Genomic DNA, 67,211 nt, shown 5'->3' with positions numbered 1-67,211 from the left:
TGGTCTTTCCTTTTAAACATATTTGATAAGCCTTAAAAAACCCCTTATTTCCTACAACACAGGCATAGGGACTGTCACAATGTTACATCCCACTTAAAGTATCTTCTTGCCTTTAAGAAGGAAAAAAAAAAAAAGGCAATTCTGTATTAAAACTGTAGCACAGAGTGTCATTTTTTGGCATAAACAGAACTACCTCAGATGGGCATAACTTAAGCTGTATCTCTCTGCAGACAGCTGCATTCAGAGCGGACATGGCAAATTTATCATAATTTCACCGTGTCATGTATTTATGATCCCCATGGAAAATAAAACTAAAGGAAAAAAAAAAAAAAAAGAAAAAGTGGCGAGTCCAGTTACACCTTTAAAATGAGAGCAGGTACAAACATGCTCTGCTTAGAGCTGCGCCAAGAACAGCTCATTCAAAGACATGCAAAAAACACATTCACTCCTATTCCAGCCTCCCAGTGAACTTTCACCAGCATGCCTATCAGTCACCAGAGCAGCGCTGAAAATCACTGAACAATACTTGTCTGTAATATTTTACCCCTATTTTCAGGTGTATAATTCCTAATCTGAGGAATTTGGGCAGTTGTGTATCTTTGACAATCCAAATCTAAATTTCAAGTAATTCAGCCAGAATCATTAAACGCATATTTGAAAAAACCTACCCTGTTGGGAACACATCCTTACACAAATCCCTACTCCGGATTTGGATTATTCACTTTGTTCTCTGCAATCCACATCCCACAATCCCCTGCAGCAAATAACGAAAATGCTTACACTTCCAAAAAGCTGGCACTTCTGACTGCCCGTGGTAATTCATCCCTGAAGTGGTTCCTTACTGGACAGCAGGTAAACTGGTGAGAAGTGTCTGGGACTTCACTGAAGTGTGAAGTCTTTCCCCTGAGGAGGAGATGTTTTTCTCATTACAATCTTTCCCCTCCTGCAAGCATTACCAAGCACTGGAACAGGCTGTCCCGGGGTGGTGGCTGAGTGACCATCCCTGCAGGTATGGTAGGTGTGGTGCTAAGGGACACAGCGGACTTAGCTGTTAGGTTTATGGTTAGACTGGACTTAGCTGTTAGGTTTATGGTTAGACTTGGTGACCATGAGGGTCTTTTCCAAACAAAATGATTGTTAGACTGTTAGATTGACAGAATCTTAGATAGATTCTTAGATGCATGGCTGCATCTAAAGAACTTACAAAGTTGAAGAGATGAGAAGAATTATTAGACTTACTATAGCTCATCAAGGCAGCATCTTGCACACTGATCACTGTGTATCAGCTGCTATTGATATAATTTAAATCTTTTACTCCTTCTAGGTTAAATAAAAAGCTTTGAAAAGCTTCACAGATTAGTCTAACATACAAGATCTACCACAGGGAGAAGACAGAGAACATTTCTCTACAAAGTCACAAATGCTGATTTCAGAGAATACTCTAAATCAGACAGACCATCACTGGTCACCAGAAAATGTCTTTAACGTTTTTATGGTGTAAATGCCACTGTTCTTCAATACATTTGAATCTAAAATTTTAAAACAGAAGAAATAGATCATACATACGTTACATATTTTGCATCAGTCCATTATCTAGCATGTACGTTTCTTTTTCTGTGATTGTTTTCAGGTTCCACACCTCTGTCTGCTGGAGCCAAACACAAGGAGATGAGATATGTCATCTTAAGAATTTCACAAACAAAAGCACTCAGGTTGTGAGCTTGGGCCTCAGGAAACAAGTTCAGACACCATGAAGTTCAACTGTCAATTTTCTTGCCTGAAAGAGACTTGTTAGTGGAGGAGGAAGACTCAAACCAGTTAGTGACGAAGAACGTAGGCATCACCTTTCACAATACTCACATACATAAGACTACCTGATTCCAGCTCATCCTCTTAGCTCCTTCCTTGAAGTAGGATCAAAGTGCCCCAACACATTTCAGCAGGAGTCCTAAAAATATGCTGATCTGACAAATAGCAATTAGGATTTTTGTTTATTTGTTGGCTGCTGTTTGGGGGTTTTCCCCAGGTTTCAAGGAGATTCTTGTAAGATGTCTGCTTCCTCATGTTCAAATACATGATCCAGCCTCTTATGGGTATTCCTAAGAATCAAGATGACCAGACAAGTCTTAACCACCTAACTAGGAGACTCCCTAGTCGTGTAAGCCTTGCTCAGAGACACAGAAGGCTGCTGCTCTGCTGCCTTTCAGCAAGCCCTTGTTGTTTTTGTTGCCTGAAGGGGCTCTGCTTTGGGCCCCATTTAAAGGGGGGCCCAAATACAGGACCAGAAGAAATCTCATATGGAAATCTCTCTCCCAGCCCTGAGACTGAAGCAGCAGTACCCATATGATTCTTGACATAGTGATAGCGCAGTTTTTCCTCCTAAAGGTTGCAGAAAGGATAACTACCTCAACTATTAATGAGGTCTTGCCTGCATCCAGTACAAACATCACTTGCTGCAACTCAAGTACCATGCACAGATAACACAGGGCATCATTCATTCCTTCCATTTTGTGGTTATCTTGTCTATATTTGATGCCTTTTTTATCTTTCTTCTGACTGCTCTTTCCTAGACTAGGGACTGGCATTTTTTCTGTCATGTCTTGTAGATCTTAACTGTTAGCTGGAGCTACCAGCAGGAGGACAGCACCACATTTTACTGATTGCCATAGTGACAATTTATTTGTATGCCTGAAGATCTTTATCTGTTAAAGCTCTATTTAATTGTCTAGGATTTCAAAAGTTGTTATGACATATGCCAATAGACATTTTGTCTCTTCCCTGGTAAATGCATTAATTTCATTTACCACTGAATTGTATTATTTTGCTGTGCCATGAAAATAAATTATTTGTAAGTGCACAGAACTTTTATTTAATTCTGCAACTCATCTGACTACAGCAAACCACTGGGTGCTCTAAGTTTTTTCCATAATATATGAGAAGAATATGCTACTTCTCTAGTCAGCTACCCTTTCACCTACTGACAACAGCCACAGTCAAGATAATTTGACTAGTAGCAAAATTAAGAAACAGAAGATTATTTCCCCTCCCTTTTCACAAACACATTATTCAATTTTTCCAGTGTCTGGTGTTTATCGGGCTTTTTTAATTAGATAGTTTACCTATATGCTTTCTCCATACCAACAACTGATAAACTACCACAGTCAAAATGGAAAACCGCATCTGTTCAGGAAGTGTGCAGAGAGAAGAAAATCACTTCAATCATTATCTCCATGTCTCCAACCAGAAAGGAATTTCTGGCCTTTCAATCTGAAAAATGAAGTTGTATCTGCTTTGCTAATTACTTAGTACCTGTGATGCTTAGACTTTGGTATCCTTTTGTAAAAAGTTAAGTGTAGAATACTTCAGGTGTTCATAGTTAAAAATCACCATTACAATGTAGCCTGCATGAACAATTAATAACAAAATAAATCAGAACAAATTATACAATGACAGTATAAAGCAATGCTGGAACAAAGCAAGTGGGAAAAAAAATGCACCAAGCTCTTTGTTTAGCAGATGAATCAGTTTCATCATCCTTGGTAACAAGATCAGGCATTAACTGTTAGGAGGCTAGCAGTGTAATTCATCCAAGTTAACTGAAACCAGGGTATGATGTCTGACTATGTTTTTGTGGAAGGGTGTTAGCTTTCCAAGCCCTCTTCACATGAATAGAAAACAGGATAGATTTTCTTTTTAGTGCGTTAGATACAGACATTTTAATCAAGCTGTAATTAAAAGTCTTTAGAAACAAAGAGCAAAGGGAGGAGAAAAACACCACGCTCGAGTACTATCTTAACAAAGAGGAAAAAAGAACGAACAAGGTTTCATATAACTAAGCAGTTTCTGTAACTAAAGTAGTCAAGAGCAAGTGGTCTTGAGTTGGAGATGTGATCTGTCAAAACTTTGTCTCTAAATGATGCCCACTCAGGTAAGAACATTCATAAGAAGAGCTATAGCACTGATCTCTATTCTTCTCTCCACAGAAAGTGGAAGACAGAGGATGAAATGAGTGCAGTTCCAAACATCACTTTATACACTGTCATGTAGCATTCCCTTTTATGCTTGTCTCTTTCTATTTCCACTCTGAGTTACAGTACATTTCGACAAAAATACATTAAAATTTCAGCATAGCTGGAGCTTAACTGCTTTCAAAATACCTGAGCTGGTCAGAGCTAACTTTTACATCATATGAAGCACATATGGGGCTGCTCTGTTGCTTGTGAACAGGCCCCAGCATCTCAAGCCCACTACAGGCATAAGTGACCCAGCCTTCTCTATGGACCCTCAGATCCAAGCTACACTGAAGTCTTCAGTTTTTTCAAAAAACAGAACAAAACAAAACTCTCTAAGGCACCACTGCATTCAGAGATATTGATGTTTAACGGTACACTACTACAGACTGTCATTTTCCATTCTGTGGTCTTTGGGCTGTAGATAAGCTCCACTGTCAGAATAACCTTAGCAAAACCCTTCCTTCACAACATCCCCAACTTTTGTATTCTTCCAGTTGCCACTTTTCTACCAGTACTCTGCTCTGGCTTCTAAGATTTCCAAGATGTCTTGTCTCCTTTATTAGTTCACTAAGTTGACTTACCACCTATACTCAGCAACAACAGTTGTCCTTTACAGTCACACTATAGGCCACTAATCTGTTCAGCAGACACTTTTAATCATTTGTGATTAGACAGAATATAACTAACAAAGCAGGCATAATAAGAACAAGAAAGGAAAGAGAACAGAGTTGGGTTTGACTGGAGCCTGGTGAAGTTTGACCCAAAATATTTTTAGGAACTGCCTGAAGCCATTTCAGAGCCATCAGCAATTATCATCGAGAACTTGTGGAGGGAGCATGAGGCTTTTGATAAAGGGTGAATACAGTGCTTATATGTAAAAATAGAGAGATAGGAGGACCCTAGAAATGACAGAGCACTTAGCCTAACACTCAAGTTCTTGGACAGATATCAGAACAAACCATTCAGCTCCTATGTAAGCACCTCATAGATAAGGACACATCAGCAGGGATTTGTCAGTAGCAAATCACTTCAGTCCAAGTTAATTTTCTTTAAGGCAAACAGCAAGCCTAAAATCCAATGGAGATAGGAGTGATTGTTGCCTTGTTAAGGCTTTCATGATCTATCACATAACAGTCTCATAGACAAGCTACGTCAACATCCTAAGACAGGCATAAAATATGGAAAAAATATTCAGAATTATATCAATGAGAAATTGTCCAACTGGAAAGTGTATCAACCTGTGTTATGCAGCACATTGCTCTAGAGCCTCAACTAGTCAACAAATGTATCTGTGATCTGAAAGCTGGTAGAGACTTACTACATCTGCAAACAATGCCGAACTGCAGGGAGCTGTGAGCACTCTGGAAGATGACAACTGAAAGCAATTGGGACAGCAATGAGTAACTGGGTCTCTGGCCCTGTTTTCTATGACTGTGTTTTCCTTCATATCTAAACCTTATGCAAAACACAAGCTTTAATCCCCTAATTTGACATGTCCTAAGGCTTTCCTTTACCCATTTTGTGTTTTCATTCAATACTTTTTGGCCAAATCCAGACAATTTTGTCTCTCCTCTCAGGCTGTCACAACTTGACGCTTGACTGCAAGTTCCTGTTGAGCAGAGCTGCTTTTCACTGTATTTACTCATCTCAAAACTTTGCTATGGTTTCTAGCAATTTACATGTTGCAAATCAGTTAAAAGAAAAGAAAAAAAAAAAAATCCAACATAAACCAGGCAGACCTCTTCTTTGTCAAAAGTGATGATTGTTGTTTTCAGCATTAACGTATTCTGAATGTTTTGCACAGGACAACACACTGGGCAGGAATTAGATTTAAATTTTCATGCACTTTTAATTTGCTTTCTTTTCATATCTAAGGAAGAAGTATTCAGCTCTGGTATGTACTAATAGTGCATGTACTGAGGGCTTACATGTGGAAAACAAAGTGAAGCCTATATAAAATTTAATCATTCCATGCAAGGACACTGGAGCCATGTGGAAAACAAAGTGAAGTCTATATAAAATTTAATCATTCCATGCAAGGACACCGGAGCCTAAGGGATGTAATTGCCAGCCCTAAATGGCACAGCAGCCAGCTTCTGCAGTGTCTGGTCTTGCAAACATTGACCACACATACTCAGCTTGACTATGAATAACTCAATAGAGTTGAATGGAATTACTTACAGTAGTAAAGTAGTAAAAGTGCATAAGTACTCACAGATTTAGGATTTAGGATTTAGCACAGGCCATTAGAAAAACAAAAGGGAGAAAATGGATGTCTCCTGTGCTACAGGGAAGTTTCAGACCAGCAGATCTGCCCAGGTCCAGAAAGGCTGGAACTTTCTGTAGACACCCACAGTGGAGTCTTCCAAGCAAGCAGATGGGGTGGAGCTCCCATGTATCAGAGGCACTGTGGTACCTACCCAAATACGTTCACAGCACCCGTGGTGCTTCTGGATCTAAGATGGCAATAAAAGGCACTCTCAAATTCAGCACCTGTGGCCTTTTCACTCAGTTCAGAGACACTGAATCACATACTATATGTCCATTCAAAGTGAAATACAAGCCAAGAATAAAACCACACAGGTTTTTACACACTGCCCTCACCCCACCACACTGGTATTTTCCAAACTCCCAGCCCAATGAACACACATGTCCACAGGCTTTGAAGGTCCAGACTCCATACTGCAATGCATATCCTCTTTACTTTCTCTGTTACCATCTAGATCTGACTTTGGTTTGCTTAATAGTTTTAAATGCCTTCTTTTTTTTTTTTTTTTTTTTTTTTTTTAATTTAAAGGAGTAAAGCAATTTCCTAAAAGGTACTTAAGTCACAATACAAAAATAAATTATCTATGCAGGATTTAAAAGACACTCTCTATTCTGTAATGCTTTATGATTTAGTCATTGGAATGGAGAAGGGACAATGCCACAGTCAAAGCATAGGATTGATACTTAAGAGACAGGGTCTTTACTCTGACTGTTAGAAATACCCTCTGTGATTCTAAGCACATTCTCCAAATTTTTTGGCTGAGTTTCCATCAGTGATCCATCATATACAACCAGGACCTTCAGGCTGGATACTTAGATGCCTTACACTCTGCATTCTGGAAATCTAGAGGTTTTCCTTTATAATACCTCAGATGCTGCCTACCCCATAACTGATGTTTTCAAAGGAAGTGAGAGTGAGGTGGGAGAAAATAGTTCAGAAATCAGAGCATTCAAGTTGTAAACTGGGGTTGGATTTCAAATCCCGAGGCTTAATTTGTTAATGGAAACATCTGACAGGGAAGTGTTCGGGATACAATGGGTTATTTCTTACATTTTTCTCTCTCAAGTTTGCTTGCCCCAAAACCCATGTTCACGTACCCGTCCCTGTGAGGTCAACCTGAAGCTGTCGTAGTTATGGCAGGATTAAAACTGAAATAGCCTCACTTTGCAGCAGACTACCTTTGACTTCAGCATGGGAAAGTAATACCAACAACCCCTTTTAGGCTGACAGTTCTGCCTCATGTAACAGGAAGTGGTATCTACAGTGCTCACAGTACTCATCTATCACACCGGTTCCTCTAAAGCGGACGCACAGCAGAGCACAAAGCAGGAGCCAAAGAGCTTTTATCCAGGTTTACTATCCACCCTGCTCTGCAAGGCAGCAGGACAGCAGAGCCGGGCTGAGATGATGGCAGCAGTGCCCCATCTCCTCCTGTGAAAGGCGCCGGGCACCGATGCAGAACTGACTGCAGGCAGCGGCGCAGCAGAGGAGGAGCCAAGACCTGGTGTGTGCAGTTACAGTGGATCCCTCCTGGCACAGCCAGATGCTGCTCAGATGCCAATGGCAGAAGTTCAGTGCTGCATCTAGAGCGAGGTTTGCTGAGGTGGGTCCAAACTGTAACACAGCTTTGCTGTCGTAAACTGTGGCCACAACGGGGAACTGTTCTGAATTTTAATGGCACAGTAAACTGAGTAGCACCTCCTCCACAGAGACAGAAACTGTGTGCAGAGGCTGTTGCCAGGCTATTTGGTTATCACTTTCTTCTGCTTTTGCCACCTGAACAAAATCAGACATGTTAGTCAGCATAGACACAGTGAATTATTTTCACCAGTAATTTCGTTAGTAGTGACTCCTGATGCCTTCAAATTTAGGGTATTTTTTTTTTTTTTTTACTCAGATAAAAATATTATAAAGTCCTCATTGTTTTTATTTCAAAGTTGTCTGAAAATGTATTTTTGAGAAGAGATGATCAGTAAATACTATTCATCAGAATTATTGTTTAAATTTAATCATTCTCCTTTCATAATTAAAAAAAAAAAAAGTAAAAAAGTCCAAGTGTGATCAGACACGTACACATCCTTATGATATCTGAACACACACGTACACATCCTTATGATATCTGAACAGACACGTACACGTCCTTATGATATCCTGTCAGGGCCCTGTTTCATAAGATTATACTGTCATATGACAACAAACCCATTTGTATCACAGGCTTCTTTTGAACAGAGAATGTGTTTCAGCAGTTTGGACTTCTATCTCATGGGTGGGTGTTTGTAAGAGAAAAGATATGAATGGGCCTATTTAAGCAAGTGGACAGATAGAATACATGGAATACAGCTCCGGTGTTTTGACAGGTGTGAAACACTCCTGAGCTAACTTTGAATGGGACACCAAGTACAAAATAGCAGGGACTGCAATGCCAAGAAAGCTTAGGGTAACATACAGGAACCCCAGCACGCCCACTGAAGGCTGTCCAAAATCCTGGAGCTGTTGAGAAGTCTCTGCTCTCAAGGCAGAGCCGAGCTGCCACTGAAACAAGAATTGGAGCTAACCTTGCAACAAAGATATTTAATTTACCTTTCCTGATATTCAATATTTGTGTAGAATATCTATGTTCTGTTCACTGCCGTGTCACCTGCTAGTTCTATGGTTTCAGCCACAATAGTTTCATACAGCTGAAATGTTTTTCCTGGCCACAAAAGTTTTGCCTTGCCCAGATAAAAATCCCCTCAAATGTTTATCTTGATCTCTTAGAATACTGGCCCAAGAAACAGGAATAAAAAAGTGCAGCTAACACAGCAAACAAGCAGAGAGGACTGAAAAAGGAAACTGGGAGGGGAAAAAAAAAAAAAAAAAAAAAAAAAAGTAAAGAACAGAGCAGTGAGTTACCTTCAAAGACATCAGAAGAATAGTTCCAGGTGCAAGAATAGAATGGTGTAGTGTGTGACTGTTTACTTTTGTATACATTAATAGAGGAGAGCCAGAACAATTCAATAGATGGCTTGTGTGTAATAACAGCACATCTGAAACTACGAGTAAAGAGAACATTATTAGGCCCAGTTATTGCCTGAAGAATTGTCCTTACCCTTGAGTTCCCTTTGCTAGCACCCAGTAGAATGGCATTTTGTCACCTCTCACATTCTTTGACAGCATATCCATGACTCCACAATATGTGTGGAAAGAAAAGTCAAGCTCATTGTTTCTAAATGCACTAAAACTGATGCCAGAAAAGTGAACTGTAGGGTATTTACATGCTTATTACAAAAAGCAAGAATTGGGCACCAGACAGCTAAGATCTATTTAGTCACTTGTCTAAGTCAGCATGATTTCTTTGAAATTTGGACAGATGCATGACACAGTTGCTGCAGCTCAACAAACAGCTGGCAATTACTTCAACTGCAGCAGAGCATCCACTCTGTGTCAAGAGATCCCAGATGACAAAGCAACCCAGACTGATGGGGCCCACAGGCTTCCAGCTGTGGCACAAGATCAGGAAAACTAAGTATTGTGCCTGACTGTAAGGATTAAAGACCTTTAACGGTCTGCTCGATGCCAGGCTTCATATAGATACTTCAGACTGTAATTCTACTTCCACAGAGGAACTGAGCACCAGCCTTGCTACATCTAGGCTTTCACATCTGCCTTGTTTCCCAGATTTTAGTTAGACAGGATCTCGGCTCCCTTGTTAGAGTTGGTTTTAAAGAAAGATGAATTGGGCAAGGTGATATAACTAGGTAAGATGCTGACTTATTAAAAAAAAAAAAAAAAAAAAAAGAAATAGGTAGATAGTTCTGTTACCTCACAGCGAAAAAGCCAAAAAAAAAAAAAAAAAAAAAAAAAAAAAAAAGCTGAAGCAAACTGCAAGATGATAAATTCAGAGCTGATAAGAAAGTTTTTATACCTATATATAGGTAATATAAGAATTTCAGCCAAACCCTACAGTCAGACACTGAATCTACAAGTTAGGCAAGACTCTACCAGGGTTTGCACATTTATAAAACAGACTTATGGTAACCATTTTTTCAAAGGGCAAGGACAACTAATTACATGTTCTCAGGCTCAGTATTTAGAGATCACATTTCAACAAGGAAGAGGCTCCTTTGAGGACCAGAATCTCACACATACTAATTAAAAGCATGCTATGCCTTCCCCTAGAGCACCCTATACTGACCACTGCTGGAGAAGAGGAACTGTCATGCTGAAGCAGATCTGGAAATGGATAAACTCCTGTGCTTGTCTCAAGGTAATGTTCAGGTCTGTGGTCAGGTAGTGAGGGGTTTCAGAGAGCTGCAGACTAACTGCAGCAACATCATCAGGGCAGGGATGGGCTGAAATGAGGGCTTGAGCCCTGGACAGGGTGAGGGAAATCCCTTGGGGAAGTTGGGCATGGCCATTAGTGCCCCCAACACCATAACAACTTACAAAAAAACAACAAAAAAAATTTAATTACTCCCAGTTGCTAAATAGTTTTTCTATGACCAACTCAAATGCGGCTTCCCAAGTTGCACTCAAAAATAAACATTCATCAGCTTCTATGAATAAAATCTCTATCTCTTTCAAAGGGTGGAAGCACTGGAGTGGGAAAAGCAGACAGACCCAAACTCTGCTCTTGGTCCTCCTAATAACCTGCAGAGGGGAGGTCACTTGTCCTCAATTTTACCATTTTAGAACAGGGGACAATGAAACAGTCCACAGCTACAAGCAATAAGCTTTACACATGGCCACAAGAAGTAGGATAATTTTGTATCAAGCCATTTTGGAAACTTTCAGAATTGAGTTTGAGAGAGTTGTTTTGTTTGCTAATATATGCTATATATTTGGGTTAATTTCAAGCTAATTCATACCCAGGCTCTGTTAGTTGCCAAGAGTCCAAACAATACAATTCTGGGAAAGAGAGAACTATCTCCTCAATGCATTTGTAATATTTTAAGAATATGTAGAACAGTTTATCTGTGTCTACATGACATTGTTAAGGCAAATATGACAAGCCTATCTAGAACTGGATCTGTGCAAGCAGTACCCCTAACAGAGAAAGATTAAAGGTGAATATATGGTCAAAGTACCCAAAGTACAGGGTAGATTGTTTTGGCCTTGTTTTTAATCAGGTAACTCCACAATTTAGCACAATTATGTCCTTCCATATACCAAGTGCTGTTATCTTAGGAGCCAAGCAGTAATCAAAGAAAATCTCTGCTCCGCTGATTTCAGAGTAGGGGTTTTTTTCACATACATTATTTACAGACTATCATACGTATTACATGGGTCGTAAGAACAGATGTTGTCACTGTTCCAAGGATCTAATAAACACACCTAGCCATCAAAAACAACCGAAGCTGGAAAAAAATTCTTAAAGCACTGCTTACATCCGTAGCTGATAATTATAGGCAGCTTTTCTGAATAAACAACCCATAGCTTCAAAATTAATTTCCAAGTGAAATCAGATAAAAAGACAGAAGTACCCCTTGGGCGTGAGAACCATCTCTGTTCCTCACAGACATACAGCATGAGGAAAAAGATTTAGATGAGAAAAATGGAAAGGGTCTAGTCCAGTTTCACTGGTGTTAATAAGAGTCTTTCCATTGACTCCACAGGGCTAATATGGCCAAAGACAGCAGTTAGCAAGAAGGCCTGAAAAATGTAAGCACTGGATAAAAGATATGATGGATAAGGGCAGATTGGGCTCGAATTACAATAAAGTTAGGATAAGGTTGGACTTTCACAAATAAAGTATTGAACTGATTGCAGAGAGGGTCTCTCATATTTCACAGCCAAAAAGATGAACATTAACTTAACTTTATGTCCTTCTTCTAAATCAAACTTTGGGGAATATACAATACTATTGACAATTACCCTCCTAGAAAGGTCTGAACTCCAATTGCTCCAAGTACCTTCACCACTTATTGGCCTGGAATTTTATTATAAATACTAGAAGCAATAATCCCTATTGAAACTGTGTTATCATGATATCAAGAGGTTGGCTTGCATGGATTATTTGGTCACTGTCTGCCAGGGAGGTAGTCAGAAACCAATTAAATCTGTCTGGCCGTGCTGACATTTTACTCAGTGTTCATCAAGTCCTAAATTTCTGTAAGTGTACATTAAATTTTGACCTGCTGAGAGTGAAGGGAGGGAAAAAAATTCAGTACCTTAAGTCTCTTCTGTATCAGGTTGAAATTTTTGTTTAAAATCAAGCCTGATCAGTTCCCTAACATGGGTAAAAGTCCTGTGTAAAAGGCCATGTCACTCTCCATTCCAATGGCCAGAAGCCATCGTTTCCACAAGAAACAAAAGCAACTAAAAGCTTTAAATCCTATCCCATTGTAGGAACACAATTGAATTCTCTTGCCAACATGAGGACAGAGTATACATAGTCACTGCATAGGACTGACAGTCTGTGTGGGAATTACTGAAGTCTAGCTGCAAGATTTCCATATACAGGCATTTCCTGCCACGAGAACATTGCAGTACTAAGTCAGCATCCAAAGTAATCGAAAGAACAAAAAGAAAGCCTCTAAAACAGGGAGAAGGGAAAAAATTATACACAAAGATCACTTCACATATTCAATACAGGCATTTAAAGTGGGGGATATCAAGGTCATATTGTGCAGCCTTTTTTCAGGCACATCAATAGGAGTGTGTTTTTAAAGTAAAGCCTGAGGCAGTATCTGACCTTTTTTTGATTTTATTTTCTTTTTCCTTTGGATAAGATGATTGTGAGATGCTGCCCAAGAACAGAACTATAGGGCATACCAAACTCAAACACACATTTGAAAATGAGTATTATCCATGTTTCAAAGTATGGTCACAAAGGAACTTATGAGTATCAGTAAAAGAGACAAAAGATTCTTCGCTCCATAGTCTGATAGTATAAAAATAATCTAACCTTGCTATAAACAAAGCAAGGAGAGTTTAATTAATCAGCCATTACATCAGTCATGTTTTAAGTGAACACACCAATTCTCATGGAGGTTTGATGGTCTTCCAAACTGTTAAATTAATTTTGTGGTGACAAGTGAACTAATACAGATAATGCTCTGATGCAACCCCGTCCACCTACCTCCCAAGAAATCTTGTTTAATATAGAGAAGAGAGGTGTAGGCTGTGACTGTATCAGCTCCAAAATCCAGCTCACCCTTGTGACCTTGAATCCTGTTGCTCAACGCATGGAGAGCAACAAGATCTCCCTAGAATTGTCATGATGGAGAGCATCTCCTTCTTCCACAAACAGTTTAGGCTAAATACCTTTGTGTTTTTATATACACAGACATCTGAGAAATAAGCAGCCATCATCCACGTCAACTCCCCTTCTATGTTGCTTCAGAACGATCCCACTATAAAGACAAGAACTATTGAGTCTGCAATGATTTTCCACTGTTCTCTCACTTTCCTTTTCCCATGTCTAATGACCTACAATTACATTACATGTAATTATAATTAAAAGCAAGCAAGCAAACAAACAACAAACTATAACAAACTACACTAAAGCATTTGCTTTTCTATGTACCCAGGTGGTACACCTGTGCAGGGAAGCTGTCTGTCCCAAACCTAGCTCTGATGTTGTTGTACAGCACTAATATAACACTTAGTAGCCGTTCCATATACTTCCCATATCTCACCGCTACCATTATTCATCACTGCTTCATAATATTAATTACAGTGTTATAAGAACAGCTCTTAAAAGCGATGCAACCGGCACCGGAAAATAACTGTGTGCCATTGCAAGTGGTGTACATTGATACCTATTTTGGCTGAGCAATTATTTGCTTGAATAAATGAACAAAGCCTCGCTTCTTACAATGTGTTCTTAGAACAACTTGATTTTTACTGAGTTTTCTGTTTTCAGCTTCTCCTAGAAGAAAGCAACTTTGAAAAGCATATTAAAACAATCACAGCACGCAAGGAATTAGGAAGCCCTCTATCTGAGTGCTGGCCTGGGCTTGGTGCCCCCCTCTAGGGGCACGGCTGCCTGGTGCAGCGTGGGATTCACGCACGTCTAACATCTCCCTCTACTGGCTAAAACCCCAGCAATGCTTTCATTTCCAGGCAGGAAGGTTTTACCTGAAGTGAGAATCCCCCCATCAGGTCAACTGCCTTCCTCTAGTTTTTACACACTTGTGATCTCCCTCTGCCACCCTAAAGCAGACAGGTTTGCGTGATGGGTCAGGAGATGATGAATGAGGCACAGTTCTGCTGAAACCCTAAATCCTTGATGATAAATGCCTTAGTGGGATGCCAAAGGCCTCAGTGAAATTCCTTGAAGACAAGCAGACTTAAGCAAGTTCAGTAGGACCTTTCTTGGGAGCCCAGGACTAAAGGGGCTTTGCAACTACAGCTGCTTTGCAGAAGCTTTCATCTTGGATTCTGAACAATGTCTGATTTAGCAATATTGATTATTAAATGGTTTAGAAAGCTGTGATCTTAATGGTGAACTTAAGTCTCTTAAGTAAAAATCAGAGTCCATTAAATATGGATGTTTTACCAAACCTCAGTTCTTCACTCTTTGATGACCTCTGAAACCATAACTCGGTGTTATCCCACACTAACAGCATTTTTGTATCTGTGCTGTCTTCTAATGCTCAATAGCTGAGAGAACTGATGAAAAATTATCTTGATACATTCCGAGAACAAGAAAGGCTTACCTGTGAACTCACTCCAGATGGAAAGGCATGGCAGGGATGCTCTGTGAGGAGAATTTCACCACAGTGCACCTACACACACATTCTCTTTCCAGCAGTGCATTAAATGCTTCCTCACACTCTGGAGTACTGATGGTTTTAGCAGAGCCTTTAGGCTACGACTAGTAGTCTACAGCTAGGATTAGTAAGCTGCAATTCCCATGCAGTTCCCATAGATTCCAACACCAAATGGCATTAAGCTGAGATAAATACATTCTAAAGTTAACCTTCTCTTTTTTAAGTTGCTGTCAGAGTTGCCCATGTAGATCTCCTGTAGTCAAGAAAAACTGAAAATATGATCCATTCCATTAAAAATGGAGAATTCACTTTGTACCAACCCTTCTAAAGTGTGGCCTGCACTACAGATTCTTCATATATAGGCTACAGACACTAATATTTTTCCTGCTACAGGACTGTAAAGTTCAACAAATAATTAAAAAAATTGTTTCTATTATAATTAACACAATTGTAAAGAAGGCAAATAAAAGAAAAATTAAGTTGTTCATAGCAAGGAAGAATTACATCCTTTCCTTTCTTCTCCGTCTTTTAAAAGACTTTTTAATTCACCATTTCTTCCCTTTTATTTCCCTTCTTCTTTTGTTTGATAAGCTTTTTTTAAATTTCCCTTCCCTGCATCCTGTGTGCAGGGCGAAACCATTCACACAGAATTCATCACAGGAAAACAAACATAATATCTCGCTCCCATATTCCCACGAGGGAATTAACTGAAATTACCAGTTCTTGAGAAATCGGCAGAGAAAAAAAGCAGGAGAAATTACTATAGCCAAGTTGTCAGGGAAACTGTTAGCACACTGGCAGCTCAGGAAAATGGGCTATTTGAAACACTTTCTACTAAGTACCCAAGCAAACTATAGGATTGTTTGTGGGGACTGGAGGCATACAAAGCCTGAAAGCATTATTGCCCTTGAAAGGCTCAGTAACTCCTGGCTATTGTGGGTGAGCGCCCAGAAGAATGGACGCTTACTACCTTTTCAGCACAGACATAGAATTCTATGAATAGCACTTGGCTAATTCCCCCTTTGTGGAAGTCTTTAGGAAGCTTTTCATTGTATAGCCCATTCTATAGAACTCCTAAAGCCAAAAGATAAGAGCTTTCTAAGGAAATTGTCCGGTTCTAAGTGGGCTTTTTAAAAATTTATTTGTGCCCAGCCCTGTTACATTTCCTTTGCTACTCAAGGGGCAGCAATTATCACAGCGAGCAGCAGACAGACTTTTGTGACAGAACTTCATTGCTTTCAGTCCTGCATGAGTACATGAAAGGACAGCACTCTGCCAATTCCAAACGCCCAGGCAGATTCTGTAAGCCGCACCTAAGTCACAGAGCTAACGTGCAACACAAAGCTGTGATCACCAGTTCGACGCTCCCCTGAGCTCTGTGTTAGGGAAAGCTTCAGACTGTGACACCACCTGAACTTAGGGCACGCTGGGAACCTGCTGCCGGGCTGAGAGGCTCCAGCAGCCCTCCCTACACAGAGGCACTCAAACCCAGATGATGTCTTGTTTTGCTGTGCTACTACAAAGACATGCAACTACAACTATGGCTGGGAGAACAAAAGATGAGAGCTAGAGCGGGGGGGTGTGTGTGGGTGTGGGTGTGGGTGTGTGTGTGTGTGTAATAACTGCACCTGAAGTCGTATTTTTTTGAGGAGAGTAATGCAGATAAAGAGAAAAAAGCAACACACCTATGCCAACCAAACTTTCAAGTTGACCTTGTCACGAACAACTGACCAGTCAGAGCAAGTACATTAACTGTGGGCCAGGGTAGACAGAGGAAAGAAGGACACGAAGTCCTGGCTTTAGCCTGACCCAGGACTGCAGTGGATATGTAACAAATAAGTAAATAAACATGTTTTATATCATATGAGGAGACACCTTAGTCAATTGATAGTTAAAGTTGTGGAGCTCTCGTATCCCCAACATCATGTTTCAGAAGCTTAAAAAGCCTGTAGCAGATTTCCCATTATCATTCCATTCACATGGATCAGATAGAGACCCATGATCAAAAATACACAAGGCAGTTTGGGTTATTCCAAACATGATCTGTACAAGGGTGGGGGGGAAAAACACCAAGAGATAAAAACTTACTGACAACAATAACAGGTTAACATCAGAGTAAAAACTGATATTTCTGGGGCCATCCCAAGGTTTTTTTCCCCATTTCTCCTCTTTCAGGACTATTGCCTATGCTATATCATGCTTAACTCTATCAGTAGTTAGTTGATTACAAATTTTGAAGCCTGCTAAAGACAAAGTTTTGTGACCTGATTTTACCTTCTGTTTCACAGGTTATGGAAAGTTTCCTGCATGGCTTACTCATAGAGTATTCAGGTATTCCTCTTTCTCGGATTACTCAATTTGCCTGTGTGAACTACAAACCTACCAGCCCTGGAGATCCATCTAACTTGTACCTACTTATCCTCCTCAAAAGTGCTTGCCATCTCTGGCTCCCTTTTACCTTAGAGCGTGAGGATGTGCACGCACATATACAAGGTGTGTTAAGAGGTTAAAAGGGTGAATTTGTGCTGGGAGCATCATGTAGATGATTGGAGGCTCAGCTTGGCACAAGAAAAAAGGCCAAGGCATGCTAGAATTTGCAGACACATATTCCTCAAGTTGCTTGAACTGTACTTGGCTCTCAGACTCCTAGCAAAGACCACAAGACTGAAGGTGACTGTGTTCATACAGAGAATTGTTAAGCACGTGGGTGCACACACCACTGATTCCGTGCACATCTGAGGCCCTGCCATCAAGGGCGCTTTGCCATGTGCATTCCTCCCTATACAGGGCTTCCCCTTCCCCTGAGAAGGAGCAGCCATTACATTCAGATCATTCATTTCACTGGCTATAAACCTCCAGAGCAGAGCAGCCTAGCCTGCAGTTTTGCCTTTCTCTGCTCTGAGGAAAAACGTTCATTGTAGTTCTCCAGGCTTCCAAGCGCATTTTGGAGAAGTACTGGGGCTAAAGAGGCATGGGAAAAAGAGTGAAATCCAAGTCTGTAGCCCCAAGGGCAAGAAGGGATTGCACAGCACTGTCTGGACAGCCTGCCCGCAACATTTGGCTCTTCCCAGCAGTGCTTACACTCACCTTCCTTATAAATTAACCTGCTCAAGCCACCTTTGCCAAACCTTGAAAGAGCGAGAAGACCCCTGCAGCAAAGTCCCACTTCTATGAAAATTGCCCTGTCGCAAACAATTGGGAAGGATAAAGGATACTCTTGCAGAGACTGGGACTCTGATTCAATTCAATTCACAACTCAGTTTCCATAGCGAGACAGAGAAAGGCAATCTGTGCCTCAACAATTGATGCATAACAGGGAAACAGTGCAACCTTTCTCCCAAAGACACCTTTTACTGGTTTGCCAAACTTGGCTCTGTGGTTACTGATGCACAGTATAATCCAGGAGGACTTTGAAGTATCTGAACCAGCTCTTGAGATTAACTTTAAGAGTGGAAGACAGTACCTTGGCCCAGTTAGCCCAATAAAACATAGGGTCTGTCCTATAGGATGCCACCTTTTTCTCACTACCACCAGTCTCAAGACCCTTGAGAGCAGAACGAAGTTGGCAAATGTCCCTGGCACAGGGTTACAAGCCACATATAATGCTCCTCAAATCTCTTGGTGAATGAATGATCCCTCTGGCAAATGTAACACCCTTTCTCTCACTGAAAACACCACCACTCTATTCTGGCACTTCTCTAGAGAAAGAGAAAAACATTGCCATATGGAGTTGAGGAGAGGGTGAGTAAAAAGAGGAGTGTGGTGTCCTTGGAGAACAGAGGTTGTGCAAATAACACAAGTCATGGTTACGAAGAGAAACATGGCAGGTGAGCTAGGCAAAGGAGGGGTACAGAATTTCAAAAGGATCACAATAACAGAAAAACGTTAACATTGGTATATAATAATACTTAATATTACATGTATTTGGCATTGCAAAACCCCTACACCATCACAAATAGCATTACAGGATAGCACAAGGCCATGTGCACACATTAACATGCAGGCATGTCATTCCCGTTAGCTTTAATAGGAATTATGCATCTGACTAGGGTTTGGTAACATTTTACCTCCATGCATGCCCCATGAGCCTGCACTGAAGTACAGATTAATTGAGACAGTGTCTGTCCAGAGGATGTTAGGTGTTGGAAAAGAAGAGCATCACCACATCTGGGAGCTGCTAGCTCCAAACCCATGCTGTGTCTTAAACATACAATAGTTTTCAAAGTTGGTTTTGTCTTCTCTGTTCCCTAATGGTATCACCAACTTCATGTTCTAGCTTGTGTTAAGCAGCACCCTATTCACAAGCAGTAATTTTGCAAGAAATTGAGGTGATTTCAGCATATTTCTAGGTATTGAAGTAGGTTTAGCAAGTATCAAACTCTGAAGTAAAGTAGATAATAGGCATTAATCACCCAAGTAAATCCATTAGTCAGCTGCACAGCATTCATGGCTGTTCCTGCACCTACAGCATCAATGAAGTCAGAATGAAACATCAGCCTTCTCCAACTTGCTATGGCAAATCCATGTTACTTGAGTGAAATAAAAAATTCCAGCCCCGTGATCTCCTCCTTCACTTTTGCTAATTACTTTGGTACAGAGATTTCAAAACCATTTTTATGCCACAATAAAAACGTAATGGCTCATCTAGCCTGAAGAGGCATAATTACTACAAATATATTTGCAATGCAGATAATGATTCTGAATAGCATGCTTCCATGGACAAAAGCTAAAAGGAGAAAGCAGAGTGATGATTGCCACCTGACTGCCAGTCTTCTAAAGCAATGCTCCCTCCAAGAATATCAGCACTGCTGTCTAAAAGCTAATGTACCTAAAAGTATGTGTCCCAGGCCTCACTTAATATTTGCTCTTTCCTCATATTATCAGTCAAAGTGATGTATTTTCAGAGGGTTGGGGAGTTTTTTCATATATTTCAATTTTGCTGTAAGCAAAGAGCATTAGAAAAGGGCTCACTAAATAAATATATTTCACTATGGAAAGTCAAATGTCAGTCAGCTGTTCACCACCATGGAAATAGCTGTTCAATACTTATGCATATTTAATGCATTGCATATCTAGATTGATAGCTAGAAATCTCCACAAAATGAGGTGTGGATTGATATGTTTGTAATTAGTTTACATATACAACTGGATTTATGAATACCATTCCATTATACTGAAGGCAATCTCCTTAGATTCCTAAAATCACAAAAAAAGTTCTATACATGGAAAATAGATCCACGTTCTTCAAATTCCCTATTTAAACTATCCCTGTTCATGAAATGCAAGAGGTAAATTTGAGCAAGAAGGGAAGACTAAATTAAAACAAAAAGTATTGGTTCTCCTTTTGTACGTTATGGGAAGAAAAAAAAAAAAAAAAAAAAAAAAAAAACCCTATGAAATATGGAAAATAGACTCATCTTAGTGAAGAAAGTGTTCTGGAACTTTAAAGTTCTACTAATAATTAAAATGTTGAGGTTGAATGGATTCTGAGGAGCCCAGACAGGTATTTCTGTCAAGCCAGTCATGATGGCATTTCTCCTAGTCACAGGGTCCAGGAAGATTTTACCTTAAAAAGACCACAGCAACCATCTGAAGAACAGCCTCTGCTGCAAAGTTACCTGCAGCACTGCATGTACACTCCGTGTACTTCAGTGCACACCAATTCAGAAAGCAAATGTTGCCCTTCCTGCTCCAAAGAGCCAAAAAGGTAAGAACAGCAGAAAAGCAAACTCTCGTGTAATACATTTGCTCTTGCTGAGCAGCTGGAAATTTGAGGCACTTCCAGAGCTCCTTCCTCCTGTGAGGTGAAATCAGAGCTGAGGAGACAGGACACCCATCATGTCCATCACTGTCTAGCAAAGAGACACGAGCATTTCCTGACACCGCACACTGTTGCAAAGCCCCCCAGCAGCTCACATCTGCCGACCACCTACCTTGGAGCCAAGGCCTTGGGGGGCACTAGAACACAGGAATGGGGAGCAGCAGTTTGCACTGCTTCCACATGGCCCCCATCTGCTCCCAGCTGACTCTGCACCACCCCTGACCAGCGCTGGCCAGCTGCACCAGGGCTGCACTGGGAACCACACCGGGGCCTGACCCAAGTTACACATAACCACCTGCAGCCAGCTTGTTTTCCAGACAAATCAGTCTGCTGATCCTGACCCATGACTCCATCCCACATGCTGCTGTAACAGCACCACTTCTAGGGGCATGTGGGGAGGGTGGTAAAAAGAACAAACACACGAAAATACCTGAAAACAGGAGGTATGCATGCCATCCCATTGCCAAAATAAGTAACTTAGTAAGAAAATAGCTTAAAGCCCGTTCTTGAAGAGGTAACATGTCTGAATTCCTGAATTATGAGCCTTACTCCTTCTCCTCCATCAATCCCTCTTTTCAAGAAATCCATGAGTCTAAGCTTACTAGCCATATTTTGAAAACTGTTTTCTCACTTGCTGTGAGGGTTAAGTAACCACCCTCACATCATCCCTCTCTCTCAAGCACACAAAGCCATCCCCAGTGCCATGCCAGGTGGGTTAACTTGTTAGGGGGACTAGTTCATGTTTGAAATAATTGATCTTGCCAGATTCTTTTGATACTCCTATTCTGTCTCAAGCAAGAACTCAGAAACTATTGAAAACACACAGAGACATGGACAGCGAGCAAAAAAGAGAACAAAAAGGAAAAAGAAAATGGACAAACAATGAACATGCTTGAATCTGAAATTAAAATGGGTTTGTTTCCAGGTCTTGTCCAGCTTTAATCCTGGATGATGTGTTTGCCTGAACCATTCTGTCCATTGTCAGCAAACAAATGGCAGTCAACAAACACTTCAATAGTCTTCTGAGTTATTTTTTTATGTTCCAGCTTCTTCACTGCAAAGTGTTCAAACCTATTTGCAATGATTTGATTTTGTTTCTAGTTTGAAGAATGTGATGACAGTCAGTGCAAGAAAGCTGTACAATAGTTAATATTGTGCAACCACTAGAATGATGAGAACACTGTTGTCAGTAAACATGGTCATTTCCCTAAAATGTATTTATCCAGTTATTAGGCTAGCTTAGTCCATGCTTGTGTGGACTGCTGGAATTACAGAATACTAAATCTTCAAAATGTTCATTTAATTCTATTGACAAAATAGCAAAAATGAAGCTGAACACCTCAGGTTCAGATGGGCAGTCTTGTATGAAGAGCACATTCTCCGGAGAGCAAATGGAAGATCTTAGCGAGCAAATGGAAGATCTTGGCTATCATATACAGCTTCATAAACCCTTAAGGAGATGGAACATTGTCTGTTCACAATTAAGTCAACAGCAAAGCCTCACTGGCATAAGAATCAGCACCAACATGAGAGCTGATCTGAAACACATGTCCCGGCCCTAGCAAGCTACCTTGACACAATGGTTCACCCTTAACTACTTCACTAGCAGCCTTTCCCACCTGAAAAGCAAAGGCAACTTTTAGTAATATATGTGCAAGGAAGAAAATCCGGAAATTCTACCTTGTAAAAGCTCTCTTTCCTTCCCACCCACTTGGAGCGGATTTTTTCTGCTTCTTGTCTCTGTCTCATTTTTAAATCAAACTCCTAGCAGCTGCTTATTGAAGACCTAAGTGGTGATTCCGGCTGGCTGGTGGCAGCTTTTTTTCTTTCAAAATAACAGACAGAGAAGGATACACAATAAGAAAGATTTCTTCACTGTTTCCAACACAGTGGATGAGTAATTCCAAAGGTATCAAGAATTTCTTCCATTTGCAGTATTGCTTTCTTCTGCTCTGTTTAGATGATATGACAAAGATCTAACTTAAGAGATATCACCGATGCTATACCACACAGAACAATCTCCTTTGCAAGGGGAAAGGATGTAATTAAATGTTCATTGCACATTATTCTTTTGCAATGGAGGTTTCTGAATCCATTTCAATAGTTTACCAAGATAAATCAAGGTAAACAAAACAAGATAAAACCCAAACATCTCCCCCCATAATTTATTCAAATGTTTAAACACTCTTTAAAAGATAACTTAGTTTGCTGCTGAGTGACAAGCAGGTGGCATATAATAACCATACACACAGGCTTTTCTCACTTTTAGGCTTTGATTTAGAACTCAGAGAAGATTCCAGGAGAAACAGCAAACTGCAACTTGCCACAAGTAAACTGCACTCTCAAAAGCACGCTACATCAGCCACAGCAATGGGTGGGATCAGAGAGTGTTGATGGTGATTTTCTGTGCTACATGAAAATGCATAGTCTATGTAAAGCTTATATCCCAGAGATCTGAATTTAGTTTTGATGTGCTGTTGATTTTGCTCACATTTGCCAACATTTGATAGAACTGCTGTTATTTACTTAATCATTACCACAGACCCAATACCAGCTGCAGATAAATCAACAAGAACATTCTTGTTATTCTGGCATGCCTTCTGTTAGCTCTCATAAAAGAGATTTCCATTCTTGCATGCCTAGGAATAAAAGTTCCATCAATCAGAATCATTCATCAGTTTTGTAATGCCCCTCTGCCTGACCTTCACTGCCTCATGCAACAAGCAATCTGCTGAGTCTTCTCCTGTAAAGGCGAAACCTATTCATCTAATCCACCAAACAGAAGAGGAGCAGTTGTCTTGGTCAAATTCATGGAAAAGGCACGCTGTGGTAGCTAACTGAATCCCAGGATCCACATCACCTAAAAGCTCTTTCCTTCCAGTACACAACAGGGGCAATATTGCAGTAATCAGACAAGCAGGCAGCTGACAACTGCAACAGATTAGGCCTGGTCATCTTTAGGCCAATGTTGTAATCAGAGGACTACAAGCAAGAATTATTTTAAAATTACATCCCTTAGATGCTGCTTATGATACAGCTTTTCAAGAACACTTACAGTAATATTCTCCCTTAGGAGAGGCAACATAGATTTTATTTTCCATTAACCTACAGCATCAGAAAACTTGGAGTTGGGTACAATATAAAAGAAGTATTAAATAAATTGAGTGACTTTGAATGTGCCTTTGGTGATTTAATCGTAGTGCAAAACTACTGCTGAGAGCAGGTTGATTCTATGTGGCCCTAATACAAAGACTACTCTGATCTGAGCTTTAATCATACATAAACAGCATCAGAAAGAGATTCTTTGTTGGAACTAATCCTTTCACACTTTGACTCACATTTTTCCTCAATCATCAGGAGACATGTAATAGATTAAACTATTAAATATTACTCTGGTCCAGACCTGTATCATAAATCCCCAAGACAACATTTTCAATTAAGACAGCCTCAATGCTCATTATCCAATACACCTATTTGGTTTAATTATTCTAGTCATGGAACTTGTTAAAATTAGGTGCCATAGCAACATCTGAATGATAGATTAGGACAAACCCTGGAATTATACAGCTCTGACTTTTTTCCAAACCTCTTCACCTTATTTTCGTAAATAGAGCCTTACAAAGGATCTCTTGAAATTGTTAACATTGCACAGATTTTTTCTATTAGTGGCATGAAACTACTGAAAAATGTATCATGAGAAAAGCAGAGGCACACAGATGGGGAAGTAGTGGTAAGAACTGGAAATAAGAACTAGAAAGGAACTGGAGTTTTTACAATGGTAAAAAAGATTCACCCTTTCAGTATTCATTCTGAAGAAATTTCAATTAGTTTGTATTTGGGGAGGAATATTAATTTCCTCATTTCCCATCCCAAACTGATTAACACCACAAGTGTTTCCCCAAAAACTTGCAATTACAGCAAGGAGGAATAGCACGAGAGCAGACTTTATTTTACTGTCTATGACTTTACAGTAATATATATACACCAGTTTGTCTCAATTTCTTCAAATATTCACTGACATCCATTCAGAGGTGACCGTCTAGCACCGACTAGTGCTAGAAAACAAGGAAATCAAGGAAAACAATCTCATGTTTCATTCTTTTAAAAACTTTCATGATTATTGCTTTTCTTTGTTAATTTTGTATCATTTTTTCCACTCTTCTAGATCCTTCATAGATGCTAATATGTTACAATATGCCTTAGCCCCAGACAGACACTGGGCACTCCCCAGACACTGCACCAGGAACCGCTGACTGTAACAAAATATGATCTCATTCTGCTTTTTTCTTACTGCTTAGCCAGTTCCCCATCTCATGCTCTTTCTCTCAGTTAAATGAATAATAAGACCCTGTGAGGAGCTTTGTCAAAGGATTTTTGAAACACGATCTCTCCATAAAATTTGCTGCAAAGATGCGGACTACACTAAACAGAAAAGGGATCAGAAGACAAACTGCCTGGGCATGACTCATTTTCTGACACACATGTAAGCTGTGCCTCGAGAAAGGCACAGAGACAGAGATCAAGATGCCTGTGATAAAACGGGGTCTGTAGTTTAACGACTGGCTCCAAGTAAGCTCCAAGCTTCACCGCTGTGAAAAGGAATTGTTTCTGCAAATCGTTATGCTGGCTCCCAGCAGACCCTCCTTGTCTAAGTCATTAAGACTCTGCCTCTTACCACTATTAGTCATGCTGAGTACTAATATTATTCATTATTACTCATGGTTTACTCTTTGAATAACCTCATTAATTTCAGTGAGAAATTTGCAGCAGGAGGTATTAGATAATCTAAGTATTTATATATGCATACATGACTAATTAAAGGGTATCAAATGAGATGACTGAGTTTTTACTGCTGACTAAGCTGATCCTTGAAACTCTAGACCCAGAAGTGAAAGTGTTTGTGGCTGCTGCTAAAGACGTGCTACATCAAGCTTTCAAAAGTACCTGTGGCAAAATCAGTCTTCACAGCAATTTTCACGCAGATACTGCAAACTTATGCCAGCCTTTCACCTCTGGGCTCTACTGTATAAAAGAGGCTTGGAAAGGGGCACTTGTCTGTCCCTCGGTACTTCCAAATAGCATATTAGTAACAAAATTGGGAAGCGGACTGTTTTAGTTTTGTTTAGAAAACACATACAGGTTTGTACCTCACAGACTACTCTTCCTGTTTTTTTGCGGATTCCACTGACATTGAAAACATTTCTCTTCTGCAGATCGTCCTCCATCCAAAGCTAGGGAGGAGAGAAAGTCAGTTAACCATTCATTATAAGATCAAACCGCACTTTATGTCCCTCTGAAGGCACCCTGTGTTAGGATCATCTGGGAGCAAAGGGCAGACTCTACTTAAAGAAGTGAAGAGCTCGTGTGAGCATCTCAAATCATCCAGGTTGTAGACTGCATGAGAGTTATTGCTTTTTATTTTTTAAAAAGGAAAGTTAATTTTCTCAGTGATTTCAGCACATTGCAAAACTTCATGTATTACAACATTAATCCTCTAATTATATTTTTAAAGAGGGAAATTCTTGTGATAACTTTTTACAGAAATAAATCGGGACAGCAGCGCAACAGGCAGGAGGAGACTGGAGGGGGATGCTGTCTGAAAACAGGACAATGAGTCAGAAAAGCATGACTGGTGTCTGCTCCCTGATAATTTCCTTCAAATGCTAAAGGAATTCCTTCTACGGGTGAGAATTATAACTTTTTCCTCTGTCCCCATGTCTTCCCCTCAGTCCCCTCCCCCAAGCGAAGTTTACCAGCACAGCCACACAGTCATCACCCATCCTGTTTTCTCACCACTACCCACCTCATCCCTATGAAAGCCAGCTGGATCAGGCAATGCCTGTGAAGCCAGGCTCCTAATCCCATCAGAGGAGGGTGATAGCAATCTGAAAGTGGCAAGGCGGAACACTTTCTAAATACTACCACCCACAGGAGAAATTGAACTCAACTGCCTACAGACTATGCAAATCTGTCTGCTCTCCTGGCCTGGAAAAGGAGCAGGAAAACAAGGACAGGATCAGACTGCGCCGTCCAGTGACAAGGCCTTGGAAAAGCAGACCCAGCCTTTCCCTAGCTCTGTGGAGCACACCTTGAATGTCAGCCCTGTACATTGACTTGACTCTGTCTCACGCACTGGACGTGGCTCACACTCCATCTTTGTCCAGAGCCAGGGTTAAACTTCATGTTCAAGGCAGAGCCACAGGCTGCTGTGACAGCTGAGGTGAGCTTAGTGGATGACAAAAATCTTACAGCTCTTTTGCCACCAGATCCCACTTACTGTGCTTCCATGTTCCACAAATCCTCCTGTAAGGATGCACCTGATCTACAAGGGCCCCTCTTCCACCCTCACAATGCTCTGCACCAAAAACCTTTCTCTGTCACACGCCTGGCTGCAGCATGTTTGAGAAGCGATCAGGACATGGCATCCTGGATGACACAACGCTGCCTGCTTCCTCAGATTGTAAACATGAACCCTCCCTTGCAGCTGGGGACAATTTTAGTCACCACAAGCTCTTGAAAAATAACAGCCAATGCACTCCTCTCAGAACTGGTGTTGTGTTTTTCTCTGATACAGACACATACTGAGGCTGGGGAAGGAAACATTTATCACCTCGTCCATGGTGGAGCCAGACTACAGGCAGGCACCACCTTATCCAAAGCAATTAATTAAATTATTCTGCCACTGACTGAGCTCTCAAATAGTTCCTCCCTATCAGATAGGCTTCTTCACACATGAGGAGTGGAGCTCTTCTCAGACTTACCACCAGAAGTACATTAAACTTATTGATTGCTAAAGTGTGTTTCTACACAAAGGCCAAAGCCAACGTGGGCCACAGTTACATACAAACTGTCCACCACTTCCTTTGAGAGCTCAGTCATAATTCATGATCTCAGAGGGATGGACCAAGGCTGACATACTTTAGCTTAAAAAAAAAAATAAAAACAATAAAAACAATTAAAATAAAATAAAATAAAAAATTCAGCTTTAGGGTTGCCAGTTCCACTAGCATAAGAACAAGAATCTGTTAGACAAAACCAGCAACTTCCACACCTGCAAAATTCAGGCCATATTATTAAGAATTTTGTCATTTCAGTTATATCATTCCAGCCATATCATGTAGAAAAGTCTGAATTCATGTATTTCTTTGTTGGAGAAATAGAGGAAACAGTCATTTACCTGCCACATAAGAATGTAGTGAAGAAATATTGAGTAACATCTCTCTCCCAGGTCATAAATCATCACACAAGTACCTAGGAGTATTAGGATTTAAACTTCTTTTTTATAAAAAGACCTCATCATATAATCTGTCTTCTATGTATACAGTAATGGCAATTCCCATGGACATGATAAAATTACCTGTTACAATCTTTTAAGAAACATGTTTCATCAGGGGTCCAATGGACAAATACTTGTAATGGAAAAAGAAAACAAAATGCCAAACCCACTTTAAAACTATTTCAGTTTTGATCATGAGGAGTGCTGGGTCAGTCCTGTGCCCAGCTACTGGGTAAGCATAAGGCAAATTGACTTCATTGACTTCAGTGGGAGAACAATAGGCCCTCGAGGCAATGCATTTTAAGTTACTGATATTCACAGGAATTTCCCTGCAAGCACAAATGTCATACAGTAACCACCGGGCAAGAATAAAATAGTGACATTATTATTAGTGCAGAATAATGGTTCGTGACCCTTGCACTGTGCCCTATAGTGCAAATATCACTACATTTATTAAGATATTTCTTTTCCTTGGTGTCTGAGGGTATGGATCACAGCAGGCAATATTTTTATTTCTACAATGACCTTTCAAAGCCCGCACAGCTAGATTATGTTATAGTAATGGTACAACCCAAAGGTCATGAAACATTATTCTGCCCTAGTAACTATCAGGGATGTGATGGGAGTTTGAAGAGGTATCTGTCCCTTGGGCAAGTTTTCCACCTCTGGAGACCTGGGTTCAATATTGGCCACACCAGTGACACACTGGAGGCTAAGAGTCCTCACTAACATTTCACCAGTTAACTGAAGGCTATGCTTTCTAACTTGGTGAAGTTCACTCTCTCTTTAGCTACTACTGAATCATCCAGACAATAATGTTAATATCAGAGGGAGTGAGAGCTAGTTTCTAAATGCAGAGGAAAATGCTGCCATCCTCTAACCAACAGACAACATGAAGCGACAAAACCAGCTTGAAGGTGAGGAGAAGGCATTATCCTGGATAACACTGACAAAAAAAGCTTCTAACTCGGCAGTGCACAGCTTGTTGGCAGCAGGCTACACTTGTGCTGTGACTGTCAAAACATTAGATTATGATGACAACATATTGTGTTAGTCCATACTTTTCAAAATGACACAAATCTAGAACAGTGGATGAAAAGCATAGCAAGAAAGAAAAAAGCTTTAAGAGCATTTTGTGTGAATTTGTATAGCCGATAGGAAAGTGAACAGCAACACTGGCTAATGGGTACAAATGCCTGCAAAATATGTGTATTTTCATCAAAATGTCATTTAGGGACATGAAAAGTGACAATGGGAAAAAAAAAAAAAAAAGTAAAATCCAAGGCTCAAAATCACATGGAAGACAAAAAAAAAAGCAGCAATGAGACAATGAGGAAGCAGAAGCTGGTGCATCCACTAATGAGTTCAAACTCCTGTTGATTCACACATGAGGAACACAAGGTGAAGTAGTTGCAACAGAAAGAACAAGATTCCTAGGCATGACACACGAATTAGAAAACCATTCACCTCCTTTGTTTCAGAACACCCTGTTCTGGCACTGCCACAACATGTCACTTTGAAACCAAAATGGCATTGAGAAGAATTACACAAACATGGGCATGTGGTTAACCCTGCTGGGGCTTGTTGCTGTGATGTAACCACCTGATTTTTTAAACCGGTGTTTTGCATGCCAGGATTATACAATTTTTTTTTTTTTTTTTTTCCAATTTTTAGCCTCCAGGCCTTAATTATATCTGTGTTTTGCTGGTACAACAGCATTTTATGCTGTATAACTGTAACAGAACACCACCATGTCAGGTCTGTGCAACAGTAAGTGCACTGCATGGTTCTCCTCACACGAAGCTGATACTGAAAACATCTTAAATATTCCTACTGTGAGAGAAACAGGAAAGAATTGCACTGAGAGAAATGAACCACTGACAATTTCACAACAATTTTAGGGAACAAGAGGAATGCGTTTGGGGACTAGATTTTTGCAAGGTTACCAGGAGGATTCCATCTATTTTTTATTTTTTTCCAATTTGTTCTTTAAAAAACCCAAAAAACCAAACCAAACAGAAAAAAAAAAAGGCACATAATTTTCAGGGAAAATTACCACAGACTTTTTTTTTTTTTTTTTTTTTTTTTTTTTTTTCCCCTAACAAAGATTGGGCATGCCTGGTGAATGTCATATTCGATTTTCTCAAGTTAGCAAACAGGTTTTGTGGCACGAACCTGCCCTCTGCTGGAAGTACAAGAAATTGGTAAATACAAAAGAGAATCGCAATGTATTTCCAAAAGGAGGGGGTGTGTGTGTGGGGGTGTGTGTGTGTGTGTGTGTGTATGTGTGTGTGTGTATGTGTGTGTATATATATATATATAATTTTTTTTTTTTTTTTTGGTACACAAACAGCACTTCTTCACATTATATGCTATCTTTCTTGGAGTGAAAATGAACTGATTTCTCAAAGTCAATAATCCAGTTTATTCAATGCTACAGAACAACAGCTCATCCACCAAGAGAACCTTACTAATCCTGCATAAACCTAAGTCTATGAAGGAAGGCAAATGCTGGTACAATGAAGAGGAAGCACTGACATGATAACAATATGTACGTCTTCCTTTCCTTGTGAAACTAACCTCTAAACGGCACATCTGCATCTCACCTCTGGGAATATTAAATCTTCTTCTAATATTGTCATTCTCTATAAACTTTGAAAATCACACCTGTCATTGCTGTCTTGTCCCATTCCTGTATATTACCAATCATCTTTTGCCTTAAAAAGAACCAAAAACCTGCTTTGATAGCCCCAGCATATATTCTGTATTCCCATATACAAAGATCAATGCATACTAAATAGACTCTTAAGTCACTTCAGCCTGATACAAACACATCACTTTTCATTTAAACAGAATAACCTTGTTAAAACTCAATCTCCTTGCAAATAAAGGACCAGTCAGTCCAAATGAATGAGAGTGACCAGCCTTTCCTCCCTGAAAAGCTGCAGGTGTAGAATGTTTGTAAATACATGGTTTGTAGGTACCATTCACTTATTGCAAAAGAAAAGCCCTATCTCTTCCAGCAGCCGCTCCCTCTTGACTGACAGCTAACTTGTGCCTCACTCCTAAATCCTCCAGTTCATTACCCCTGGGTACTGCAGCTTATCCAACCTGAGCACACTGCAAAAAGGAAACTATTAACGGCCAGAACCCAAAAAGCCACTTGTGCCAAGGGATGAACTTCAGGACCACTTACATTAGAACCTCTGCTTTTTTGTGGACTTTATGCCAGTAAATATAACTGTGTACAAGTGCTCCTGCACAAACACAGCGTTACTTGAAAGACTGTAGCCACCATTCCTGCACATGTCCCAGGACCTGCAAACATGTTCATCCATGTCGGAAGATGACTTTCCTGTAGATGTGATCCCCCATCTCAGTACTCCAGTGAGGCAGGTAGGGCTTGAAACATCAGTGGATCTAAGGCGACTGAACACACTTTTAGCCCCTTCCACAGTTTCACATTGTGCCTGTATTCAGATCCTGCAACTTTCTGCTCACCTCCCCGAGCAGTACCTACTGGTGCGCCATTATTCAGCCATGCTTTTACATCACCTGGCAGGAGTCTGCTTCACAGGCAAATGTGTCCTCTCACTCACTGCAAGGGCTGGACTCCTCCAGAGCTGACTATGAGCTGTACTCACACTGACCTGCAAAGTGCTCAGAGAGACAGCTTAGTCCATGGCATCCCTGGCTGAGAAGTAAAAGTATGGAGCCATTTTCTGGCTGGGACCAACAGATTCTGCGTGGGTTTTTATTCCTGTGTACGACGGGAGCTCTGGGATTCTGTTGTGCTCTTTCCTATTCCACTGTAGCCAGCATCCTTCCTGAAGAACAAAATGGACAACCTAGCTGAACTGTGCTCTGATTTTAACTAGAAATCCATATGTGCATGTAGGCACTGATGATCCTGCACTTGAAATCTGAAAATTTCTCAGCAATACTAAAGTTGACCTGCCAAGTGGCAAACACCTCAGACATGCTGAAACATCTGGAAAACCCTTGTAAGTAAGGGTTTGCAGCAACATTCTTGGAAGGAAAGACTGCACCTGGAAATATGTGAAAATACCTTATTCACCTGCCAAAAAAAAAAACCCACCCAAAAACCATCCCCCCCCCCCAAAAAAAAAAAAAAAAACAAAAAAAAAAACAACAAAAAAACATTAACACCACAAACAAAACAAAACAAAACAACCCCACGAAAGTATGTATTGCAGAGTTAAATCTCCTTGTTAGGCACTCTGCAGGAAGGCTTTTCAGTCTAGAAGCAGTATCTTCAGTTCAGTTCAGAAGCAGTATTCCAGGAGAATCAGAGCTCAAGTCACCCCTTACATCTTTGCACTGCACAAATAAGTCTGGTCTTCAGGACAAGCCTCAGCAGGCAGAGGCTTTGCCAGTATCTTGCGTCTATATAATCAGGGTACTTAAACTGGAAAAATACAATCCAGTGAGTATGGAACATAACATTTTCATGTTGCTGTGCAGCACTGACATTTAATTAACAGTATCCCTGGCTGAAGGTAATTTTGTGATATTTAAGATAATTATTAACTGACTTAATGTCTTGCATTTGAGTAATAAACAAAGCCTACCTTCATTAAACCAAAGTGAATTAACTGGTTTTATGTCATATTCACTTCCTTTCTGTGACAAAGTCCTAACCTACAAGAATATTTGGGGGCTTCAGTATGTGAGAAGACATGGCATTTCCAGCCAAATCTCTCATGACCCACCTTTAGGGCTGCTGGTGGTACCTGCAGGTGCAATCATAGTGCCCAGGGAATGCAGCCTGGAGGGCGTGATGAGACACGCCTGTAGGGCTGGAAGACAGGATGACAGCATTTTAGTAGCTGAACCCTGCTCCCAGTTATTTTCATACAGGTACTCTGGTGCCCTGCATCTATTTTCTAGCTGGGATAGCATCCTTCCCCTCTCTCCCATTTCTCTGTTGCTTTCTGTGCAACTCAGTTCTCAGTTTGCATTTCAACCTGTCTCGAGTTTGTTTGGTTTTGTTTTTGTTTTTGTTTTTTTTTTGTTCATTTGTTTTGGTTTTGTCTTTTTTGTTTGTTTTTGTTTTTCCCTAGATTTGTGTACTCCCATAGCCTCTATAGAGGAACTAGGTTTCAATTTTTCATTTTTTAATGCTAACATTCTTGCTTACACAGTTCAGCTCTTGGTACTGCAATAATTTTCTTCCTTAGCTGTCACTTACACTCCCTACAGTTTTGTCATGAATTATACCCCCAAAAGGGTAGCTATATTTTTGGAATGATCAAAAGGCATTTTATCAAATGAGTGGGACACATCCCTAAATTTTCTGTGTCACGGTTGAACTTATTTGCATAGGCAGGTACTTTTCTTGCCTTGTAATCTTGAAACACTGCAGTCACAGCAGATTTTTGCTTTGCCATTTTCAAATCATAATGTGTCAAAACCCTCCTGGGTCTGTCCTGCTCACTTAGTTCTGATCACTGTGCCCTTTCTTCCCTTGAAGTTTTTTTTAATTTTTTTTCCAATAAAAACATGTTCATTCAATCTCCCTAATTTCAGAGCCAGATGAAGTGCAGCTGACAAGTTCAAGGCAGAGAAAGGAGAAAATCAGGTTTGGTCATTTTTTGCCTTAAAGTTGAAGTTCCACAGCACTTCAAAGGACCAGCCTATGTATGAATGTGGAGACAACATCTAGTGTATCTGGGAGCTCCTCTCCACAGCAGGTCCTGTGGGCATCACCTCAACAGAAACAGTAAATGTTCATTTTCCAACTGATGCCAAAATACTGGTAGGACACAAAGCACATTTTAAGCTGTAAAAGCCGAAGGGCTGTCCCTACTATTCACGCTGTACCACACAAGCAAATAAATTGCCGGTCAAAACACAGCTGCAAAAGGTCACAGCCAGAAGAGGATTCTGCGCTCAGTCTCCCTCCTTCTCCGGCAGCCAGGCGATGGGGAGAGACCTCTGGAAGCCGCCGCCGCTCCCCAGCGCTCACTCGCGCAAGAGGGCACTGTAGCCACACACATCAGGGCACGGCTCCTCAGCCCAGAGACTCGTTCATCTGAGCAGAGCCCGGCTTTAAACGACTCTTCCCTGAGGAAAGAGCCCCCGTCTTCTCTCAGCCAGACTGCAGCAGCCACAGCACTGTGTGCTCGGGTGCTGCGCTGGTACACCCCGCACAGACGGGTACGATGCATCACTCTGGGGTAAAATACACCCTGCAGAGTTTAGCCTAGTTCCAGGTTTAAATAAAAATTTACAGTCATGGTTTACCTGCAGCCCCAGGGATTTGATGTCAGGGAAAATATCAAAAGCTTTTTAAAAAAGAATTTTAAATCCCAGTTTACGCTATTGGAAAAAAAAAACAATCTTCTGTGCTTGTTATAATGTGAATATTTAGATTATATAGGTAAACAGAAACCTATACATTTATTCACTGAGCTAGCTAGAAAGAGCTCATGGCAGATTCAGGTGAAGGGTTAATAAGAACTTATTAGTGTGTCTGCACATTTGTAAATCCTCAGACCTGTTTATGCTTCCAAACAAATGTTCTGTCTTCACTATTAGATCATTCAGAGTTTCCACTAATTCTGATAGAAGTAATAAGATGATATAACCCAAAATATCAGCCTACCACTAACACAAGAAACCTGTCAGTTAGGAAACTTTAGGCTCCTCACTTACTATATTCAGTTACATTAATAATAACGAATAACAAATAGCAAAAAGGTGAAATACTCATGTCCTATCTCAGTACCTCGAAGTAGCTCTAGAAATAAAGTAAGAGCTACGTCACATGGAATTCTATTTGTTCTGATTTGGCTCAAGCACTGGGTGGACATGTAGGCTATTTAGGGGGGAAAAAAAAAAGTTTAAGATGGGAAAATTCGAAGATTAAAATAATATCTAAAATCAACAACAAAGGGGGCCATTCCTGGTAAATCAAAGAGTAAGAGCATAAGCAAATCCCACTTGTGCTTTTAGAGTGCTTTTCATTTGGCACTGATGATTTACAGAAGTGTTTTGAAAAGAATAAACCTCAGCAACACTGGTTGAGATTTCCAGTGGGGAAATCTGCAACCAAATTATTGCAATGTAAGGCTGCAGAATTTAAGGGCTTTCTACAGGGAATCAGGATTAAATTACATCAAGGAAGTGTTAAGCATGATAGTCCAGAAAGAGCTCAGGAAATCCTTAGAGCTGGTGGCTGGAAGCTCTCAGGAGAGCTATCAATCCTGTATTAGCTCTCTAGGGACAATGTACTGCTCAAGGCAGACTCTTGGCCTAATGCCACATAACCTCTATGCTCCTGTGCCCCACCTTGGCACACAGGGACCCCTAACCACGCTGATCCTGAGAGATGGCCCAGCAAACCACATCAGGCCTTCAGCCCAGGGCGCTACGCTGTCGTCTAAACAACCTCCAAAGCACAAAACTTGCAAGCATTTTTCTGCTCTTAACACCTTTCCTGTATCTCTTTTTCTCTCTCTGCCCCACTTTTTCCAGCTCAATGTTACTGAAAAAAAACACAGCTCACCAGCCTGTCCTAGGTAAGGCTTCTTTATGCTGTTTTACCCTAGCAGACTCAGATTAAAAAGGCAGCTAAAAACCTATGACTTCAGCAGTTGATATCAATTAAAATTTACCAGGTCTCAGAATACCTAATAAATTCATATGCTGAATTTATTAGCAAGGTAATTAGAAAGCCACCTAGTCTTACAAGTCACAACCTCTCTCTTTCCTGTTCTTTCTTCTTTGCTTTTACACTTTTGTCTTCTGCTGTTGTGAAGCAGAGCTAGACAACAAAAGCACAGCGAGTTCTCAGCACACTTCACCTAATAACAAGGCACGTGACACCATCTTTATGTAAAAACCAACCAAAAATCCCAACTACAAAACTGTCTTTGAAATAGAATTGCAGATATTTTTTGTTTAAATCCTCTTTGTAGCTAATAAAAGGAGATTAGGGGATATTGGTACAAACTTTCTTGATACCACAAACACTTCTTGATGCTACAAACATTTATCTCCCTCCGTATCTTCAGAATATTTAAAGTGCTCATTATTTGCCACAGTATTTCACAGACTGGCATCTCTGTTCCCAAAATTTCAGATAATAGTTACTTCTATATGGTGACAGTGCCACATAAACATCACGAGCTCTCACAGCCCTTTATTCCAATAAAAAAAAATAACACAGCAGACGACATGGAGTCAGATGAGAATTTTTTTAATTCTCAGCAAAGGCACAGCTGAAACATGTATCTGCTTATCCACCCCTAGATTTCCTAGAATTTATCTCCCATCTTTCTTGGGCCCAGGCACAGCCACAAATTTCTCCTACTCCCACAAAGGTCACCTTTTGTGAATAGAAAAGTGCTTTGCTGTGCTCAGTGCTAGCATTAGAGAACAGAAGGCTCTCCTATCTATGAACTACTGCAAACAATACATGTAAGGTTTGACAAGCTATTTGTGTATAGCCAGTTCTAACATTTGCTATTTACAAAGACAAAACAACTATAGTAAATTAATTCTACCAAGATCCTTTGCAGTAACCACAGGAGCACTACAGGTGCATTTGTAAAGCCAAAGGGCATAGCACTAAAACAGAATAATCCCTTGTGACATACAAAAGCAGTGTCTGATTTGCTTCTGTCATCCAAAGACATTTGCTTGTAGCCCCTTCGCTACCTAAATCTGAGGTGTTAATGTACTAGCCTGACTTCAGAAATCTCAGGAGCTGCTCACCCCAGGCAAAAGATAGCCATCTTTTTGGGGGGCCTACTACCCAATATAACACATGAAAGCTCTATTTCTAAGAGGAATAAGGCAGCACCTTACATAACATCTAAAGGAACAGATTTTTTTTCTCCTTTTCTAGGCTAATTCTTCTCTTATTAGATGTGTAGGAAAAATAATCATGTTGTTCTTCCACCAACCATCCCCCACACCTAAAGAAAACCTGCCAGAACAAAAATCCCAAATCCCCTCAAACCAACAACTCTCAGAGCCAATGCAGCACTGGACCATACCTCTCTGCTCAGATCCATTTTAAAGAGCTACAATTTTGTGTTACTAACCTAGGGCCAAATCCAGCATGTTCTACTCATATTAACTTCAATAGTGATGCATGAATAAATTGCATTCAGTGAGACTTCTTCTACTGGTCAATACTACTTATCAATGTGCAGACAGCCATATCTAGGCCTTTGTGACCCTGTCTCTCTTAGCCAGTCTGAAGGTACCTTACCTTTGGAAAGCCTCTGATTCCAGCCAACAATTCCAGAAACATTCCTACTTCTCCAGGAAAAGTTTTCCTGGTTGCATTCTATTTTATCTTTCTCCTAACCACACTCCTTTGCCTTTTCCAAGCTGCATGTGAAAGACTGGGTGCTAGATTGTTATGTACGTACACACCCTTTGCATGTTTAGGAGCATTCTAGACGGTCCATAACCATAAAAAACACACTCTGTTTGCTGTGACAGGTGTTACATTTGCAATCAGAAACGCTGGAGAGTTGAAAGACTGTTGGAGTCCAGGACATTCCTTTGGCTGCCCTGGAGGATCAGGGACCTGGGCAGGGGGGTCTGGGACCCCAGCCCAGAGCCCAGGGCTCAGAGAGACACTGGATTTGATCTCAGTCCATGGGAGAGGCTTCTTGCACTGCAGGAAGCATTGCAGGCCACAAGAGTGTAAAAATAGTAGTTTAGTATATCACAGGGTGAAAAAACAGTGGGTTTGGGATTCTTGGCATTGAAGTGAATGGGGCAAGGTGGAGAATTTGGGGCATTGTCCCTTTCTTCTTTCTTCTTGTTCCCTCACTCCATTTCTGCAGTGACGTTGGCACAAAGTAGTTAGTGAGGATTGGGTCAGAGTAAAGATGACCTTTTTAGTAATAGTGATAGACATTGGTAAGAAATAGTAAATAAAGAACACATAGCAATTAGTATAAAAGATAAGGACAGCCCAGAGACGGGGGGAGTCACCAGATGTCCGAGCCGCGGCAAACATCTTTTGGACACTGAGAAAATTGTAAGATAAGAACTAATACATGAAGCATGTAACCTTGAAGGCTCCGTCTTTTCCTGCGTTTGGCACAGAGCTTTGCAGAGGGCCAAAACTCTAAAACCACCTGAATGCCGGGGAATTTAAACTCCTGAAAAGCAGCCCCCGACACAAGACCAGAAAACAGGTCTGTAAACCTTGTAGGAGTTCCTGCATGGAAGCTGGAAACGGAGACTATTATGTTAATGGAAGTCGGGCATATCCCTCAAGGCTGACACCAGGAACCTTCCTCCTCTCTAGGGAGGCCTTCCACCTGTTTTAACTGACACAGTAATTCTTACAATTTGGGAACAGCTCCACAATTCAGAGATTGCTAACAGCGCTTTACAGAGCAGAACGTAAAACAAAGCAAGTCAGAACATCTACACAGCAGCGAGAAACACCGTGCACAGACACAGCGGCTCCTGATGGGCCTGGAAGTGTCCAGCTCAAGTGCTGAAAGGAAGTCAGCTTCCGAGCAGACATGCACAAATGGGATGTAATAGGGACTAAGGCCCGGCACTAGCAAAGAGAAGCCATATGCAACTTCTTCCCACTTCTTCCTGATGTGGCTCTGTGCTGGGCTTCATGCTGCAGAACCAGACTTCATTTTGTGGAAATAAGCAAGAAGCTCCCATTTGGCATTTAAAAGCAACAGCTCAAGGGCCTGTCCCTCGGAAGTGGCTGACCATCTGATTTTTGCTGCAGTCAGGTTCTTCTTTTTTTCAATGCCCAGCACCCTACACCCTCTGCAGACCCACGCTGTTCCCTATGGATTTATGTCCAACTTTTCAATAGGAGCTCAGGCAGGGAAGATACCTGACCTACTGAGAAACAACTCTGAGAAAAGCATGAACCAGCTTCAGAGTTCAGCAGCTCAAAGATTTTGTGTAATCCACAGAAAAAAGCAGCAGACTCTCAGGACTGTACAAGAAACAACTAGGGAATTTCTCATTGGAAATGGAAGTGGTCAAAACCGTCAGAATATTACACGGAAAGCAGACACAGGAACCAATGAGCCAGCTCCCACTGATCCATTTCAGTGAAAGTTTTGCTCTCATATAATGCTGCTCTTTAATAAACAGCAGTGAACCCTAGATACTATTTGCTCATGCATGCTAAATATACTAAAAAATATACTAAAAAATATGTTTAAAATATACTAAATATAATAAATATACTAAAACAAATATAAATGAATATAATTAATAAATAAATGTACTTAAAATAACTAAAAAATATACTAAAAAATGTACTATGCAAGCTAAATGTACTTTTACCTCGTAGGCTGAGGTCATAAAGTGAGACTACCTCAAAAAAGTCTACAGCAGTACAAAAGTTATTTGACCTGAAGCATTTCAAACACTTTTGGAAAAAATTCTGAGTGAAAACCTTCTGTTTAAATTCAGCCTGTCTAATCCCATAAGAAAGCTTATTGTATTCCAACATGGTAGCAGAATGTTTCCGTTTAAAAGATAGCAGAACCTCTTGCCTTATTCATTACTTTATATGGGATTTTGGAGCAACTGCTGCAGCAGGCTACTGCATAGAAACTTCAGCGGCATTTTCGGTACAGGTAACACAATAAATACAGTTGTTTACCTGACATTGGTAAATTGGAACTTTGGATTGGAACTTCTCATTAGAATTTTGACTCTTTAAAGCGATTTAAAGCATTGGTTCAAGGAGAGGTTTTCTTAATACTGATTTTCTGATACTATATCATAATACAACTGATGGTGAGGCTGTAAGCATTTATGGTATTCTATGAGTTCCATGAAGTTGCAAAACAGAAAGGTCCATTTTGTTTAATAATAATAATAGTAGCATTCAAAATTCATACTGCATCAAACATACCTGTGACAGTGATAATTCTGTGTCTGAGGGTTAAGCATGACTTCCTAGCAGTTACCAACATTTCTCCTTTAAAACTGAATATAGACATTATTCCACAAAATTGTAACTCTGGGTTTAGGGCACTTAATATTAGATTAAAAAAGGTGAGAGAATCACATGACATAAATCACAATGTTTTCATGAAATGAAAAAGATGGTTTCTTGATGAAACCTCTTCGGCTAAGTCTTGAAAGGTACATAAGATTCCTGGACGGTGGTTGGGAAAAGCCTCTGAGATCATGAAGTCCAAGCTATTAACCATGCACCACTGTCATGTCCACCACTAAATAATATCCCCAAGTGCCAGGTCTACATATTTGCTGAACACTTCCAGAGATAGTGATCCCACCACTTTCCAATGCCTGAGCACTCAGCAAAGATATTTTTCCTATTATCTAATCTAAGCGTCCTCTGGTACAACTTGAAGCAGTTTCCCGTTGTCCTATTGCCCATTATGCGGGACAAGAGACTGACCCCGCCTGGCTAATATCTCCTTTCAGGCAGTTGTAGAGAACAATAAGGTTTCGTGAGCCTCCTTTTCTCGAGGCTAAACAGCCCCACCTCCCTCAGCTGCCCCTCTAATACTTGTGCTCCAGGCCCTTCACCAGCTCTGTTGTTCTTTTTTGGACACACTCCAGCTCCATTCTTTCAGCAGGTTTTCTTTGATAGTTATCACATCTTCACCCTGGCTCTGCAACTGACCTTCCTCAGTCATCTCAGACCTTTATTCTGCACCTTCCTCTTCCCTGCTCCCAGTGCCCAACAGGGCATGCCTGGCATGCCCTTCAATGCCGATCCAGGCCTCCAAGTTTTCTCTTTCCCTTGTACACCCACCAGAGTCAGGCCTCCCTTTTTCTGCTACTGAAGCACCCCATCAGCCTCCCATCTGCTGATCCAGGCCCTATCCTTGTGAAGGCTGCTGCTGAGCAGACGGGTCTGGGTCCCCACGCCACTCAGCAGAAGCACCCTGACACCAGCACAGCGATCTAGAGAGCATCCCTGAGAGACCCACGCATTCCATCCGCCAGTGCCTCCGGAATGCAAGCTTCCCAACGGGGAAACTCGAGGTGATACTGCAGGCTTGGCCTCAGGCAGGCCTCCCTGAAGGCTCAGAGCAGGAACAAGGCTGCTGGAGCATCCAGCTCCTGCACTGAAACCAAACTAGTGCAACGAGAAACTAAAACGCCTTTAGCACCTCCATTTTCTTGATGAAGGAGACAAGAACACTGCGACAAGGCACTGCTGAAAGAGGGGTGGGCGCTCAGGCAGAGACAGAAGGAGCGAGAAAAAGGCAGCTCCAAAAAGCAGCACTGACTCCTGAAAATCTGAAATCCCAGGGACTGTGACCAGAAAAAAAAAAAAAAAGAAAAAAATTCCCAGAGGAACCTAAAAAAAGCACCTGCAATCTAAAACAGATGTAAAAAGGAGATTGCTTGGTGGCATTTCACAGGGATTATAGGATCACAGCGGGATAGCTCACACGGCTGGATTGTTCCTAAGGATAAGTACAAGCTCTTGAGAAGAAACACTCTGGGAAGGTGAAGAACATGGATGACTTAAGAGTCCATGCAAAGGGCTGGCTGCAAGACACAATGCTTTGCTTTGAACAAGTGACAGACATGGGTGAGGATCAGAGAACAGTCCAACACTCATGACTTTGTACTAGGAGCCTGCTACGGGCCTCCTGATCCACAGGGGAAGCAGGAGAAGCCTTTGTTTGAAAGCTGAAGGGAGCTCCACGGCCTGGTACTCCAGAGTACCCTGGTCCTCACTAGTACTCAGGATGAGAACCACCCTGATATCTGCAGATAGGGTAATGCAACTGGGCAGAGACAATCCACACTCCCAGACTGTGCTGACGGTAATTTCTTTGTGTACTTCTTACAGTGGCATGTAAAGGGCAGCTGCAAGATTGTGATTAAAGCTCTGAGAAGTGAGAAAGACACATAATACACTTAAAAACTGACACTTCAGAGCAGAATTCAGCTTAGTTCAGAGCTGTTCCTGTTCTTGGTTAGGATCCCATGGAAGACTGCTGAGGAAGGGAAAGGAAAACCTGTGTGAGATGGTCTTCAAGAACAAACCTCAAGGTATGAGACATGCCCATTCCTGCATGCAACAGGGATGAAGAGAGCACCTTACTCCTGAGTTCAAACACAAGAATGAAGGATGTGTGTTATTCTTGAACCAACAGTTCTGCAAGGTCAAGAACCACACATCCTTAGTGCTTTTTGTTTTTTCAATACTGAAGAATTACAGCCCCGTGTTCCTGGATACATGCATCACCTTCTTGAAATGAGACAAGATTTGTGCAAGCCACTTAAACTAGCTGCGCCTGGACAACGGCCACCACACAATTCTGCACTCATCTCTTTCTCTCCTCAGTTACTGTTGGCTGGAATTTTCAAGTGTCCTGTGAGATGATGGCAAACATGACACTGCCTATGCAGCACAACATGGACCATGTCTTAATCAGCCAGACCACAATAATGAACATCTAGTTTTCCAAATTAGTACAGCCTGCTACTCACACACTGGGTTTTTGCTTTCTCCAAATGTAGCTTTCCCACAAAGACTAAGGAAACGTTTTCCACTTTCAGAGCCTGATGCAAAAGTTGTTAACTCAGTGTGTATCTCCTTGTTCACAAATTAGCCCCAGCAAACTTGTCCCAACAGGGATCTCATTAATTGCAGTTAAAACTGTGTGATATTTCAGGCTCTCCAGCCTGCACAAGAAAAGTCACACACTCAAGCAATATCTGCATTACTGTGTTCCCTGTCATCTCTTCCCATTTAATCCCCGCATTTCCTACAACCATGGCACAGTGAGTAACTCAGCAATTCTTTCCCAGGGGCTTTGGCCTCTCTGGACACCCAAAAAGAACAGAAAGATTTATCCAAACAGCCTGGGAAAACACCGTTTAATCTGAAGGAAGGAATTTTGTCTTTCTGAATTATAAATCTGCAGTTTCATGATTCACAGTATCACAAAATAAGTCAAAGTGAGGCTACACCAAAAGCAGATCTTGCCCTCTCCTCTGCACTGCCTCTGCTCTTGTTGGGCCCTGGTTGAGCCGACCCAACTCGAGAACCCAACAGAATGCAATTGTCCTTTTCTCCTGGATGTGTTTTCTGCCAAGTAAAATGAACCCACTCACAGAGAAATTGAATGAGCCCCACAGCTGGTGCAAAAAGAAGCGGACCTGCAAGCCAAGCCTTAAAAGGAAAACTACAGAGAGATAGGTTCGTATCTTTTTCTCACAGTAAGTGGAACCATAAACGAGCTCAGTCCCCCTCCCACAGATTCACTCTGCCTCTTCAGTAAAGACATACCATAGGAGAGCTTTTAGTTTTAATGCCATACTTGAGAGCTTTGGCTTATTTACCTCCATAGCCTTATGATGGAGGACACTGAAAGACAAAAGAGAGTTAATCTACTTGTGGTCCATCAGGACGTTTTCTGGGTGTGGTTATGGTCAATCTTTAAACTTTTCTATAGAGTGTTTTTCACTGTATATGTCGGTGATCTTTAAACACGATGGGCAGCCATTAGCACCTCTCAGCAGAACAATATGAAATATCAGCGTGGAGAACGATGCAGATCAAGCGTGATGGATGAGAACAGGGTGGAGGAACACAACTTGTCCCTTCTTGGTGCTTTTGCTCTCCCTTTAACTACAAGAAAATGGATCCGTAGGGTTTTTTTTTTTTTGGTGTTGGTGTTGTTGTTGTTTGGTTTTCGTTTGGTTTTGGGGTTTTTTTTTGTTTGTTTGTTTCTGTTTTAATCTTCAGTCCCAGGGTAAGTTGAAAAAAAACATTAAAAGGGCATTGTGTCTCATTTTGTATCCTTCATGATTCCCTACAGAGACTAAATGCAAGTCAGAGCAGAGGGAAACAACCTTAACCACTCACCAAAAACACCGACAATCCAGTCTAGCAGAAGACAGTCATCACCCCAGAGCTCAGAACAATCCTATCAGTGGTTGTGGGATCTATTTTTTTTAAGTCTGTGGTGAAATACTGCACTATTATTTGCTTGTTCATTTCTTGTGTAGTGTACTAGAACCAAACACACCCCTTGTTCCAAGCCAAATGTGAAATGAAAAGCAGCCTGCCATAGAGCATCCTTCCTGCAGCTCTAGGAGACAGCGCCCTGAATACTTCAGCCCATTTCCAGGGGAATGAATAGCACCTCCTCTAAGGTTTCTCAGTTAGTGGGAATATCAGAAACAAGAAACCCACATGTTAATCACAGATTTTGGGAGCAGAAACCACATTCTGCCTATTACACGTGTTCCATTATACTATCCAACAATTAAGCTTTTTGTGGTACAGCAAAAGCAGGGAGCCCATGTTTGCTGATACCTATGGGAATGGCTTTCTCTCCCCACGGTTGGAATAAGGAAATTGCTAGAAAGACCTAACCACAGTCAAGGAACCAAAAGTAAATGGTAGAAGAAGCGCATGCCCACGGACAGCTGTTCTGGGGTACGAGAGGTGCTCTAAACCTATATTTCACCATATGCCTACAGAGACCTAAATGCTGTGATTGTACCACTGTGGCATTTCCACCCTATCCAAAAGTCCTCTCACCATTTTCCAGACAAGACTGTTTATATCAGCCCGCTTAAATGCTTTTGAAGTTCAGTATCTAAACTGGTCAGGTCACCATCCAGACATCCAGTGTCACGTGCAGTAATTGTATGGTGAGGGATGGTATGGAAGGGGGGAAAAAAAAAACCAACCACAAACACCACTGGTTAAACTGCTGAAAGCAGTCACCAGCACCCCTGGCAGGAACATACAAGTGTTTCATTCTTACATTCTGCTCCATTTCTTCTTTCTGCTCAGTGCCAGCATGAGCAATTCTGCTGCTGCACTGTGAACTGGAGAACTCATGTGGCTGAAAAAATAACCCTGTTGTTCTCCAGCCTATCCCAACAGCATACATTTCCAGAGTTTTGTTATGCACATGCAATTTAAGCAAATGAAGTAGAGAAATACATTGCATAGTTGAAACAGATGTACAATGCAGATTTATCTGTTATTCAGGATCATTACTGGCACAATCTTTAAGAATTTAAATTTTCTTCTGAGTAAAAGTAAAACACTCAAGTGTCACAGATTTTGCCTTTTTTTTTTTTTTCTGGATCAAAGGTTTCTCAAAACAAGAAATTTACCAGACAGTTCCTCTCAAATAATGCTGCAAAGGCACTGCAATACAAAGGCAGCAGAGCTGAATCCTGCCTTCACAGAAAGAAGTAACAGAAGAGTTGGGTTAACCATAATCTTGCAATATACAACACAAAGTTAATGGAAAATCAGCTAATCAAGGTATCAGAGGACACCAGGCTACACAGGTGAGGCTTTGTCTGTCTTATCTGGAGAAAGAGATAGGATAAAATTTACATGCTATTGTGAATAGCTCCTGAAAAGTCATCTTTGCATTGATATGTCCTCGGCAGTGTCAATTAAACAGGCATGCTTACTCAAATCATACCCTCACCACGGCAGGAATATCATGTTATAATGTTTCTATTTGGCATGGGAAGCGAGGAGAGGAAAGCAATTAAATTTCTGTTATTGAGAATTTATCACTAAAACCAAGCACATTCTAATATATCACAAAACTATTTTGTTTCCTTATAAAGGTTGTTTTCTCAAAGGAAGTTCACAACTCTGCCAAGCAATTTACAAAAACTACATTGTTTTGTAGACAAATGGAATTGTAACTACTCCATGAAGTTTAATGATCAGTGCCCTACCCACACCACAGAAACCTAATCCGCTCCAAGAAAATCGGGATCGTGACAGAACAGACCCCTTTTTCCTCCTACTGTGTACTGCCATATAAAATCACAGCACAGAGGAACCTTAAAGTGAAGTTTCATTCTCAAACCTGCCAAAATGATACTGCTTTATGAGGTACATCCTTTAGCAGTGCCTGCTTCATCCACAAGAGGCCTTCTATAAACTGGTAAAACTGCAGAGCTCATACTTCAGGAGAAGAGAATATGGACTTACATGGAGCTCCTAATACAGATTTGTTAATGGATGTCCCTCTCCCACACATCCTTTCCTCATTTACAGACATCACGCCCCATGGAGAGAGAACTGATTTTTTTTTTTTTTCGGGGGGAGTCTTTCTGTGGAGAACACTCCAGGAAGAAGGAAATCACTTCACTTTTTGCCTGAGCTTGATGATAAAAGACAAGTGACTATGGAAAAGCTCTAAAAACACCTGATCAGATTTGCGTCTCAGACACTCAAAGAAGTTTGATAGTGAGAGGATGAAGAATACAGGCTGCCTTTCAAGCTTTAAACATCATTATAGGAGTTTAGGTATTCATTACTTTAATTCATTTTAGTGGTATAAGCCAAAAAGTGGCACATGCTAGGGAAACATACCTGCTCAGTGCCTCTCCCAAAAGCAAGATGGATGAAGAGCAGTCAGCTGGGGTTTTAGTGCTGTTACAGGAGCCACATCATCTGAAGCCCTGCCCCATCCACCTTCTCAGACCATCTTTTGAGGGGCACTGGCCAAAACAGGTTGGAAATTAACCCCTTTGCTAATAAACATCAGCAAGCAAACAGTTCCCTGCTGCAGATGGAAACTGAATAGCACACAACAGACAGAGAAACAGATTTTGCTCTGCAGCCTGTAACTGAGCTAACAGTCAAAGCCAGATTGGGAGAACTCTTCCTCCAGAAACAGAGACTTCCTGCACCTGATTAACATCACTCACAGGTGGAAACCCTCTGTGGGCAGGTAGTTTCCCCTGTGACTGAAGTTAGGCCTTTATTTTTACTCACCAGGATCAGAACTGCAGATTTACCCCCTTTCCACCCAGCACTCCCTGTGTTCGTGCAGTCCTTCAGGGCAGGCAAACCACATAGCACTCCTTCTCTGCTGCATTTCCCCTTCCTCTCCTGCATTTTATTTGACTCTGAAATGAAAATGGGGGAGAGGGCGGCAGGTTAGAGGAAAGCCTGCAGAGGATTCCTACTCCCCAGATTAGGATTTAATTGTATTCCTAGTGAGTCCCTTCTGGTTGCGCTCGGTCTTTCAGATGAATGTTTCATCAATATGATTAGGATCACATCCCTCAGTCTCCTCTATTTACACAATCGGTTGTGACAGCTCAGAGTATAGTACTCCCTAAAGGAAATATTAGATACCACCCTATCTTTTTATTCAAATCATATTTTGCACTCCACACTTTCAGGCTAATGTCATTCTCCCCTGGATTACCTATCTGTGATACCCAGAAAGCACTAAAATCCTTCCAATAAGGATTAGATTAATATTTATATTAGCCTTACTCATATTATGATCACGACTATGAAGACCTGGGGAAAAGGATGAGTGGGCTACAGAACTCAGGGGGCTGGGGAACTGGGCTTGAATGTATAAAAAAAAAAAATGTAGGGCAATAACAAAATTACAATAACAATAATAATAATTTGTGATGATGATGATGATGATGATGTAAAGAAAGTCACAATTTCATGAGGTGGACAGGTATGAGGGTAGTGCCGGCGGCTCCGTCTCCCTCGTCTCATTCCCCCCGCCTCCCTTTTCTACCCGGAGCCGAGACCCCCCAGCTGTCCACCGCCGGCTGCCCCGGCACGGCTGGCCGACATTCCCGTTGGGAAGGGGAATTTCTGAAGTGTAACGGTACCGCAGGAGCCATCGGGGGCCTATTCCCACTTCGGCGGCCGCCGCCTCAGAGGCGACCCTGAGCGGGGGCTGTCAAATTAACCCTTCCCGGGAAAGCCCCCTCCATGAACGCCGCGCTCCCCTCAGAGAGGAGGAGGAGGTGGGGACCAGCGAGCAGTTGTTAAAAAGGCGGCGTTGAGGAAGGCGGGAGCGGAAATTCAGACCGAAAGTAAAACTCCATCCCATTACTCGAAGAGAAAGCATACCGAAAATTATCTGCTCCTTCCTCCGCGGAGCGCTGAGGTGGCCGCCCTGAGGAGGAAGGAGCCCTTTCTCCAGAGAGGGTCGGAGCGGTGCTGTCGGAAGAAAGAGTTTTGGGGTCGTTTCGTTTTCCCCCCCGGGTGTGAAGCGGTGGCGATACGGTTCAGGGAGAGCAGCGACGGATGAAGTTTCGTTGGAAAAAAAAAATTACCAGCGGGTAATTGTTCTCGACTTGCCAGGTCTGCTTTAACGAAAACGACGCCAAAACCCAGAATCTCCGGCGAGGAGTGGCCTCAAGCCACCGGACGAACCCGTCTCCGCTGCCTCTACTGCCCCGCCGGGGCTTATGGTATTTAAAAATCGGGGCTACGCACCCAGGGCACGGAAGCGCTCCCTCGGTTCAAGTGAGGGACTATCCCAGGGAGCTGCTGACTAGCGGGGAAGGGCCGCAGGGTGCGTATCCCGGCTTCACGGGGCCGGCGGGGAGAAGGAGCAGAGCCTTCGCCCCGCCGGCAGCCGCGGAGGTTCGGGTTCTCCCTGACCTAGAACCAAGTTTTCCCTCTCCATCCGGCAGGGCTCTCATTCCACGTCCCGCCGCGCACCGCCGCCGTGGTGCAAACAACTATTATCTATTTCTTTATTTCGCTGTAGACCCGCCGTGCCCGTCCAGCTCACGTTCGCAACTCGCACGCACTTTTCCTGCGGGAGCGGCGGGGTCGGGGCGCGTTCCCTGCCGGCGCTCGCTGCCGGGCCGGGGCGGTGCCGCCTTTCCCGGCACACGCCCGCCTCACGCGGGGCTGCGGAGGAAGGGGCACTCGCCCTCGGGGTGTTCCCCTCCCTCCAAAGCCGCTAGAAAAAACCCGCCGAGGCGAGGAGAGGCGGGGCTCTCCGCCTGCAGCCCGTCGTTTGTGGCAGTAAATCACATTACGAAGCAAAGTGCAAGGGTAGTTAACTTTATCTTCCGTTAATGTAAACAAATAAAAAGCATTCAGTTCCTTGATCTTTATTTAAATCTGGCGTTGTTTATCAGTGTCATCCTATGAAGATTAATTAGATACCTTTATTCACAATTTGGCGTCTGCCACCCCGTTTTAGGAATGCATTATAATCACAAGGTGTTAATTGGGGCCAGCCAGGCACTTACATTTCTATTAAACAGTGTGAGGACTTTTCACAAGTATGAAGTTCTTTTTTTCACCGTGCGGTGCAAAAATATACAGCTTTTAATAACACAGCGCGGCGGAATCGGTGTTTGCAGGGCCGGCGGGTGGGGAGGGCCGGCAATGCCGCCGCACCCCCGGCTGGGGACGGGGGACAGCCCTGCCCGGGGGCTTTTCCGGGAGGGGATGGCCTCTCTGAGAATAAATAAATAAATAAATGGCCAATATGCTCCGTCCCTAGTCTCTTAAAATACACCATGCTGTTTCGGATGGGGTCTTGGGGCAGAGGAAGAGCTGGCAGGAGCCAGCTGCCACTGCCCAGAGCCGGAGCGCCGCCCCGAGAAGCGAAGCGCTGATCGAAAACTCCTCGGACACCCGCCGCGTCCCGCTCCAGAGGAGGGGGAGCCCCTGCCGGAGCCCCCCCGACAGCGTTACCTCCACCGGGGACAGCCCCCGCCTGAGCCCTGGGTTTATTTTGTTTGCGGCCGGGAATAGTTAACAGCTTAATCCCATTACTGCCTGCATATCCTCAGGAAAGGTCCCGCTGCCGCGGGAGCCGGGGTTCAATCGCTCTGCCAGAAGCTTTCCCCTCAGATAAGCGGGCAGGGGAATTTCTTGCCTTGTTCCGGGAAGCGCAGGGGGTGAGAAGGCGGCGGCGGGCCGAGCTCGAACCTCGCCTGCTGCAGAGGCGAGGGATGGGGGGGGTGGGGTGGTGGGGGCAGGGGAAAGCAGACCGTCATATTCTGGAGTGAGCCGGGAGCTCCCGGCTTCTGCAGAAGATGCACAGGACAACCGTGGCAAAGCAAGAGCCAGGAGACTTTTCAAAAGGGAAAAAAAAAAAAAAAAAAAGGAAATTTACACAGAGAGCACAACAGGTAAGTGTCAGCAGTGTAAAGGATTGTTAGGTTTAGAGGTGACAACTCAACCCTAGGACTGTACTCCCTCTTCCCCTTTTGGGACATCCAGCAGAGGCAAAGATGAGGCAGAGCCATACACCCTTTTATGCCTGGCACCACATTTATTAAAAATTATTACTATGTACATAGAAAAAACAAAACAGAAACAAGTTTCTTGGGAGGGGAAAAAGTTCGTGGGCCAGCTGCTCTGGGGCTGATCAGTTTAAAATGGCTGAAAGTATAGGCAAGAACGGGTAAAGTTACATCACCTCCAGTTTCATACAGGGCAGCTGAAAAAAATCACTTTACGTACACATAAATAGAAATCTCCTCTTGCAATGCTTGATATGCTAAGTTTGATTAACCAAAAAAATGCCTTTTGAATTTCAAATCACCACCGGATGTCCTTCCAACTGAACAGCTATAGGTCAACTATTTATACATTATTCCACAATATTCTACAGTGTACCTAGACAAAACACAACTGTACACTTTGTTTTTGGCCACCTCAATACAGGTTAGGCTTTTGAGATGGAGGCAGGGGTGTTTTTAATGCAAGTTCTAAGCTAAGAAAAGTCAGATTTGGTCATTGTAATCCTGTCATTGGCAACAAGACCTTCAAGTCAAAATCCTGCCTGGCAAGCAGGCCTTATTTTGGCATTTTCTGCCAAAAAAAAAAAAAAAAAAAAAAAAAGAGAGGAAAAAAAAAGTAACTGAGCAGTTTTCAACTCAGCCAGCTGCGTTGTGGATGGGTTGAAAAAAACAGCTCAGTTTAAAGCAGAACATAGCATTTGTGCAGTTCCCTGCAACCCAGTTCTCTTATCAAGCAGGGAAGAAAACTTAATTTGGGATCCCACCCCCTCTTTCCTTGCTCACGAATGCATAGATTTGATCAGGCTTCTGAGCCAACCCAAACTGTATACTTTAGTGTCTCAAATAAATATGCCACATATTTAGACACTAGTCCTCACAGCTTGTGCATAGGGTTCCTTCTAAACAAGGGGAAGAATTGTCCCATGGTTTGCTCTTTCCCTACTTTTGTTACCTGCAACAGTCAAAAAGCTTTGGCACCTTCTTTAGAATTGCACACAACAACTCAAGGTGGAAGGCAAGAGTCTTTTTGGCAATTGTAATGCAAAAAAAACCCAAGGCCACCCTGAAAAAAAAAAAAAAAGTCAGCCAATTGGAATAAAAAAGATGTTTTAAGAACTAGTATAGAAAGCATAGTAGCCCATGCCTTTCGAAGTGTCTTTGCTATAGTCCTCAGCATTAATGTCCTCACATTTCATGGTTGGGGAATTTTCATTGCTGGAAGTGCTAGGGGAAAGCCGTCTTCTCTTACAAGCACCTGTGTAGACCCCAGAATCATTTGAATCTAGAGACTTTATAGAGGGTGGAGTCTCTATCCAGGAGGAGCCAATTTCTTCTTTCACCTTGTCCTTGGAAAGCTGGTCTTCAGTGAATCCCGGAGGACTTGTTCTCGAGGTCCAAGTTAGTGCTGTCGTCATTTTTCGCTGGTAAGAGCCCCTGCTCCCCCAGCCTGCCATGGATGGAAATGTCGGGTCGGGGTAGTATCCCAGAGCGTGGGATGTCTGAAGGGGAAGGGATTTAATGCCGTAAGGGAGCAAGGTGCTGTGAGAATAGTCCGTCTCATAGGAGTTCATGTCCAGTTTGTTGGCGCTGGGCTGCTGCATGGGCGTCACAAACCAGCGCTGAGGAGAGCTGGCCACCTCCTCGTTCTGCTGCGGGGACAGCAGGCCGTTTGTCTGAGGAACGGTTCTCTCACCGTTGTAAAACCTGGCCGGGGGCAGGTTGTTGACAAACTGTTCCTGGAAGAATGGCTGCACACTGTATCGGGCACCAGGGACGATCTGGTGGGATCTAGGAGAATCCGTGGGAGATGGAGTTAATCTGTCATTTTCAGAAGCTGTGTACATGCTACAAAATAAAAGAGAAATACTGAGTGTTTTTCCTTTGCAGTTTCAGTATGACAGTACCACAACACAGACAAACACAAAGATACTAGGTATTTCTTAATTAGAATCATAACTACTACATTTAATTGGACCGCTATTTGTTTTAATCTGATTTAGTAGGTGCTTTCCCTAGACCCCTGTAAGTTTTCTATTATTGCTACAAGGAATAGCATGAGTTCAGGTAGAAAGTTACTATTAACCAAGTCTTCTGCTGGCAAATTAAAGAAGCTGTCTGTTCTGTGGAGACACTCAAAATACCGCTGCCGGTAAAATCTGCAGGCCAGCTGGGTTCTGCCAGCACGAGTTTCCTACCAAAATTCAGAAGCCAGCAGAACGACAGGCCATCTAGACAATACACTATTCAGACATTTTAACATAAGCAAGACTGCCAGTAGAAGTAGTACCCGTGCTGAATAACAGAATTAGTGTCTAAAGAAAGACATTCCTTCTACAGACATTTCAGGCCAGAATCATGCCTCCTAGAAAGACACATCTGCAAAAGAAGACAGAGGTATACTTACGAGTCATAGTTGTCTCTGAAACCTTTTGCAAAAGGGTTATGGTCGATTTTGAGCTGTGTAATCTAAAAGAGAAAGCAGAATATATTAAGATGAGATGCTAAGCCCACGAGTCAATTTTATTCTTAATTGCAATTTTATACATCCATGCTTACATCAGTGTTTTGATATGCTGTAACTGCTATGAACTGTGTTTCGGGGAAGATAAATGTTTGAGTCTTTGAGGAATCGTTCAGATCTTCAACACCATCTTCAGTCACTTCCACAATGTGAAGACGTGGCTGGTACTTGTGTAACGACTGAAGTACTATCATCTAAAAGATATCATGAAAGAGACAACATCTTTAGACAAACTGCACCTAACATTAAAAGACCTATTTTACAGCATGACATTTTCTTCCTGTCAACTGCAATCCCTCGGCTTAGAACTGGAGCAGTTTCAACTTATCAGAAAGCTGAGTCACAGCTTGCAGCCCCGTTTCACTAAGAGCCATCAGCGACCCTCCCACTTTTTGAGCAACTCCAGGGGATCGATATATGGGCAAAACCAAAAGAAATTCGCACATCATCTTCCAACATTTTCAACTATTCCAACGGGAAACCAAAGAAAACAAGCTCTAAGACCCAGTTCAAGAAGGGAGCGGGGTCACAAGCACAATGATCTAGCGGCTCGATGAAATGCTGTAAAAGCCCCAAACCCCAGGACGCCCCCGCTGAGCCACCAAGAGCCCCTCAAGCCTCCCTCCCCCCTCCTTACCTGCGCGTTGTTGTTATTAGCGCCTTTATTGTTCGTGAGCTTCAGCTTTCCGAAAGAAATCTCCTGCCGCATCCAGTGAGCCCCGGTGTTTGGCGACTCAGGGTGAACGTAGACCTTGTTGCCTGCGGAAGACAAGCCAGTGAAACGCCGGCCGGGCACGGGGCTTTGTTCCGCCGTCCGCGCAGCCCCTCGGCTCCGCGATGCCACCCTCCCACACAGCCTGGCACACCGGCGCAAAAAGAACCGCAAGACGACCTTAAAAGCGTAGCTCGCCCCTCAGCAGGATGCCGGGGGTTAGGAAGACCCTGGAAAGGGGGCGGAGAACTGGGAACCCTTTCCGAGAAACCGACCCGCGGGGAAAGGGGGCGAGGAGACCCCCGGAACTTGGACCCACCTTGCATGTTGTTGTCGGCTTTGCCGCAGGTCACCCACTTGCCCCCCTGGAAACGCCAATGGTTGGGGTCGGCCAACACCACCTCCACGAAAACGTTGTAGTGGGCCGTGGGGTTGAGGCCGGTGATGTTGAAGCTCAGGAAGGGAAACATTCTCCTGAGGAAAGGAGGAAAACCACAAGGCATGGTGAGACGGGCCGGCAAGATGCCGTAGGCGGACCCCCGCGGGGTGCCCCGTCCGTCCCGGCACCAAAGAGACTAAGGAAACATGCGGCGAGCCCCAACCGCCCCCCGGCTTTTATCCCGGCCGCCGTGCGTGGGGAAATCGGGTAGTTACTTCTCGGGGAAAGAATCCCGGGACACCACCGACGGAGAGCGCACACCTCCTTCCCGGGGGAGCGGGCAAGCGCCGCTCGACACGGAACGACCCCGGGGGTGCCACCTCCCCCCTCCGTTCCCGACCACCACGCCACTTCCCTCCGTTTCCACCACCCCCTGCGCCCGCTTACCGGCCCTGCTTGGTGATGATCATCTCCGTCTGATGGCGGTGGAACTTGAGCCAGAGGGGCCGGTTGCAGAGGAAGACCTGCGCCCGCATCCCGGGGCCGGCGGCCGGCACCCCCAGCGCCCCGAGGCCGCCGCAGGAGCCCGACGCCGGCGGGTAAGGGCCGTACAGGGGTCCGCCGCCCGTCGTCTGCCCGTACTGGTAGCCGCCGCCGCCTCCGAACTGCGCCCGGCCGCCGGGCGGGCACACGGCGCCCGCGAAGCCGCCCGGGGACAGCACGGAGCCGTAGGGGTAGCGCGGCCCGCCGGCAGGCTGGTAGACGGAGCCGTGCTGCGCCGCCGGCGGGTACGGGAACAGGGCGCAGGGCCCGCCCAGGTCGGCCGCGGGCGGCCCGGGGGACTGCAGGTAGTAGCGCTCGGGGCTCAGGCTGTCCATGGAGTAGCGAGCGGCGGCGGCCGGGGGCAGCTCCTCGTCCCCGCACGGCGTGGCCTTGCGGCCGTCCGGCTTGGGGGCGGCGAAGGGCGGCTCGACGGCCTCCGCCTCGCCTAGGATGGCGGGGGCCGCCCCAAACTTCTTGGGCATCTTGTCCAGGTCGAGGCGCGGCGGCGATCCCGGCCCGGGCGGGCCGCGGGAGCCGCCGGCAGCGCCCGTCCCGGCTGCAGGTCCGGCTGCTCCGCCGCGCCCGCCGCCCTCCAGCGGGTAGAAGGGGGCGCCCGGCAGGGCCCCCGCCGCCGTCAGCAGCGGCTCACCCAGCTGCATCCTCGATGGGCGGTGTGTTCGAACTCCCACTCAATCCGGAGTCGACCCCGACCCGTGGCGGCCCGGGACTACGTTTCGGCAGCGCTCCGCAGAGGCGATTTATATCAGCGCGCCGAGCTCCTCGGGCCGCCGGGGAGGGGCTTGCGCCGGGCTGGCTCATCGTCGCCCTCCACCCCCGCCGGCCCATTGGCTGGGCCGCGTAACGCTAATTTAATTAGACAGCTACTAATTGGAACAAGTCACCTGTGACTTTGGTGTGCTCCCCCGTCCCCTTGCACGGTTCCCCCTCCCGCAGCCGGCCACCCGAGGGGCTCTGGCCCGCTCCGTGCCCCCACGTCGCTCGGACTGAGGGGAGCTGGAGGTGCCGCATCACCCCGCGGTGGCTGAGGTGGAAGGCCCGGCTTTCCCTCTTTTTTTTTTTTTTTTTTTTTTTTTTTTTTTTTTTTTTTTTTTTTTTTTTTTTTAAAAAAAAAAAAAAAAAAAAAAAAAAAAAAAAAAAAAAAAAAAAAAAAAAGACCTTTTGCTGAGGCGGCACCGTCCTACCGCTCGGGTGCGTAAGGAATAATCCCCGGGGCTGAGCGAGAGATGGGGGCAAAATGGAAAGGTTTGGGTGGGAAAGCCGGCACCCGTCAGGTAGGGAGGACGGCCATGAGACGGGGCGGGGGACGCTAGCCCATCGCAACCTCCCCGCCATTCAAACAATTCGGCTTGTGTCTCTGTTGAGTCCAACAACCTCCTTCCTCTCTCTCCGCTCCCTGGGCAGCATCCTTATCGTGCGGTTAACACGTTTCACCTTATCTGTGGGAAGTGGCGGGTTCGGTTCGCAGTTCCAGTTTTCAGGAACTCGGCAGTCGGTTTCTCATAAACCGCGTTCCCCTTCAGCATCTCCCACCGGGAAGGCAGATTTTTAATTGAGGCCGGTGCCAGATCTGTTTGGCGCTTTCTCTTGGTGCAAATCCCCGAGCCTTCAGCTCCAAAAGGATAGGGAACGGCCCTTGGGAAGTGGTAGATGCCCCTGTGATTTTGTGGAGCGAGCAGAGCCGGCGTGAATGATTTGCAGCTACAAATCCGCAGCCCTCGCCCACTGCCCGTCACCGGCCATTTCTCAGGGAGCTCTGCAAATACCTGCCTTCCACTTCACGGCTGAATTTTAAACCAGACCCGCTGAGCAGCCAGGATTTCGTTGCCTGATAGAAGGTTCCGGCCGGGCTGGAGCAGCCCAGCTCTGCCGCCCTCCTCGCCCCCTCGGCCCGATGGCCCCCGGCTCCCGCCGGGCCGCGCCGCATCGGGCAGCTGAGATAAAGGGCGAACAGCTGACCGCCGAGAGCCGGGGCCGAGGCGCTGCCGGAGCCCCGCCGGGATGCGCATCCTGCGCAAGCCGAGCGCCGGCAAGTGTGGGCGGCCCGGCACGCCCGGTGGTGACCGCCGGGGACGGGCAGGACTGAACCCCCACCGGGGCCCGTGGGAGCCGAGAGACGGGGCAAGCGGCCCCTGCTGTGCCCACCTCTGCCTGCGGCCACACGGTCGGGAGCCTGGGCTAGGCTGCTCACAGCCGGCAATGAAATACCAGCCCCAGCCCTAACCATACGTTCTCTCCGGAATAATGTTTGCCTCAATTTTTTGCGTGGATCTCGTTCGACCGAATAAAACAACAAAAATGTGTCGGAAAAGTCCGACGCACCAGAACGAAGCGGACCAGGCGCTGGAACCGCGAAGTGCGGAGTGGAGCAGAGCTCGGCCGAGCTGCCCTGCTTTGAAAGCAAAACAAGCCGAGGAGCGTCCTGCCGGGCGCTGCCGAGACCGAGCCCCGGTGCGGCTTCTTCCCAGCAGCCCCGCTCCCTCGGACTCTGCCTCTCACGGGCCAGGGCAGGGACGGAAGGAGATTCTACAAAACCACTATGTAGGTTTTAAGCGACTCAATTTTACGGTCTTACAGACTGAAAGGGGCACATTATTTCAGACATTCCTTCGGGCGCCGAGTAGTTCAAGGCTATTGCGGGTTTTTTTTTTTTTTCACCAAAACACAGGTAATCTCGCGTTCATCTGGGCAAGGTAGACAAGCTTTCGATGTCGCTTGGGTTTCCTGCAGATTGCACCCGAGACGGGGGCATAAAACCTGTGGCTGTCCCGGGAAAGGGAGACCCTTCCGTTTTGGCTCGAAATACGCCCGGGGTGAAGCTCTCCCTAACGAACGAAGGATTGATGAATCCTTCTCAGACCTGGGGTTATTTTCAGCTCAGCTCGGGAGAACAGCAGCCTGGCTTCCACGCCTGCCTCGTGCTCCGCAGGACCCACCGAGCCGGGGCTCTAGCGGCGGGGGAGGCCGGGGTCGGGGCTGCCCCCCCGGAGTCCCATCGAACCAGACTGCCCGGAGACCTTCAGCGGCGCTGCGGGAGGGAGCCCCGGCAACGCGGGGGCTTCTTCATTCACTCTGTACGCTAAGGAAAGAGCTGTAATTCACCCCCTCCCGTCTCCCGTAAATTAAAGTTAGCACAGTCACTTTACAAAATTCTTGATATTGACTGTTTGTCGTTCCTATCGCCTGCCAATCTACCGTCCTTGGGAATCAAGGGGAAAACCGGGGGAATGCTCCCCTGGCCCCCTACAAGCCGTCTCCGCCCTTACTCCCTGTCCCGGAGCCCTACAGGCTCTGGCCAGGGACATCTCCGCAAGAAGTTGCGGGATGTTTCAGTCCTGTGGGATCGGAGACTTCTGAATGAGTCCCGCAGCCCTTTAGATGTTATCTTAAAGATAACACTGCAGAAACACCAGAGTCTGGTGAAGCAGAAAGGAGCATGTTAGGTTTGTAAATCTACCAAAATAACCTCTAAACCACAAGGGGAAAAAAAAAAAAAAAAGAAAAAAGAAAAAAAAGTTTTAGAAAGGAGACGTAGGTCTTTGAAGGGTTGCAGATTATCTTGTTTCGTTGGGCTTTATTCAAATATATTCATGAGGTTTATTCAAATAAGGAGCATTTCTGGCTCTAAAAAAGCTGTTCCAGAAGAGCTTTTTTTCCCTTCAGCCCAAGTTACAGCAGTGGCACACTGGACTGAAGTATTTAATACTTTGCTTTTGGGCTGGGATTGAGACCTTTGCTCTTTCATCAGAATATTGGAAAACAGCCTCTGCTTCAACAATTTGCTTGGACTCTTGTGACTGAAACTGTACAACTGAAGCACCCTGCTCAGGAGGGCCTAAGAGGAGAAATTGGGAACAATGGAATCGACACACTTGCATATGTGTGCACGTACATATGGAAATCCACATATCACCAGTTATAGCCATATATGACCTTTATCCTTATAAATATGGATCTGGATACATACTCACACTCCACTGGATCTATATGGACATTTCAAAAATGTTGGTTATTAGAATGACCTGTCTCACTAGTCCATGGCTGTAATATTTTCCTAAAGTCCTGCCACCATGGCAGGATTCACCAATATCTTCTTAGTGCTACATCTGTGTAGTTTCAGTGACGTAATTATTTCTTTGTTTGATTTTGGTTAAAAAATATCTGTAAGTTTCTGGATATCCTCTTCAATTTGCTAGCATCTGGTTCCCAAAGGGCTTTAATACTCTCACCTTTATGTCCAGCTTGTGCAAAGGTTTCGCAGATTTTCTGTCTATTTTTTCCAGTAATTCATTCTGTTAGTTTTTTATTTTTCCCCTTCAACTTACACACAGAGTATCACAGTGACAAATGAAGGAAAACACTTTTAACTTCCACTCTTTCACCATGTTTCAATGGCATTTTTAAAATCACTAAAGCTGGGACTTTTCAGACGTGGCCAGTCAAATATTAGTGCTTCCTTTTATATTCTTGATACCTTTCTTTTCACGGCCATTGAGTCCTTACAGCACTCAAAAAAATCAAGGAGTTATTAATATGGCTGTGCAGGGTTTGGCATTTCAGCTTGTCACTGAACTTCGGGGGCTGTTTTTATGAAGGAGCCAGCTACACCCTTTCAGTGCCCAGGGACTTTCTTCTGTCACATGCAGTCAATGTCCGTCTCTTTCATGGGAATGTTAGGAGGCTGAATTAACTGAAAATGCTCTTTATTTTCTGATGAAAACAAGTCCTGCTATAGCTGTAAAAAAACCATCAATCCATTTTAGTTTATGCCAAGTGGGATTTTCAGTGTGCAGACATACACAGTCCCGAAGAAAAAATTGTAGCTTAAAATCTACTCTGAGGCTGAGAAAACTTGAATGCAAAAGGGTTTAAAAAGTAGTCAGCTCTTGTTCAAACATATATATATGGACTTTAAATAGTGGAAATCAATAGCCTTACAAAACCAAAGAACTATTATCTTTAATATTGACCGGGAAAGGTGTCACATTAACAGCAATTTTACCCTTTGGTAATGATTCAATTTAGCTGCCACTTTCTTTAAAAAGGCAACATACAGACATACGTATTTTTAGAAAATGGCCATATGTAGACATAAACCCCACAATAAACGCATGGCCAATTTATAAAAAAAATCAGAAAGTAAAGAATAGCCCTTTCCAGCCAAGGTATACAAGACAGAAAGAACAGGCAGAAGTCAATGAAACAGGACCTGGAAGAAACAACTCAGTATTAAAAAAATAAAATGGTATTCAAAGCAACTCCATTGGTCACTTCCTTTCTCCTTCTTCAAAGAAAAATAGCACCTAAAAATCTTTGGCTGTAATTTTAAATTAAATGGAAATGCAATGGCTAGTGAAAATAGTCAAAGTCTGATCCTAATTGGTAAAGTATGGACAAACAAGGGTAAACATATTCAGTGCTTGAAGTGAATCTTTGGCAATGGCTAATTTTGCCAGGTAAGACCACACAACAACTTTCTGTCATCGGGCCTATTGGCTAAAGAAGGGAAAAGAAAGTATGTTTGTGAAAGTGTCTTTGTAAAGTGAATGCCTTCATTGTTTTGACAAATATTTTGGGAATCTATAGTAAGAGAGATGGGAAAAGTATTAAATTGTCATTAGCTTCCAGATTACTTTCCTTGCTCCAAATGGAATTGTAGAATTTTAGTGAAAGAAAGAGGCTGAAATTGGGATCACAAACACAACCATAGCCATGACCATCATTTCATATTTTTAATATGGCTCATGGCTTGGGCAGGTGCACACTCTGCTGGGTGAAAAAACATCTGGATGGCCAGACCCAGAGAGTGGTGGTGGGCTGAGTTACATCCAGTTGGCAGCTGGTCTCAAGTGGTGTTCCCCAGGGATCAGCGTGTTTAGTACCTTTTTAGATAATCTGGATGAGGGTACTGAGTGCACCCTCAGCAAGTTCACGGATGACGCCAAGCTGGGCACGAGTGTTGATCTGCTGGAGGGCAGAAAGGCTCTGTAGAGGGATCTGGACAGGCTGGATCAGTGGTCCAAGGCAAACTGTGTGAGGTTCAACAAGGTGAAGTGCTGGGTCCTGCAACTGGGTCACAAGAACCCTGCTGTACACTGCAGGCTTGGAAAAGAGCGGCCAGAGAGAAAGAAAGTGGCCCAGTGGAAAAGGACCAGGGGGTGCTGGCCAACAGCTGGCTGAACCCAAGCCAGCATGTGCCCAGGTGGCCAATGGCATCCTGGCTTGTACCAGCAATAGTGTGGCCAGCAGGACCAGGGCAGGGACTGTGAGCACACATTGTGAGCACTGGTGTGAGCACACCTCAAATCCTGTGTTCAGTTTTGGGCCTCTCGCTGCAAAAAAGATATTGAGGTGCTGGAGCCAGTCCAGAAAAAGGCAGTAAGACTGGTAAAGGGCCTGGAGCAAAATTTATGCAGAGCAGATGAGGTAGATGGGGTGGTTAACCTGGAAAAAAGGAGGCTCAAAGGGGACCATCCTGCTCTCTACAACTGCTTGAAAGGAGATTGAATCGAGGTGAGGGGCAGGTCCTTCTCTCAGGTAAGAAGCAATAGACTGAGAGGAAATGGTCTCAAGTTGCCAGAGGATGTTTGGTTTGGATATTAGGAATAATTTCTTCACTGGAGGGGTTGTCAAGCATTGGAACAGGCTGCCCAGGGAAGTTGTTGAGTCACCACCCCTGGAGGGGCTTAAACAACTTACAGATGTGGCACTTGGGAACATAGTTTAGTGATGGATTTGTCAGTGCTGGGTTGGAGGCTGGAGGACGTTATCTTAGAGGTCTTTTCCAACATAAATTATTTATTATTCCAACATGATTATTTATGCATAGGGATCTCCAAACAGCTCTTCGTAAATGCTTGCTTTTTCACTCTTCAATAAATTCAGTAAGAGATGCCTAGCACCTTTTCCCTGGTTTTAAAGCAACGTTGCCTAATTACATATAGATCTGTGCCCATAGCCAGCCTGACAGTCACACAATAGAGATGTGAGAACATAACAAGGTCCATGTCATGGGTGTGACAGCCACAGATCTGGGCAGTTTGATCCTATTTGTATTAACAGATCTGTTACAAAAAGTTTTGACTTGCTTCTCCTGCTTTTTATGATAAATGACTATTTTAAAAGCCTGGATTCAGCAATAATTAAAATTAACAGTAATCACAGTAATTAAAATTAGCAGCTCAAATCCCGTAGAAAGATGTTCTGCTTTTTTATTTTCTTGTGTTAAAAAGCACAATCTCATCATGTGAAGGCCCTGATAAACTTCCTGCTGCTCAGAGCTTATGATGTCAGAGCTATGAAATATTTCCTGCTGATAACATAATAGCTGAGAAATATGAGTTTTGGAAGGTTTCGGGTTTTGTTTGCTCTCTGTGCATTTGGTATGAGGCGTATAGTGGGAAAAAAAATTAACTCTAGGGGCTGAAAAAGCGAATAGCAGTGGGCTACAGTGTAATTGCAGAAACAATGAGGAATTTCACCTGGTATTATTTGTGACAGCAATCAAGTAGCAAGGCCTAGCAGGGAACCACATATTAAATAGCTGCGGTGACGGGCGAGTCTGCTATAAAAATAAGCAGAAAGCAGAATGGGGACAACATATGTACTCTCTGGGAAGGTGAGAAGATAGCTACAGGGTTCCCCTCCCAGAGAGGGCTCGGGCTTGCTAGCTGCCCGCCCCGGTTCCCACCAGCATCCCACTGCTACCGGGGGCAGGATGGAGCCGGCATCTCCCCTTCCAGCCGGTCCGCACCTTTTCTCGGGGTAACCGGGGCGGGAGAGGGACCGCCGGGGGACCGTACCCCGAAGATGCCCCCGCAAGCGGGCGGGGGTCCTTGGCGGGGACAGACCCGCAGCTCCAGCCCCGCACCGCTGCCCCGGGCGCTCCCCGGTGCGAGGGTCAGCAGCAGCCGCCGGGACCGGGCGAGGCCAGGCGGGCCGTGGGTGGAGGGAGCGATCCCGGCCGGGAGCTCTGCTTCTCACACGCTGCCCCGCAGGCACTTCCAGGCTGGGGGGTGATGGTGGAGGGGGACGAGGGGACATGCTGGCCTCTGCCTCCGTCCCCGCTCTTTTAACCAGTTTCGAAATACCGCTGCCAGGTCTGCCGACCTGAGCACCGACCGGGCACACCTCGCCCGCCGCAGCTGCTGCAGGGAATCCCGGCAGAACCCGCTGCGGCCCCGCGAGTGAGCCCCGGCGGGCAGGCGGGCATGGCATCCCCAGCCTCATCCCCACTGCCAGAGCGAGATCCGGCGGGCGATCCGGCCGGATTAACGCCGGGCGCTTTGAAATCCGGGTGCCGCAGTGATCCCGGGTCGGGGTGCTTAGGGCTCTCCTTTCAGTTGTTAATTCCCACTAAGCGTTTGTAAGTACCTGAGCTCACAGACCTCTGCGCCTTCAAAACAAGGGCATGCACGCAAATAGCTCCGAAATTACCCATCTGGGTACCGGCAAGACCAAAGGCACAAGCGAGCGGAGTCGTTAGAAAATAATTGAAGCAAATGGGCACTTTCTTTGCCACGTGAATTTCAGCTGGGAGTCCCGTTGGCAGGAGCGGCAGTTTCAAAGGTGTCCACACCTGCGGAGCTGCGCCCGCCGGAGCGCGGAGCCCCGGGGGTCGCCGGGCGGGGGGGCGGGGTTGGCCCCCTCCTCTGCTTAAATTGCCAAAAAAAAAAAAAAAAAAAAAAAAAAAAAAAAAAAAAAAAAGCCACGAAAACAACTTCCACCAGAAAAACATTAGCTAAGGAGGAAACGGCTATGGACACCCCGGTGAGATACCTCCTCACTCCGGGCAGGAGGGTTCCCGCCATTGGTATCAGTCCTGAAGAATTGCCCTCCTCGGTTTTGTTTGTTTAGCAGCTGAGATTTGGAATGTACGCAGCAGAAGGAATTATCTTCCATTATGAAGAAATAAAAAATATGTGACCTACATCTTCACCTCCGAGCCCACCCCAAAAAACCCCACACCCCTCGCAACAGAACTAGCATGATTTGCTTTTTGGTGACACAAGGACAACGTGGAGTGATTCCTGTGCCACTTCTCTCCAAATAAGTTCAACGTGAAGTATGAGCTTTGTGTTTTCTAGCGCTGATGACAGTGTTGATTCCTAGCACATTAGTGAGGGAAAATTTTAGCTTGAATTTTTTGAGTTTGAATTTTACAGATGAGTACAGACAAATTGGCAACATCACAGAGGACTGTTAAACCATATCGCAAATGCATATTATTTTCATACTGCTTTTTGGTTTTCTGGGTTTTTCTGTGGTTTGTTTGTTTGTTTGTTTTATTTTGACTATTTTTTTCCTTTTCCCACTATTCACATCTCAGGCAGATACTGGTTCTCCTGTTACCCACGGCTATGGATTGAATGGCAGAAAAGCATGTAACAAATAGGAAAAGGATCTAAATAAAAATACAGTGCCCTTAAGATATAACCCATTAGAAAGTAGCAAGGAACTTGGTGTGAGCAGTCAGATCCTGATGTCCACACGGTGCTGAGGCCTTGGTAAGCATAATGTTATCATGGCAACACTTCTGCCTAGTTTACACATTATTCAGCCCTACTCAGGCTAAAATCCCACCTTCCAATTTCTCTTATATATAGCCGAAGGCATAGGGTTTGACAGCTGGGGAAGAAGAGGGTAGGTAAAATACAGAACCTCAGGATGATGACAGAAAATAGGGGCCGTACCCCTCCATCCCGCGGATGTCTTCCCAAGGCTGTGTTCCTGCTGCTTGCAGGACGGATGCCCTTGGTTCCTGAGAGGAATGCCTGCCTCTGCTGCTCCTCCTCCCAGCCTTTTCCCCTAAACGGCACGTGAGAGTGAGTCAGAGATAAGCAGTGAGATACCACAGCAAGGCTTTGGACACGCTTTTCCTTGGGCCCAGGAAGATGCGAGAGCAGGAGCTTTTTACCCGCGGGGCAGATGGCGGCCACCAGCTGAGCAGAGCACGGGCCGCTCCTCCTCCAGCCACCGAGCCCTGGAAAAAAGAGCGGGATTCCACAGGGCCTGTGCTGTGCTAACAGCGGTCAGGACAGCGAGCGGGGATTAGGAAGCGACAGAGCCGGACCCAGAGGAGCTTTGCCGGCCAGGTGAAGCCGTGCTCTGTTTGCGTTCGAGCCATTGGCTGGATTGGGATGCTGGCGTGCTCCCGCCAGGCAAGTGCTCTTAGTATCCAGCCTTCACCATTCATTTCATCGCTTCTCTGCATGGGGTGTAGTAGGTGGGAGGTTCTAAGGGGTGGATTTTTAGTGCATTGCCTCTCTCTGAATGCTGACAGCTCTGCAGACTATTTGATGAAAGCTGGATATTGGCAGACTCTGAGCAGAATAAATGCTGTTTTAAAATCCACATTTGAAAAAAGTAATGAAAAATCCTGCTGCAAATGTGAAAAACCGTCCCACCAGGCAGCCATTACACAGGTTTCAGTAAAAAAAACCGAAACAAAACAACAGAGCAAAGTAAGCCTGCTTCCATCTGGTAGCAGAACAGCTCTGGAAGTAATTGTCCATTTTATTTCACCTTTCTCCTCCTGAGGTTTTGGGTTTTGCCTGTCACCTTTCACCATCGATCAGACCTCACTGAGGAGCTGTGGGGTGGGTGGTGCCCCTGAGGGCAAGACCTGTGTGGGGAGCAGCACCAGCACCTGCTGGGAGACACCAGTGGGCACCACCGTGAGCCGCTGTCCCGGTTCGCTGAGCACTCCGCCGGTCCCTGGGGCTCCCCGATTCTGGAGAAAGTGGCCAATTATTTTTCTGTCTGAAAGAGTCTGTGATGTGGCAGAGAATGACAGCTCCAAGGGAGAAAACACCTCTTCATTAAAAAGTGCTGCTAAGCACACTGAATATCCAGATCCTAGCACCCAGTTGCACAAAGGTTAGGATGAGAGCCAAGAAATTATGCATTTTTACACACACACACACATATATGTGTGTACAATGTATATGCAGACACACACACACACACACACACACAAATATCTACAGGCTCACTTTCAACATAGGGTGGCCAAAATCCTTTAAGTTCCTATTGAGACAAAACTCCTGCAGAAGTCAAGTTTTGCTATCAGTTTTACTTTGCTAGGAATCACCTGGGAAAACAAAACAAAACAAAAACCCCCCACATTTAAATTGGTTACCAAATGCAAGAAGAGAGTCAGCTTCATGGAAATAAATGATTAGGTATTTGTTGAGGAAAATATTAAATGGAAAAGAGAAAGCAATAATTTCTGTTTTGCACACCTCTCTTTGAGAAGCCACAGGAAGAGAGGGCCAGGCTGCTACATTTTGTAAGTTTCATTTTATTTAATTTCATTTTGGTGATCTAATGATTGCAGGAATTCATTTTAATGAATGAGAAAATATTTCTAAAAAATGATACAAGACACATATGAATCATGTGACAACAAAGAACTGGGTTTCCTGATCAGGCATATGGTGTTGTAGAAGAGAACCACTGATACCAAAGATCAAAATGGAAGCTGCATTTTAACAGCCTTCCTTTTCTTTTCCTTCAGAAATTCTGAAAAGCTGAGAAGGAGGCATTCTAAGGAAAAGGGGGGAGAAAAAGTGGTGACATCCATGGCTACTGCAAGTAAGCAAGGCAGAAGTAATCCTTTCCACAATGGCTCTGTGGAAGAGTTCAGGCACCAGGATAAACAAAAACAGTCTCCAGCCTTAACCTAACTCCTCATGGCCCAGCAGCTTTCCCCAGCCCAGGTCTCTGGCTGCCTGCATTCGTGCACTGAGCTGCCTGGGCTCAGCAGGCTGCTGCCTCTCTCCTCAAGCCCGACTCTCCCTTAGCCTGCCCCAGGAGGCTGGCCCAAATAGGATGCTCAGAGCATCACACCAAGGTTACTTTGCAGATGAGCCTCACTCCCTCTTGCTCACATGTTTCGGTGAAGCAGGAAACAGAGTGAGGGCAGGGCAGCAGGGGACCCTCTGGTTATGGCTATCCATTTTTTTATAGGGGGATATACTGAGATATACCACCACTTCCATCAAATCTGGGGGAATATTCCAGCTGAACTGTAATCCAGGGGCACAGTGATGAATAAGGAAGGGGACAGATACCTGTAGTTGTTGTTCAGAGCCGGGCACTGAGAAATGTGGAAACCCTGTGCTGACAGAAGAGTTAAACCTCTGTGACTTTGAATATACTGTTATTTACTGACTTGTCAGAATGACTAAACAACATTTTCTAACCTTTCCTGCAGTTTTATTTTGAAATTTCCACCTCCCTGTGTCCTCTCACCTGACCATATAACACAATTCCTTACTCAGCATCCTAAAGAAGGAATCTGCAGCAAGGCAGAAATGCTTTAAATATGGCAAATAACTTCTTCGTCTCATAAACAATTTCTGAACATAGCCATTTGTTTTCAATAAAGATTTTAATCCACATTCACTCATTTTCAGTAGAACTTTAAATTCTACAACAGTGCATCTTTGTTCCCCTGTTGCAATGCAGAACTGCTGGGTTTGATTCTGTGATATTCATATTTGATTATTTTCTGGTTTTAATGTGTACAAACATAACCATAACACGGTAGTGCTTTTCCATGCTTAGCATATTCACCACCTTATCTTCCTCTCAACTTCTTGATTTGCATGCAAGAAATCTGTTGTTAGAGAGAATGCAATCTGCAAGCCAACAAAATCCTGTCCCATGGGCAGAAGGAGTGAAAGCAGTACACACAGCTCAGTGAAGAGTATGAACTATGTACAAGAACCCGTTCCTGCATCATATGAAAGGCCCACAGTGTGAGTGCAGTGTGGCAGGTAGAGAATAACTATTGTAAGAAGCAGTGAAAAGACTCTGGTTGCAGCTCCACCAGGTATTGGCTTTATTGACAGAAGCAGACCACAAAGTCTCCAATTCCCTGGAGTAGGCTGCCTGCCTACTCCTATGGCTCAAGTCTCTGCCCTTCAGTCTGTATGAACATTTGGAAGGCTGG

At 43.8% G+C, this 67,211-nt stretch overlaps 1 protein-coding gene and 1 long non-coding RNA gene across 2 annotated transcripts; both read right to left on the bottom strand.

Annotated features, from left to right (window-relative positions):
• Positions 1–7,620: 7,620 nt before the first annotated feature.
• Positions 7,621–46,665, bottom strand: LOC120758505 (uncharacterized). Its single transcript, XR_005702919.1, has 2 exons — positions 46,419–46,665; positions 7,621–8,058 (listed from the first exon to the last, which is right to left on the bottom strand). It is a non-coding gene; the product is annotated as an uncharacterized LOC120758505 (long non-coding RNA).
• A 4,093-nt stretch (positions 46,666–50,758) lies between these two features.
• EOMES (eomesodermin) lies at positions 50,759–54,894 on the bottom strand. The gene is made up of 6 exons (XM_040073196.2): positions 54,140–54,894; positions 53,633–53,787; positions 53,239–53,360; positions 52,637–52,795; positions 52,485–52,546; positions 50,759–51,925 (listed from the first exon to the last, which is right to left on the bottom strand). Exons 1-6 carry the CDS (start codon positions 54,892–54,894, stop codon positions 51,190–51,192), a joined length of 1,989 nt encoding a protein of 662 aa, XP_039929130.1. The 3' UTR covers positions 50,759–51,189.
• Positions 54,895–67,211: the final 12,317 nt, after the last annotated feature.

Source organism: Hirundo rustica, chromosome 1 (genome assembly GCF_015227805.2).
Source record: "Hirundo rustica isolate bHirRus1 chromosome 1, bHirRus1.pri.v3, whole genome shotgun sequence".
In the NCBI taxonomy this organism is placed as follows: Eukaryota; Metazoa; Chordata; class Aves; order Passeriformes; family Hirundinidae; genus Hirundo; species Hirundo rustica.
The sequence above is the reverse complement of the archived record's forward strand: the minus strand, read 5'-3'. Positions and strand labels throughout refer to the sequence as shown.

Excerpts from the sequence above, each read along its gene's own strand:
- EOMES (XM_040073196.2), bottom strand. The coding sequence starts at position 54,894 with ATGCAGCTGGGTGAGCCGCTGCTGACGGCGGCGGGGGCCCTGCCGGGC. Across the intron at positions 52,547-52,636 it reads CAGCATATCAAAACACTGAT|ATTACACAGCTCAAAATCGA; the intron begins GTAAGCATGGAT and ends TTTCTCTTTTAG. Across the intron at positions 51,926-52,484 it reads TTCAGAGACAACTATGACTC|CATGTACACAGCTTCTGAAA; the intron begins GTAAGTATACCT and ends TTTATTTTGTAG.